This window comes from Pomacea canaliculata, linkage group LG8, assembly GCF_003073045.1.
Source record: "Pomacea canaliculata isolate SZHN2017 linkage group LG8, ASM307304v1, whole genome shotgun sequence".
In the NCBI taxonomy this organism is placed as follows: Eukaryota; Metazoa; Mollusca; class Gastropoda; order Architaenioglossa; family Ampullariidae; genus Pomacea; species Pomacea canaliculata.
In genome coordinates, this window is record NC_037597.1 from 17,329,983 (window position 1) to 17,402,071 (window position 72,089).

The 72,089-nt window shown below is 43.4% G+C and overlaps 2 protein-coding genes across 8 annotated transcripts in view; one reads left to right on the forward strand and one right to left on the reverse strand.

Moving 5' to 3' along the window:
• Positions 1–911: 911 nt before the first annotated feature.
• LOC112570875 lies at positions 912–33,782 on the forward strand. Of its 2 annotated transcripts, none has more exons than XM_025249559.1 (26): positions 912–1,056; positions 5,415–5,646; positions 8,504–8,578; positions 9,478–9,519; positions 10,558–10,609; positions 11,020–11,177; positions 15,218–15,338; positions 15,601–15,702; positions 19,089–19,189; positions 19,535–19,603; positions 19,997–20,063; positions 20,571–20,624; positions 20,925–21,127; positions 21,318–21,380; positions 21,604–21,682; positions 21,986–22,257; positions 24,622–24,678; positions 25,427–25,523; positions 26,005–26,052; positions 27,030–27,204; positions 27,453–27,709; positions 28,131–28,324; positions 28,559–28,654; positions 28,794–29,008; positions 29,593–29,730; positions 29,956–33,782. In XM_025249559.1, the coding sequence occupies exons 2-26, from the start codon at positions 5,434–5,436 to the stop codon at positions 31,241–31,243; spliced, it is 4,236 nt and encodes a 1,411-aa protein (XP_025105344.1). In that variant the 5' UTR covers positions 912–1,056; positions 5,415–5,433; the 3' UTR covers positions 31,244–33,782. The 2 variants fall into 2 exon arrangements, with proteins under 2 accessions (XP_025105344.1, XP_025105342.1); XM_025249557.1 differs by lacking the exon at positions 912–1,056 and having other exon boundaries at positions 4,674–5,646; positions 29,956–31,248; positions 31,289–33,782.
• Positions 33,783–56,910: 23,128 nt separating this feature from the next.
• LOC112569894 (bone morphogenetic protein 2-like) overlaps positions 56,911–72,089 on the reverse strand; it is a 93,040-nt gene continuing 77,861 nt past the window's right edge. For 5 of the 6 annotated variants that reach the window (XM_025247953.1, XM_025247951.1, XM_025247952.1 and 2 more), the window contains 2 exons: positions 70,287–70,649; positions 56,911–62,101 (listed from right to left, as the gene is read on the reverse strand). In XM_025247953.1, the coding sequence (XP_025103738.1) occupies positions 61,221–62,101; positions 70,287–70,649 (1,244 nt within the window). In that variant the 3' untranslated portion in view covers positions 56,911–61,220. Of the gene's footprint in view, positions 62,102–70,286; positions 70,650–71,530; positions 72,026–72,089 lie in introns of those variants that run through there. The other variant, XM_025247950.1, reaches the window with a different exon arrangement.

Sequence of the window (72,089 nt, forward strand, 5' to 3'; positions counted from 1 at the left end):
GTCTGCAAAACGCACATCTTTAAGTATGTCATTAAAATATTATGTCAGGCATGCATAGGAACATAAACAGAAGTGCACAACACATTATATATCTAAGCAAAATGTAATAGTAATAATTAGTTATGTCGGTCTACGAGGAGAACACTAGCGGAAGGGGGAAGAAGTTACTCACAGAGTGCACTCGCCAGGTGAACCACTCACACTGAATGCCTCTGCCACCTTCTGATAACATTTTAGAAAACTTGAAATGAACTGAAGAAGTGGAGCATGTTTATCTTCAACAAGCAGTACAGCATCCAGGAGAGAGGCAGTGCAGCCATTAACATCTCCAGACAGCAACCAGGCAAGATCCGGAAACTTGCAATTTGAGGAACTTGATTATCCGACATTTCAACACCATCACAGTTCTCTTCATCCTCCATAGGAGCGTGTGATGTCACACAAACGAATGAGACAGTGATATCTGACAGACAGTTAAAAACTGGCTTACCGATCTTTGAGAAAACAATTTTTAATTAACAGCTGAGTCTAGTACTCGTTCTATAAAATTTACAGGAGAAATGGAGAAATAGGAACACACTCAATGACTCCTTTCTTTAATACTCGGAGAAACAGGAATTTTTTTTTTCATTTGAATTTTTCGCTTGTGTGCACGATTATTTTACCAAAAAGACAAAAACTTTTGGAAGATTCACTATCTTCTTAAATTATCTATTCTGAAACTTCAAGACCTTGAGTGTTCCATGCCATAATCTCGATTATCTGTTGCCTGCCATTTGCACACTTGAAGAAGCACTTTGGAAGGTAAGCATGACACTGTCGCTTGCTGCCGATGGCAATTTTCTCTTCGTTTTTGACGAATTATATCTTCGCCGGCCTACCCATCAATGAAGTTTTGTCTGTTCCACCAGCTCATTGGCTGGGAGATCATACTTACACGATTTGCCATCCATGACGAGAGTGCCACGAGGAAGACCTGTCTCTCTTGCTGCCAAACTTTGAGTCTTTCGGGAAGGGAATTGATTTCCGGCGGATGTCCGTCACGTGCGGAATACAGTAAACACATCTGTTCTTTACCTTTTAAAGTCTTAAGTTCCGCAGTCATTTCTTCTGTCTTTGAATCTGCTAAAGCACACAATGATAGGGTAGGAGAACCGCCCATGTCACATCCGGTGAACCCGTTCTATCTTGACATCCGAAGTCGGTCCATGTCCTTTGATGACCCGCGAGCTATTGTGAAAAATCAGATTGTTTTTCCAAGTTCTTGAAGTTTGTCTTCAAATGAATTAAGTTTCTTCACCTCGCTGTCTTCTTTCGTTTCATTCTGCATTTTATCCGCACATGCTCTGATAGCTATCTCTGTCTATCCTACTTATATTTAGGTCCATGATCTTGAGAAGTGACACCATCAAGGAAAGGATAAGGAGGCAAACTGCATTAGTAGAAACTTGAGTTTGATGCGATCAGGTTGTTTCTTAGGGGGTCCATTACTAGTTTCAACTTCGCTGCCTTGTGGCAGGAACCCGACAAGACATACTAGTACCACAGCCACTGGTCTACTAACACGTACACCACGGTCACGCATGGATGCTTGCCTAGTTGTTGTGTAAAGAGTGTGACAGTGCAGTGAAATGAGCCACAGGCAGTCCAAAGAAGACATGACATTTTTTAGAATTTGAGCAGACAGGTCTGAAGAGAGGAGGAGAGGTCAGGAAGTGCAGGTGACTGTGGAAGGGGCCCGACCTTGGTCAGTATTTGTTTTTTCTAGTTCGTTTAAACAAATGTCTGGGGAAAGAATACCAAAGCTTTATATGGAGAAATCAAATTTTAAAATTGCAGTATACTATTCCCAGTCCTAATGAAGTATGAGGTGAGGCTGGGGAGTGAGGTGTGATCACTAGTCAGCGCCATCATGTTTGAGTCAAGCTGGAGGCGCTTGGTGTCGGAAGGTCGCTGGACACCGGTTTGCTTGACCCTCTAGAAATGTGTTTGTGTATCAAGGTATGGAGTTAGCTGGGTTTATCTGTCACTAGGAAAAGGATGGTCTGGCATTGACAGTGGAGGGAAATGTATGAGACCAATGTGGGGACAACAGAGAGAGTGGGGTCTCGCCCCTGGGGCTGCATCCTGTAAGCGAGAAGTGTCAGACGTTGGATAATTTTTGGTACTTAACAGGACACAGGGAGACATTTTCTCCTCCTACCTCTCCATCACCAGACATATAACTACACTAGTCTGCACAGAAGCTCCTTATGAACAAAAACATTGTGATACAGTATTAGCACCAGCAACACACTAACATTGCAACCGTCACAAATTATAGGAATTATTACAAGAAATATTTTAAACTGCGGTGGCGCAAACAGCGAGGCTCATAAACTTTTCATGGTGAGTTCAAACATAAGCGCAACATTAAAAACAAATACAGTAGCATGGCTGCAAACTGCACAATCTAAGGGGGTGGGTGAGAGAGAGAGAGTAGATGATGGGAAAAGGAGACATTGAACTGCTAGAGGTATTCAAGAAAGAGGTGGATCTTGAGGTGTGTATCCTGCCCAAAAGTAGCCACAAGACGATGATATAAGGCTATTTTACTAAACAACCTGGTGTACGAGACCCTGCAGGCCATAAAGTTTTCTCATAGAATTTACTCTTTTGATTGGAAAAAGGTCTGATTACCTTCATAGAGAATAAAATATGGCTGACATAGTTTCATTTACTCTCCTGTATTCGTGATTATCAAAGGTCCTGCCTTTGTTCGTTAATGTCTGTTTGCCTGATAGTCTTCCGTCCACGTTCGGTTGGAGCTAGACATTGCCTGTGTCTGACTTAATATAAGGTTTTGATTTAAATTAGGTAGCTACAGACAAGTACACACTTCTCTTATTTATTATAAATTATAATATAAGCAGAGATATAAATATATTTATTTAGTTTTGGTTATTCCAGTTACTTCCTCATTCTTACAATGCCTCTATGACTCATGCGTCATCACAAGCCTTGAGCTCAAATGCGAAAAGAAAAAGCTCGAACAAAAAACAAAACAAAATAAAATAAATAAATAAACAAAGTTAGACTTCGAAGAACCCTACACACGTGCACGTTCCTAACATTTGTTGTGTATATTATGTTACTAAACGAAATATAGATATTACCAGTCTTCGGCTTTTAAGGATATTGCTATGTAGTGAAAAAATAATAAACGATTACAATCAATGATTAATTTATGATCGTACCACTATTGTGAAAACATCGTGAAGTATAGGACAATGTGTGCTTCATTGCTGGTTAATGATTCATTCCCTAATAAAACTTGTTTCTTCTATCACACGATCTCCACACATTTGCAGGAAACCCACGAGCCTACATTTGAAACCAGTCATCTGATAAATCTTTGAATTCTGGGGAGGGAACTCATATTTCGGATACAACTCATATTACATGGTGCTCTTCAAATAATTGCTGGAAAAATGATGGTTTTTAAGGTTTGGGCCTTTACTAAGTAATGAAGAGAGGATAAAAACTGTATGAAGTCAGTATGTTGATGTTAATATCACAAACAACCGAGATCCCAGAAAGCAGGCCAGAAACATGATGTCCAGGTCAGGTGATAAGAGAAAGGAGTGGCGATTTTTTTTAATTCAAAAGACAAGAGTGCATTGGATTTTAGAATGAATGGACGAAAATGCAAACATCAATGATATGATAATATTCTCAGACTTGGTTTGGGAATGTCTGAGATTATTTCAACATCTACATTGGCGATACTTCTCTTCAACCATTGAAGTTCATATTTGTTTGCATGACTAAATTTTTTAATTAAATGCAGAGATAACCAAGCAAGAAAATGCTGATAACACACCTATGTAGTCAGGCCTGTTCTTAGCCCCCGCGGGGCCCGAGGCAAAGGGCATGTTCGGGGCCCTCACGCCACGATCACACGGTTTTAGTTGGGATCTAAAGTCACTTTTTTCCTCAGGGATATCTCGTCTTTTATCATTGACAGCACGCTGCATACACATTACAAGTTCCATGTGCCTAGTTACCATATCAATCAAAAGCGCGGGGCCCCTTGAAGCGCGGGGCCCTAGGCAGATGCCTCGTCCGCCTGCCCCTAAGCACGGCCCTGTATGTAGTGTCTAGTCAGCCAATCAGAAAAAAATATAGTTACGTAAGCAAGTATGTATACACACGAGTAGATATAATATGTTTATACATGTAGAGAAGCGGAGAGATGATCTACCAGGCAAGTGTATGTCTAGCGAGGGTTGGGAAAAAAACTTGAATACTTATGAAGCCAATAACAACAAAACCTGCATTATTTATATACAATTTAGACAACTGTCTGGAATAGAGAAACCACCAAGTCAGACTATGAACAAGTTCTCAAACTATCAGAAGTGTAAAGACTCCATCTTGCTTCAAATCCGGGCCATTAAACAGAATCTGTCATGTTTATCAGCGCCGCCTTTTAACAGAACCTTCATTATCTCAGACAGTGAGTCGCAGAAGACCAGTAATTACATTGAAAAGTTATTGTCTTCCTTTTCTGCTGAAGTCTCATTGAAGATGTCAGTAACATTCGTGCCCCTCATGGCGCTTTTGACAAACCCCGAATCCCATTGTAGAAAAAATCTGACTGTTATCTTTTAACCTGTATTATTGTTGACCTCGTTGCATTCCCTTATCACTCGGCCCTCGATAAGAACTTTGCTACAGAAGGCGGTTTCCAGCAAAAGAAGTGGTTTAGAAGACAGACTGCTGGAGTGTAGTGTTGTCACGAAGATAAACAAACAACGCTCGATGGTCGGAGGCTGCGTTTCCTGAAACTATCAAAACTCCAGACATCTTTTGACCAGGAAGATTTTCGTTTTGAAAACATCGAGAGCTCGGGTGACGTCTGGTGTGAGAACCCGCAAGATGGCGCGTCTTTTGATGTAGCGTTTCCGGTGGTGCTGGTGATCCTCGCGACCCCCAGACGTCTACTTGCACAGACGACTAACTACCTGTGAAGGGGGGGACTAGCGGTTAGCATCGAGGACGTGAAAGGCCAGGTGCGAGGGAGGCGGGGCCGCGCTGGTCTCCTCGCGCTCTCACTCCCACACTCGTGCAGACAGCGTGACGTCACACGAGTGAGAAGTTGGCAGAGACGGTGTCGACCCACGATGATCTGACACGTTGGGGGTCTCTTCTGCTTCAAAGATCGGGTTCCTTCCCTCCGTGGTGCTTTTGAAACCAAGCAGGCTGCTGCTACAGAGACCCAGTGACACTTCTGCTTTGACAGGACACTTGTTTTCATTCATCCATTTGTCGGAGGGATTTGCAGATCTCAAGAAATAAAACTTCAATCAGAATAGTTAAGGGAGGATCGATCTACGAACTAGTGTCTTGCGACTGTTGTTTACTGTTTACAGGTAAGAAAGACGCGTGATTATGGTGCTTCTTAGCACGATTTGTACACAAACAAGTCGGGGGTCGTTGCTGCTGCTGCTGTTGTTGTTGACAACCATTCTCGGTGACATCAGCAATGGTGTGCCGACATCAGCAAACGACGCAGCGCCGGCGCCCGGAACCAATGAAACGTACGAGCAGGAGGCCAGGAACCACATGTGTAACGCTCAGTGCGACGCCTTCTGCTACGAAAACGTGAGTAGCACCTGTGTGTGTAGTCTTGGCTACAGTAGCACCTGTGTGTGTAGTCTTGGCTACAGTAGCACCTGTGTGTGTAGTCTTGGCTACAGTAGCACCTGTGTGTGTAGTCTTGGCTACAGTAGCACCTGTATGTGTAGTCTTGGCTACAGTAGCACCTGTGTGTGTAGTCTTGGCTACAGTAACGTGAGTAGCACCTGTATGAGTAGTCTTGGCTACAGTAACATGAGTAGCACCTGTATGAGTAGTCTTGGCTACAGTAGCACCTGTATGTGTAGTCTTGGCTACAGTAACATGAGTAGCACCTGTATGAGTAGTCTTGGCTACAGTAGCACCTGTATGTGTAGTCTTGGCTACAGTAACATGAGTAGCGCCTGTATGTGTAGTCTTGGCTACCACACTATGAGTAGTGATAATAATACTGTCCATGTGCATGGCGTTTTTTCCAATGATTTACTCAAAGCACCTTACAGAAATGATTTACATATAAACAAACTGAATCACTGACAAATATTTGCATATAACAGACTTTACAACAGACACACCTACTCAGACACAAATACAGACACGTTATCACGCTGATGGTCAGGACAGTGTCATGGTGAAGTCACTGATCTTAAAACACCCGTATGTAGTGACCGTTAGTAACTCCACCTCGTGTTCTTCTCATCGAAGTTGCGTGGTCAGCAAGTGGATCGGACTAAGACAAACATGGCTTCTTGTCTAGTGGCCCCCTTGTCGCTGCCACACGACTTTAGCAATCATTTTTATCCTTTTGAGATTACATTGCGACTCCACCAAAGGACGCACAGCTGTTTTACGTGCACGATGTTGTAGTTTCGTGGGGCAAACTTTGCTGGTAAACTGGACATCCGAGCTCCAGTCCATCTGTGCAACATCACAGTCATACGATCCTTGATGCGACAGCAGTTACGGAAGGCAAGATAAGTGAGGGAGTTTGAATAATTAAATAAAAACAGCCAACAACAACAACAACAACAATAATAAAAATAAAGTATGCTTTATACTGCAGAATCCTGCGACCAGCTGTGCACGCTTAACATTAATTACTAAACACTAAACACCACATTCAATTTGTTTTATTGATGCTGGCCTGGATAACCACGTATACTTGATAGTTTGTCAACTGTTCTCGACAGGATGACAGGGACAACAAAGCAGTTTATGTCTAAACCTTGAGTATCCCTTTAACCATGTAGTTCCGACGAACAACGAACTCCAGTCTTCATTGTGAGAGGTTTATTTAGTGGGTACATTGTTTACATGATGGTATCATCATGTTGTTTACTTTGGTGCCAAGGTAAACAGTGTAGTTGTTGACCAGTCGTTCTAAGCTAAGCTGCCCATGTGGTCGATGACAAACTTTCATCCATCGGAGACGATAAGTCTGTCCCGATACAGTCTTGGAGACGGTCTGATGTCCCTTGTCCCTTCTTTAGTCTCTCATGGTACTCAGACTCGCAGTTGCACCAACCCTAGAGGCATCCTGTCGCCATTTGTGTTTCGCTGAAATCAATGAACTTATTACTATTAGTACCAGACACGGTGATTGCCTTAGAACAGGCGAAGCAAAATGTCAGGGAAATTTTCTCCCGTGGATAGTCCATACTCACGTGACTATCACCTGTATGTATAGTCTCATTGAGACAAATTGAGTAGCCTACAAAAGATGAAACAGTATTTTTAATCAAGTCTAGTATTTTCTTTGAACAAATATGTTTTAATCGGGCGTTGGAATACTGCTCTTGAATTAGAATAGAGAATGTGTTGGGGGAGAGAGCTTGGCAGTCTGGAAGCACAGGAGAACATACGTTGTCCGTACATCTAGGTAGGAGAGATGGAAAGAAGGAGGAGCCGGAGGTTTGGAGCAGGAGTGTCGACAGACAAGAGCTCGACAAAATATAGAGGGGAGGAGCCAGTACAGAGTCCATAATAGTTGAGGACATACAGTCAATTATTGCTTTAATTGATATCCAGTGAAGATACATATATATATATAAAGAGACAAATAAGAGTTGTAAGAGGTTAGACATCAACATCACTAGAAGTAGAGAGAGGAATGAACATCGGGGTCATCAGAGTGTCTCACAAGATCGTCATCTTGATGCGTCTGTCATGACCTGCAAGTGCGACACTGTCACACTGTCATTAAGTGTCACAGCCACATCTGTCAAAGCCTCGATATTAGAGTGTCAGTCATGTTGTCATTATCTGGAAGATTCTCACGTGACCAGCAGTCAAAATGTCATCCATCTCTGGGTCTGTCAGACCACTTTCTTGTAGAAGCCACACTGCCATCGTTCAGAAGTGTTTTCCATGCTGTCATTAACTGAAAGTCAGCCGAGCTCCACGTTTTTAACGGTTATGGCCAATCAGAAAAGAAACAAGTATTTCCGTTTGCCTGATAAACAGACTTCAAGGTTTCCCTTTATCACAAACGAGTTTTGGATTTTTAATTAACACTTTAAGAACAAACTAATTCAATGTCTGTCCGAAACAATATTTCATACCACATTTCATACCCGCAAACTGCACTCAAACAGACGTGGAATTTGACAAACTGTTTATTTTTAATAAACACAACAAAATTTACTGTACAGACACCTTGACTATGCGATATTGTTCTAATTAGAAATTTTATTATTACTGGAATAGAGAGAGAGAACAGTATCACAGTTCAGCGGATACCACAGTTCATTTCAAGTTTTCTGACCTGGTTTTTATTAATTAGTGAACGGAGTTCTTGTTCAAGTTTGCTCCATTTGGACTGTCGTCTGCTTTGAGAGCAAGAGCTGCTCAACTGATTGTTGTTGTTTTGTTTGTATGAGTGCAGAGACAGGAGTGCGGCAAGTACTGTGATTCCACCAGCCGGCAGTGGATCTTTCAGTGCAACGAGACTGATGGGATCGTGAGTACAAACCCTCCATCCATCCATCTATTTATTCGTCTTTGTGTACACATACAAACTATAAACAACCAGTCAGCCGTTTTCATTGTTTTTTTTTTCCAATGTAATCTTTGATTTGTGACCTTGCTATTTGTTAGAAGTTCGGTTTCGATCTTTTGCAACCGTCCAATCTTTTATTCTTCCGCTCTCTACCTCTCTGCGTTTTCGAGAAAATCAATATTGCCAACATTTTTCCAGTTTTCTTCTTTCGAAAATGCCAGTTGAGCATCTTTAAAACGGAAATGAAAGCAATAATACTGTGAACACGTGTCCCTAGCAGGACAGTCCCTGTGAAGCCCTGCAAGGCTGGCTTGTTCACAATACCAGCAAAGACAATTTATTTATTTATATTTCTTCAGAGAAATTTCTTGTTATTTTGATTGAGTTGAACGACCTGGATATAAAGAGCACTCCACACATGCATACACGCACGTGCACAATGAGAGTTTGTTGTCTTTAGTTAATGACTTCCGGGGCGACTTGTCCTGCGCTGGCGTGGGGTGGGCGACCTGTTCTACGCATGCGCAAACACCCGAACTTGGTTGCTAGTTTAACGAGTTTTAAACTCGATCGTTTTGTTTGCTCAGTTACTGCTCAGTAATCATGTCTATCATATATATATATAACCCAACACCAAAACTTGTACCCTTACCCTAACCCTGAACCGAAACCAAATCTTAATCACAACACGCTTAACACATGTATATCAGCATTAAAACAAAAAATAAATAAAATATAAAAGAGTAAAAAATCCTCATAAATAGAAAATAGGTTGTGACTCGATCGTTCTTAAGAATCAGATTGTAGATTTTTCTTATATTTCTTCATCTCTTCATTATTCTTATTTTTTTTCTTTGCAGATGAAATTTGGCTTTCTCACCTTACAACCCCAGTATCGTGTGGTGATTATCATTTAGTTGCACTCATAAGTAAAGATGGTGTATTAATAAACCCGACCAACGACAAAACTCAAGCTTGACGAACAAACAACAAACCGTTTCAAATCAGACGTTAGTCAACGACAACCTCCCCCTCCACGCCTCAGTAGTTGATCACAGTATGGGTGGTCTCAGCTCTTTCCCTTTAAAAACTGTCGACTCTGGAGCCATAGAGAATACAAGTTTAATATATGTTGAAAGCCATGACCATGATGACAAACTGCAGATGTTATCTAAGATGGCGGTTTCAGTTCTTCAATGGTTCAGCAAACAGCAGTCCCTACTACTACTCTCCCCCCATAACTGTTATCAACCCACAGATAGAATTTCCATCTAGTCTAGACCAGACACGAGTGTGGTGTGAAAATCTGTCCTGTGACTCAGTAGCAGGTCGGCAAAACAAATTAGGGTCTGGTGACAGTGAGTGATGGCGGCAGTGGTTGCCGTGTAATGAAGTCTGCAGGACACTACACACGTGCGCTAGACAGTCTGGTCATAGTCATTACAAGTGTGCATCGACACTACCTGCAGGACAGAACAAACATACCTTCACAGCTCACAATCAAAACTACCGACTGTCAGCCTCTTGCAACGACTACACTGTTAACTCATTTCAAATAATGCTCAGAGGGAGTCTGTCACTGTGGTACCTGTCTTGAAGGACCACGAGCACGATTCCCATGGTCGGCTACAAGGACTTGTAGTGGAGTGAAATTTTCTTTTCTAACGATTGGGCAAAGCTTAGTGCCTGACACTATTTCCCAAATATGGGGGGAATTTATCTAGTCCATTATCACACTTTTAATCATCCCAAAGCTTGTGCCAAGCTTATCCGTAAACCAACAATGACAAGAACCACAACGGCTATTATTATGTCTACACCAACACTGACTAGGACTGCTGATGGTGTACCTGTGTTAACTACTTTCTATTACTACTACATCATGTTAAACAAAAAAGAAAAATTATTTTAAAAATTAATCCAAATGATTTAATTTTTAGATATATTCAGACTGTCCTGGTTCCTGCTCGGTCCTGCTGGGCATTGGACCTGGTAGGTATCAGTCTTTACCTGTTGTCTCTCAGATTTTTCTGTACTCTTATTGCCTGTTTCTAGTTCTGCCTGCTTCTTTGACCCTCCTGCTCCGCCCCCAGTGTAAGGCCACTCATTGTCTTAAATATCTTCCATTTCCCTGCGACCATCATGTCAATGTGGCAATGAGAGTAAACGAGTGAGAAAGTGAGAGAAAGAGAACCATTACCCAAGATCGTTTGCTTTAATACACATTGAAAACTGGTTTGGTTTGGCAGCCTCAACATTTTGACATTAATTACAGGTTTGCAAGATTTTAATTAGACAAAATATTTAATTATTTTCTGTTCCTGGTGTTGTACTCTCTCTCTCACACACACACACAGAGTGAGGGCCATGTGCGTGCTGACAGCTGTTTGATGCACGTGCAGGTTACGTGCCGCCAAAGCCGGACCTGGTGCTGCAGAGGAACGTACAGACACGTAGCGTGACGTTGAGCTGGGACACGCCCACCACTGACCACAGCATCATGTACGTGGTGGAGGAGAGCCATCTGTATCAAAACGAGCGACTGACCAACGTCCACTTGGTAAGTCAGACTCTGGTGGCAGGAACGGTACCTCCATGTCACGTGACAGTCCTGTGATGACGTCAGGCTAGGACTACACTGCTCAGGTACACTGGACAGTTCTGTGATGCTGTTAGGACAACTCTAGAGATTATTAAAGAAGTGCAGTTTGAAAGTTCTGTAATGCTGTCGGGTTAGGAAAAGCACTTCTTAACCAGACAAAAGACAAATATGACAAATGTTTGGCCAAGTGTGACCTGGGGCGGTGCTCGGTTCTATTGCGCCAAAGGCGAGAAATTTGTGCTGCGCCCCGCAATTATCACACATTCAACAATTATATTATCTGGTCATAAAACTGAGGTTTAAAATCTTCTTTCCCGAACATCATTTGTCGCTTTAAAATGCAGACCATCTTTTCGATCGGCTCTTCACAGAGTGCTTGCATCCTAAGCAACCGCCTACTTTACCTAATGGTGGATTAGGACCTCGAGTCTTGTTTTAAAAAAAATCGAAATTTGTACTGTATTATATATACTTCGTTCCAAAAAAAAAACCCAAAAACCATGTATCATGAAGACTAAAACTTCCAGAAGAAGTATCTGTATTTATGCGTCATTGTTTTCAGAAATTTTATCTAAGACATTTTTTTTTTACAAGAAGTTCCTTGTTACTCCTGATTTCCAAGATATTTTTCTCTTTTCACACACTTCTTCTAAACACATGGCTAACACTAAGGGAAGGGAAGACCTGGAAAAGTCAAGAGATGAAAACATGTTCCCATCTTTGATGGCACAAATCGTGTTTACGGCAGTGGCTGAAAGCGAGAGAGAGAGAAGGAGAGAGAGATGCAGCTCCCATCTTTGATGGCACAAGCTGTATTTACATCAGTAGCTGAAACTGAGAAAGATTCATTTTCCATCTTTGGTGGTATCATATTAATTTTTTATTGTATTCGTTCAAATAACAATCATGCTCTCTTAATACACCTTATCTCTCAAAATCACTACTTGAGCTATCTACCTGATATATTTCCAGATGGTATTTGACGGGTAGATTAAAAATGAAACGTTTCAATATTAATATTTTAAGAAGGATTTTTTAAATGTTTTGATTGATTGTAGAATCATAGGAATATTTTAAATACAACGCACTGTTGATTGATGTAGGCTGTCTGCATGATTTATGTGTGTATTTTTGGTCGTTGAAAATCAGTTTTGTAATGAGAGACTAGAAGATTTCGAACGAGCCTCAAAGAAGACATTTTTTGACATGGAAAACTCAAAGAATTGTAATAAAATCAGCTGGAAAATTTTGTGAAGCTGTCTGACGACGAAAAGTCGAGCACTAAACAAATTCAAAGAACTGCAAGTCAGAACAACAATTGTTTATATAGTTAACAAGACAGATGTATCAATTCATTTTACCGAACACAGTGAACTCTGACAAAAATTATTTAATAAAGATGCTTTTAGGCTGACCTAGACTTTCCATATTCTGCGCAGTTTTTCCCCCCATTGAGATTATCTCCCATTTCCTTCCTGACACCACAGAAGCCCTCAAGCGATTTTGGAGAGGTCGCGGACCGCCCTGTGATTCTTGAGGAACCATGTTTTTTTCCTCAATATTTTGTTTGTGAACGAGAGCTCAGTTTCATCTACTGATGATGTGCAAACGAAACAATTTGGGAGATGGAGAGCGAAAACTAAAAATAGATACTGAAAACCTTTCATCTTGCAGCAACTACAGTAACTACAGACAGGATGGTCATCATGCCATCAGGACAATCAGTAATCAAGGAAGATGACTGTGGATAACGAACACAAGAGATGTTACACTGACTTTCTCCGATGCCTTTAGCACTCCAAAACTTTTGATCGTTCTTTGCTGTTAAAAAAATGAGTGTTGTTTTTAACTGAAATAAAAACACAATTTTGACAGTGAAGGAAAAAGATATAATTTTCATCCTCAGATGTCAGCTTTCTTAAAAGCTTCTAGTCCTCCGATGATACTCCCCTCACTCACCCTCCCGAAGACCTGTCGTGGAATGGAATGGACGGAGTATTTACAGTCCCGTGAGACTGTGCGGGCTGCACTACTGTTACTGTTACTGTTACTACTCAGTTAATGATGGGAGTGCTCAGTCTACCCAGAATGATCCCATCATGGACGTGTACAGGTGGACTGCTGTCTGTCTGACGAGACCAACGCTTAGCCTCTTGCCAAGTTCTCCGCTGTTAGTCTCGGCGAGCCTGAACAAAGAATGTGACTAAACCGGAAGCTTTGTAGTCTCATGCCTCGTTTTAGCAGCTAACTGAAAAAAATCGTCTACCAGCAGTCCAGTAATGCAAGTTCGTGTTGCCATCTTTCTCTACGAGCATTCGTCACGCCTACTTATCACGAAAAAATAAATAATAAGGGTACGGATGATATGTAATGACAGGGCATAAACATTCTCTTTTCTTTTGTCTACGAGCTCGGTCGTGAGTAAGTTGCTAAAGTTTCTCGAGCTTCTGACCAAACTTGTTGAGGGCGCAGCAGTACGATGATGTCATTGTTGACTTTGTGCGCATGCGTCTGGGATGTGTACAGGCACAACATCTGATGTGACTCGGAGAAGTTATGCTTCTTTTCACGATTAACAGAAAAAAAAGGGATATGCACAAGAACCGGACATTAGAACTAATTATACAGTAAAGGAAAGCTAACAAAAAATCTGCTTAAAATCTTATTTTTGTTAATAGAAAACACAAATCCGACGACAATAAAAAAAATGTCATATCTTAATTAAAAGTGGTTAAATCTTTTTACGAGTTTAAAGCAGAAAGAGTTTTAAAAATTGTAGGAACAGGAACACGCAAGAATTGTGATAGTTCCTCCACAAATTATGACATTCCCCTCCCCACTCAAAAAAAAAAAAAAAAAAAAAAAAAAAAAAAAAAAAAAAAGCACACTGTGGTTCTTGTCCTCCTTGTCCACAGGCAAGGCTGATCCTTGTTGTGCCAATCGTGTTTTTTCAGATTTGCGTCGAAAAAGAAATCGACGTTCAGCCTGTGAGTTTTTCTTAGAAATTTAACTCGAGTAATTTTTAAAAGTGGAAATGAGTAGCCTGCAGGCTTCCAGCACTCGCTCACCTCCAGTGCAATAACCCCGAGTATTTTGCGAAAACGTTTTAAGAATTTGAAGGAATTTCTAAAACATTTCTGTCGGCACTCTTGTGAGCGGGAGGCGAGAACTGCCGGATGTCTGTGTGTCTGATGTCAAGTCTGTATTTTTAGGATGCTTGAGATCGATACACATCCCCACTGAGACCATCTTGGAGACAGCAACGACATGAGAGAGGGAAACATCACCAGCATCGGACTTGCTCAAAATTAAAGACCTCTTCATTTTTATTTTTTATTTTATTTATATTTTTTTTTTGTTCATGCTGCCTCCAATTACCCTGGCAGAATATAAAATAAATTTCAGGGCTACAATGGTCAGCTGATACCAAGATCGAAATATTTTAGTGGATTTATCTTAAAATCGAGATGCATATTCACTGTAGGTGCAAAAACAGAAAGCTTTCCTTATGTTGCCTGCCTAGACTCATTATTTGTGTGAAGAAATATTGCTTGCGGCACATGCATGTCGAAACACCAAAATTGTGTTTGAAACCTCTGAGAGATGAAGGAGGGCTATCCTGTTCTGGGTTTTTGAAGTTAGTACCCAGCTGCTGCCGTTACCTCCCCGTGTTGTCACATGACAGCTTCTAGATGATTCTGTGCAACAAGTCGTTGTCCTCACTCATTGCTTCCTCCATCCTCAGTGATGGAAGAAAGAAAGATGATGAGCAAACAGTCTGCCTGGTTTACGATTTTAAAACTAGCTTTATAATCAAACCGCAATGCCCTGTCATCTTAGTCAATTCTGCACTAGTTGTACAAATAGGAAAAATGTGATAATCCGTTTCTTGAATGAATAGCAACTCCTTAGAGTTGGGAGGCTGTTGCAGGATCGAGGCTGGAAGGTAGTCAGGGTGGACCAGCATTGTGTCCTGATATTTTGTCTTGTGTCTGTAGGTTCTGGGAGACGAGTACACACACAAGGACATCGAGGATGTGTGCATCAAGTTCAGCTATCGGGTGGCAGCCGTGTCCCAGTATGGGTCCCGCTGGTTCAGTAACGACATCTCCACCCCGGGTTAGTCGAGTTCATTCCTGCAGTTGTCACAATGGAGAGGAAGCAAAAAGAAAGATGGTTACCCCGTGTCTCAGTCAATCATTTTCAGTCCAATACCTTTGGTCTGTATGTTTGTAATAAGGTATAAGGGTGTTCACTCTCGTTTGGCGGGTATTTGAAAGGATGGCAGATGGCCGAGATGAGGTACTGTAGAGACAAAGAACACGATCAGGCGGTGACTAATGTGGAGTCAACTGACACGTGACTAACTAACGTGTTTCAGATCTCAACCCTGGAGTTCCAGCCGACTTCCATTCCAGTGAAATTGTCTTCGACCAGGAGTCTCAAGAGTTCCACTACACTCTTCAATGGTCCACACCCAGAGGTGAGACTTGACATTGTGAGGTGACAGTTGGAGGGGAGGGGGAACCATGTCAGAGTGTTTGGTCTTATAAACAAACACACAAACAAGATTCCAACTTGACACCATGACATACAAAGAAGCTTTTCGTGTCTGTCTAAGAGTGAAGTATGCATTGATTATCAAAGATTCTACTCGTAGGTAGAAGATCGCAGACAGTAGATTGTCGAAGATTCTACCGAGCGCTGGTCGAGGGGGGATTGTGGGCTGGGAGCAGCAAATTATTATTTCTTTTCTTAGAACCACACGCATCAATTCAGCAAGAGACAAAAAGGCTGGGGGAGGAAGATACAAGAGATTTTGGAAAGTCTGGAGTGCTGTCTAACGAGATATATGAATTAGCTCATCGCACGCATCTGACACTCGTCTGCCATTCAGTCCCTCGATTAACGATCCACAGCTTCCTGGCCTGCAGGGATCCAGAAAGTGAAGTGAGGTTAATGATGATGGAGAGTCTGTCTGCTCTCTTGTGCGCTTGCATATATGTGTGTATCTGACACAAAAAAGTCTGTGTGTGTGTGAGGGAAGAAAGTGAGACAGAGAAAGCCTATAAGCCAGCAAAACCTCGGAGTGAAGTCCAAGTGGCTTGGAAGGTGTTTCACGAGGACAGCGCTTGTCACACCCACACTCGGGGCTGCCGAGGCAGACGACTTCTCCTGACCCCTTGTCATTGTAGAATAAATTATTTTCCTAGTACAATAATCTGTTTACAAGTGGATTGTCAACATCTACATTTCATTCAGTAACGTAACATAGACTGTAAGCATTTGAACAAGTGCATCAGTATCTACATCAATAGTCGAACATGTTTACATGTGAGTGGTTAGTAAATCAAACTCGTAGCACGCGCTCTAGATAAAAATCCCCAGAGTCAGGAATGTTACATCAACCTCTCGTTAAAAGAAAAGAAAAAGAAGAGAGAAAAAAATCCACTGACCAAGGCCGGGCCCCCTTTACCAGACACCAGACCCCCCTGTGCCCTCCCTCTCGTTAGGCCTACGCACACTTGAACTCCAGGAGAAGAATATACCAGAAAACAGGATGTCAACACTAAAAAAAAAAACCACAAAGAAACTTCTGGTGTATAAAACTCATAAATATATTTAAAGGATTACGAAAGACTAGAGAGAGTACTTCGTATGTATGTGTAAAAGCAATAAATATATATTTACGGGATAAAAAAAAATGTAGACTGAACTAAATATGTTCAACGAAGTCAATTTGCCAACACTTATTTTCTTTGTTCTTCTGCAACGGATTTTGAAGGATAATTCTTGCTGCAGTTTGTCACGAGAAAAACATTGAGAGGTGAATCCTTTTAGACAAGTTAATGGTGTATTCGTCTTTGTCTACCTGGGTTTTCTTCTCACCTTTATTCTGCGATAGACAATAAATATCGCTGTGACAGTGGGAAATGAAGTAAGCAGGCATCTACCGTCTTTAGCAACATACTTTTTGTATCAATGCTTTCAATACTTTCATCTATAAAATACAGTAAAACATTTGTCGTAGACAAAATAATCATATTTCAAGTATCTACCTCACAAGTTTAGTTTGCTTGGTGACTGTTGCCCACAGACCAGAAGTTGATATTCAGTCTCAGATACTATTTCTATCGACAACCGTCTTTAAGAATCCTGTATCCTGTATCAAGCTGTATGTTTTATGAATATTGTAAGTGCTTACAAAGGACAGTGTGATGAGATATGCGATATTTCAACTGCTTCAAGCTTTAACTCATGAAATCATTTTACTTTAGAGCAACAGCTCGCCAAACATTTCTCAGCAAATAAAGATGGCTTTGCAGACCACTTCCAACCAGTTTCAAAGAAGTAATGTAAACAACAATGTAAAACTTTTACTAAGAACTCTCTACAAAAAGAGTAAAACTTGAGCACAGAGCTGCTGACACCGTGTGTGATATTTCAAGCTTCCATCCACAGTATTTTCTACTTACTCCAGCGCGTTCTACCGTAAACAACATTTAGTGTTAAAGAACATTAGTCGGGTTCAAAGACAGACGGGTACAGCCAGTAAACCTTACCTATCACCAAACAAGTAGTGACATAAAAATCCTACCCTTAGCTTACATAAGCATGTTTTTATTTTGTAGTTGTGTGTACAGAAACTGCTTCCTGTTCGAGAGGCACATTTAGGTCCACCCAATATTTTGCGGTTATTTTCTTGGTGCTTGGATTATTATGATTTAAAAAATATTTTAGTAATTTCTAAAAAAAAAACTCGCAAGCGTTTGATCTCGGAAACAGACTTCCGGAGATTGGTTTTCACTTTGACCAGAGTTTGTTTTGAATATGTCTCGGAGACAGGTTCTTTGAAGTAGGATGTCAAAGACTTCACCGGAAGTAGCTTTATGAATGTTGCAGCTGCGAGGGTCGTTCAAAAAGTCTTGAGCCTCACCCAGAAAAAGACCTTAGCTGAACATTGTTGTTACTGTTCTCTACGCCGTCTTATAAAACTAGAAAAACTAATACACATTTGTTTTAATTTGTGTGCGGGTGAGGCCTATACAAATGTGAAGGATAGTGCGACAAATATATAAATATATAACAATATATAAATGAAACCTGGGTTCATCATTTCGAACAGGAATCAAAGACTCAAAGCAAAGCATAGTGGCTTTCCACCCCTGAAGAAATTCAAGCAGGTAGTCGGTTGGCAAGGTGATTGATTTAGGAGATTCTGTAGGCGTGATCATGATGCGCTGTATAGAACTGCAAAAGGGAAAAACTATTAATGTAATGACAGTGATGTAATATCAGAATTAAAACAACTAAAGGAAGCAGTCAAGTTGAAACGCAGAAGGAAGCAGAGGCCAGATGTGGCTTTGAATTGCGACCCCATCCTCCAGTACTCACTAGACTTAGCTCCATCTGACTTTTACCTGTTTCCTAAACTCAAATCCCACCCACCTACGTGGTCACCATTTTGGAAACAATGATGAGCTCACATGTGCTGTGGAGGAGTTGTTGGAGGACCAGGGCGCCACCTTCTTTCTTGATGGGATTGCAATGCTTGAGCATCGTTGGTCCAAGTTCATTGATGTCAAGGGGGACTACATTACAGACAACTGTCTTGTGTCTGCAACTCATTTCTGGGTGAGGCTTAGAACTTTTTGAACGACCTTAGTAACCTTTGATCTTTTGGGCTAACATGGTCAACTGCTATGACGTCACGTCCTCGAGAGTACGGTCGTTGAAAAGCGATCCATATCGTATGTCTGTATGTTTCTTTCTTCTTCTGGATGACGATGATGATGGACGATGGATGATTGATTATGGATTGATGATTGATGACGATGATGATCCTTGACCATTTTTGTCTGAGGACAGGTTGGTGGACCACAGACGTGGGGATGTACCGCAGTGACTTCGACATTTCGTGCCCAGGCTCGCTGGAGCCGGTGTATGTCTACCCTGAAAAGGCCGATCGCGTGAGTCACACGGTCCCCCACACTCCCCACTCACATCCTTTCACTCAAACTCAGCCAGCAGCTGCTGTAACAGTAACCCACAGCTGCTGCTTTATATCAGACATTTTTCAAACATAGGATATCAAAACATCCGGTAAAATACGAGAAAAAGACGAACAAGGCTCACGTGTTTATAACACTGGGAGTTGTTTCTGTTGTTAGTCTACATCTATAAATCTCAGTAACTCTGCACATTGATAATAATACTCTAAGAGTTTTGTTCAGATAACAGTTCATCATAGGCAATGCTCAACGGTAAAAATGCTTAGAAGTAAAGAACAAATAACATTTTTTCCCAAATGTCAGGTGGGGGACACCTACACTATGAAAATCCGGGTGGCAGATAATGGCGCCGGCTGTAAGATTTCGCATAAGGTAGGTGACCCTGTCCTGGGTGTACTTATAGCTGCCACAGACGAGAGATAAGAGTAAACTCAGTCTAAGTTCTCGATTTAAACAAAAATTCAAGCGGTGACTGATACCAGACAGCTTGGTATTCGGAATGATTGAAAGTTTAAGGGACATTAAAGTCCAGCTTGCTCATGATAGTTTTCTTTGACCTGAGGTCACGTTAAGACAAAACACTCAACAGAAAATTCTAGCTGTTGATACATTTTTTGAGTTGGAGAGGTGGTTTTCTCTTCCTGTCGTTTGTTATCTCTGATGATCAGAACATAAATCACTGACAGTCTTACGGACAAACTGGTCTCATGTTGGTAGCCAGTAGAGACATGACTGAACTCTGTGATCTCATTTTATTGACCCCAGGTCAGCGCCACCTCCAGGTGCCGAGAAGACCTGACGAGTTTCTGGGAGTATGTCAATGTGGATCTGAGTGAGTACTGAGCTGTCACCCACATGTGAACACGCCACTCATGTTCACACACGTGACACGTGACTTGTGCTAATGGTCCATGTGGGGTACGGGTACTCAATTAAAGTTTGTTACAGGATAACCAACCTATTGATACAAAAAAAAAAAAAAAACTTCTCTGACTTCACAACAACGAACCACTAGATTAAAACTATGAAAATAAATACAAGAAATAAAAGAAAAAGATAAACTAATCTTGAAACAAATATTTCTTCTTCCAGATGTGTGAATGTGTGCGATGGCGTTACTTGTTTTTGTTAGTTTCTTAAATTTCGTAAACAAAGAAACGAAAGGTGGAATCCGTTTGAAATAATTCGTGTCTTATGCATGAGATCATGTGGGACCATTAATGACAATATTTACTCAGCCAGTAATATAATCATGGTAGCAATAACGAATGCAGTGATAAGTCCAGATATCCAGTGTCATATTCTGGTGGAATAATCGTGATTTTTAAATTCCTTTCAGCTTGTGAAAAGATTAAAAATATTTACACCGGAAGCTACTGCGCCCCACCACCGTGTGAGTATGTCTGTTTGACAGCCATGTCAGTCACGTGACCAGTCTGTGCTTCTCCCTGTACTTGTCCTCTTATCTCTTCTCTTTTCTGTCTTTTTATGATTTTTAGTTGTGCCTGTCTTCTGTCTACCTGTCTGTCGTACCCTCGCAAAGTATCTTTTGCCAATCGTCTGTGAGAAGCAGCAGAGGGGACGGACATAAGGTTGAACAGTAAACACAAGTATTAACACAGACTGCAGCGCCCCCTAGTTGCTGGCATGCGGCACACGTGACCTGTAGTCGTGCTCCATGTCTCACGTGCAGTCAACCCGCCGGGCAACATCCGCAAGGTGCAGGTGCACGTGGTGCCCAGCGTGTACGGCCCTCAGACACACGTCAGCTGGGACCCGCCCACTGACCTGGGGTCAGCAGGTGTCGTGGGCAGCTACGTCGTCTTCTACGGTCTGCTGGACAGCAACCTGATAGGATTTGTTCCAGACACCTACCATAACACCACTGTACCCGGGGTAAGCTGAAGCTTAGTTTACTAGAGCGCATTCTATTTATAAAGGGGGATCAGGTCACCGGAAATGGAAAATAATTACAACCGATGAGCGCTTTTTTTAAAAATAAAGAATGTTTACAAACCCACTACACAGAAATGAACAATCATCAGGTGAAGCGTGTTCTGTCACGTGGTTTTTGTCTGTTTTGCAGAATGTACACCACTCTGTAGTCCCTGCACACACCTACGGCCCAGGAAAGAATTTTGGTGTGATGGTAGGTGTGATGACGTGTTCTTGTTGAATTCACAGTTTGTGAAAACGCTAAAGGCTATCAATAAAACAGCAAAGATAAACAACAAAGCAAATCTACATTATACTTTTATATTTGTGCTCTCCTTCTCGCTACGAATATTGCTGTAAACAATGTCACCTGATAACTACGATTCCAAGTATTTAATTTAATTTGTTTGATTGTCGTGAATATAACTGTGTGACAGGTAATGGCAGCTGCACCTGGCCAACACATCGAGGCCCCCATCGGCATCGTTTTCCCAGTCGAGGTTCCAGATTTTGGTGGTAAGTTGTATTATCTTCCATGTAAATGATCCTAGGTTTTCTGGTTTCTTGACTACCATTCTGATTCTTTAGTCCGGGTATGCATGCCGAAACTGCAAACCCATCGCCTACTTCCTTTATTGGTGAAGTTATGATCATCATCGGACTCCGATAGTCGAACAATTATTTAGTATGGGTAGCCTCTGAAAATTCACGGGGTGAAATAGGTAATGAAGATATGGAGGGTATGCTTCTTGACTAGGTATCTATGTTGTATCGGTGCATTGTGTTTGATGTTGCCGGACAATGTGTGACTGTCGCCAGAGATCCTGTCACCAGAGGACGAGGTAGCCGTGGTCTCCATCCCCGGCAGCCGCTCAGTTCGAGTGTACTGGGAGCCACCCGACCCCAGAGAGCAGCCAGACGTGCAGCGGGTCGCTCTTCAGTGGGGGAGGCTGAAGAATCAGGACCTGCCTGTCTTCAACGACGACCTCCACAATGATACCGGCGAGGTCAGCCAGCAGCAGACACAACCGCTGTATCAGAGTTTGAACGACACGGACTTAGATGTTGAAAACGCAACTATAGTGGAAAAGGTACCTACCTCTGCCAGCGCCTTGTTAAGCCCCTAAACTCTCACTTTTGTAAACCTGCTTCCTTGAATGTCATTGGCCCTCTGGGTCTGCTTCTGTCCCCTGTCATGTGCATTCCGCTTCCGGTCCTGATGAAGAGTATTGGGAGTTCCAGCTGGCTTCACCAGTATCTCGATGAAGTGCGAAACGGTTGTAATAACCCTAAACAGAATCCAAGAAGTCTGTTCATTGCGAGCTGTGTAGACTTCATAAAACAGGGAATTCCTGTTTACAATCTAACACATAGTCTTGCCTTTATTATCTAAATATAAAAACATAGCAGAGGTCTTCAGAACAACGGTTGATGACGTTGCTGAGACTTGTTCTGTTCCAGGGAAGACAAGCACCATCAGTCTACTGACCTCCCGACTTTGCGTGTGTCACTGCATGACTTCCTGCCAGTTATCCCCCTTAGGGAAAGTAGTCAGAGGCCATATTGAGAAATTACTGAAATCAAAACCATTCCCCTGCAGATGGTACCACGGTGCCGCAGCGGTCACCATTGCACGAGCCATTTCACCGCCACTGCATCCGCAGCCACCAGCAAATCGAGATCCTTTGCCATCAACCTCCCGAATAAAACATCGTTGTTTTCCAAATTAGAAAGTTCTGGTCTTTTTTGTAATATGGAGGGAGCTACAATCCGTTCTGTAGATATCGAGACATCCTGGCGAGGCACATGTCTGTGGAGGACATGCAGTGACACACGGAAACGTATATTAAAATCAACAGAACGCCATTGCTTGATTTTGATATGGCTTTCTTGTGTTACTGCCTGTGGTCCCTGCTTCCGGTGTTTAGATCGCATGCGCAAATGACCGTAGGACTGATGGTATGATGACCGTAGGACTGACGGTAGACACAGAGCGGGGCTTCACTCAGACTCGCATCACCCGAATATCATGGTCTTGGTAAGAGTTCTGCAGGAAGGAAAGTGTTCTAGAAAGGTCGACCAAAGAGCCGATTTATTTCTGTTCACACTAGTGTACATGGACATGCTAAGTTCATTCATGGACATGTTAGCCTTATTGTTCTCACCTCTTACTGTGAGTATCCTCCTTTGTAGGCTCGTAGTCTGACAATGTCCAAGTGCCGTTAATTCTGGGAAATATTGAGTCGCTGAGTATAACCTGCCGAGCTTAAAAGAAAGTATTTTTCATCTTGTAGACCTGCAAGCGTGTCTTTACGTGAGAATAAGGGAAGGAGTGCGAGCGAAACACCGGAAGTACATTGATGTGAAGCCTTAGAGCCAGGAGCGTGTCGTGTGCAAAACTCCATTAAAAACAGGCTTGAGCAGGAGGACAAACGCAAGTGCACACACACACACATATACGCATATAAACACACACAAAAGCACACAAAAGCACAAACACACACACAAACATAAGCACACACACAGTCATGCATGCAGGTGGCCAAACACATTCTCAGACTCACAGTACAAAAAAATGCAGCACACAAAAGTAATAATGTTATAGATACACACATTCCATGACTTTTTTTTTTCTTTTCTTTAGTTTCTTCTTTCTTTCTTTCTTTCTTTCTTTCTTTCTTTCTTTCTTTCTTTCTTTCTTTCTTTCTTTCTTTCTTTCTTTCTTTCTTTCTTTCTTTCTTTCTTTCTTTCTTTCTTTCTTCGTTCGTTCGATCGTTCTTTCTTTCTTAATCACTATGTTTAGAAGGGACGCTCATTAGTTTTAAAAAAGTGAATCCCTTGTCGTTCGTACATAAATAATTCCAGAGAGGATTATTTTTCTTTTGTGGCCGCAAGAGATGCGGTGTGCTGATACAGTGAGCGAGGAATGGGCCTCCGTCTACAGGAACTAGAATATTTTATTTAAAATAATAAAAAATAAAATAAAGGAATTTTAAAGAATACTTTTTACAGACATTGAATAAGGCCCATAAATGCAGACATACAGAGACAATGGACAAATATTTTTAGAGTCTCCCGACTTTACGTCTTACTGAAAACAAAAAGTATTTTATTTACCTCTGTAAAGAAATGCCGCCACACCTGTAAACAACAGACTTATTCATTGTGACATGGCAGCTGCTTCTGTTCTCGTGTGACAGCTGGGTTTTGTTGACGATATTTACAGCTGGTGTTTCCAAATGCAAATGGAAACTTAGAAAAAATAACCTAAAAGAGTCGTTTTCCTAATTCATGCATATTTACAGGTCAACAAATAGTAAATGTCAGCAAATTAATGTAAATAAAACGACAATGAAAGACAACACCACAACACCCAGCACACGGACATGAAGGGAACTAACTAGAATGTTCCGAATCCCTAACACCTTTGTTCATCTCTATCTGTCCATTTTCAGAACTCCACCTTCTACGACATCACGGACATACAGAGCTCGGGGCTCTATGGAGTGAAGGTGAGTGGTCAGCTTTTTATAAACTTCTTGTGGGAACATAAATTGCACTTGTTCAGGCAAGAAAGATGTGCTTGAAATGAGAGGCCAAGACATTTATTGATTTCCTCCTCCTCCTCCTCCTCCTCCTCCTCCTCCTCCACACACCACCACCACCACCACCACCACCACCACCACCAGCAACCGCTGCCCCCACTCTCCCCAAAAAGATCACAAGAAAACTCAGATATCTACATAGGCAAACAGGAGAAAAATATGAGTGTACATTTAGAAAATTTTTAATTTTTATGAACTTTGTCTTTTCTTTGACAGGACATTGCAGCGAAAATAATTTCTCTCGTTCTTTTCTGCCTTCCCCTCTAGCTGTTATTTCTATCTCCCTCTTTCTCTTCCCTCGGTTTCCTCACTCTCTCCTAATTGTCCTTTCTTGTCTCTGGCTCTGTATGTTCTCTCTCAGACCCTGCACACTTGCTCATCCTGCCATACACTATGTAGTGCATGATGTTTGGTCATGTGTTAGTTTGCTTTATATAGTTTTAGTCTTTATCTAAAGCAGCTTCAGCTTGACTTTGACATTTCCTCTGACTTACTACAACAACAACTACTACTAAACGAACGAACGAACAAACAAACAAACAAAGGTGAGGACCATGCTGCTAATACCAGTCAGCTTCTGTATGACTATGGCTGACAAGATGCGGGTTCAAGGTGCTGATGACATTCATTGGAACATGTTTTTCCCTCTGAGCAGATTATGATGCTGTCTGCCGACTGGGAGGATCCTTCCTTGATTGCCCCCGACGACTGGAAAGCTACACGAACGCATTTCTTCAAGATGCCTGAAGCAGGTGTGGATGCTGGTAGACCTTGTTTTTTGGGTTTTTTTTGTTTTGTTTTTCCACAAGTATCTACGGGTTGTTTCCACAAGACTTTTTATCACTTTTTGTATTGCTCCTTCTGTTGTGTCTGCCTATAGGCACAATACAAACATCATAGCAATTAGACATATAATGGTTGTCTAACTAGAGCGATTCTTCTTGCTCCTTCATATCTCTGTACCAGTAGTTTGTAAAACTAGAAGGCCAAAGAAAGGAAAAAAACCAACCAAACAAACAAAAAAAGAAACAAAAACAAAAAAAAACAAAAGCAAAAAAAAAAAGCAGACGAGATATACACAGAGCACGAGCAGGTTAGTAGACAGACAGGAAGACTGGGTAACGAAAATAACAGTTTTTGAGTCTACCCCTGCGACATCTTAAAAATTACGTGAAATTACCGTTGTGGAAATTTTGTGGAGTTGTTTTCCTGAAAGATGACATCTGTCAGCAGGTACGCAGCAAATGGCCACAGAAACAACCTCCTCAACTACTGTGTCAGGTGAGATGAAACTTTGATGTCCACAACAGACTAACCAAGATTGTAGAATAATTGCACCACACTAAAGGACAATATTGGTGGTGGCATGGCGGTGAGGGCGGTATTAGCAGCACGCCACCACAAAAAAGGGCTTGTAGTCCCAGACCCTGTCTGGTCTTCATGTAACAGCAACAACAGCGAAGTGTCATAATAATAATAGTAAGAAGACCTACCACCACCACCCCCAAAACCCCAAATACTGCTGCTTCTACAACAAACGGTTGAGCAGTGCTCATGTCTCCTGGTTGATGGAAGCCCTCACAGTTTCACAAGAACAGTTTTCAGTCCACCTGAGAGGAGGGCAACAAAGATCAGGTAACTCGTCGAGGCACAAAGTCTTTGTTCAGCACGGAAAACACTGGTAAATGCACAAAAACTGTATTTAAGCTCTCCTAAATGCCGCTAAAAGCCTGTCGTCTGCAGACATCAGATGAGACTTTTAACGATGTACATCAGTCTGGTGTTACAATGTCAACAAGAAAAAGTCGAGCGCTTGTTTATTAGTTGATGTCTGGTAAGACAAGTCAAGAAGTCCATGTACTCTGAGAAAGTTTGAACAGTTGCAATAATAAAAAAAAAAACACCGACCTAATTTCTCATTTAGGGTTGATCCGTGGTCAAAGTCGCTGTGGAAGATCTTTGACAAACAACTGCAAAATACTGTCAATAGTCGTCTGCTTTTTGGGATAAAGTAAGAGTAAGAAAAAAGTTCTGTTTCAAAAATCCCTTAAATGTTTCATGCATGTTCACTTGGTGGTGGTGGTTGTTGTTGTTGTTGTTGTTGTTGTTGTTGTTGTTGTTGTTGTTGTTGATGAGTTTCATACAACTCGCCTCCTATAAGAATTATTTGTGCGCACATATGTTGTGTCTGCTGATGTGTTTGCGTCTGCCTGCGTGTCCGTGTATATCTTGTATGTGTGTGTGTTTTTTTAACCTAGCCCACTCGCAAACTCCAGTGCTGGCTGCAGCGATCACCGTCCCGTTGGTGGCGACGGGAGTGGCCATGGTGATCATGACTTGGTTCCGGTGGTGGCGACGGGAGAAGCTGGTCCACCTGCTGAAGGTGGAGCGGCCCGAGTCACGTGTCTACACTTACTTCTTACCGCGCGACAGGTAAGCTCACAGGTCTTATAGAAACACGTGACAGGTAGGCTGCCCACATAACTACAGAAAAACGACTGTGACACCCAGTGACCCCGACATCCCTGTGATAACCAGCCTGACACTATATAATAAATATATAAAGCTAGAAGAAGCTATATATATATAGATCAGGTTGGTAATGATAGTCTTGACTTCTCAGTGTAGCACCTGAGTGACGTAGTGAAGTTACCTGTGTATGTGTATCGGCTTTTGTCTAGAGAGGAGACTGGTGATGACGATGTGAACGTGGTGGCGGACGAGTGGGAGTTGCCTCACAGCTGTCTGCAGGTCGGCCGTGAGCTGGGTTCGGGCGCCTTCGGCCAGGTTTTGATTGGTCGGGTGTCACGTGCCATGCTGCGTCACCGCGGCCTTCCGCAGGACTACTTTTCCACATGCCAGCTGGAATATGGACGAGGAAGTCCGTACAGTGGAGACGAAAATGAGTTCGTGCGAGTGGCTATAAAAATGCTGAAAGGTTGGATGTCAGATAATCTGTTATCTTCCAAAATCTTTTGAAAGCTGCTCTCCGGCCTTCTGCTATTTCCTTGTTGGGTGTCTGTGGGTGAACATCTGTCAGATTCGCTCCTCAACTGCCGTACACATCCGCACTCTGTAGGCAAAATACTGAACACCCACGAACTTCTATTTTTAATATAGGTGGTTTAATTAAAATAAAAATGATACAGTCCAAGTGTGGACACAGTTCTGTGGTAAAAAGAGGGAAAAAAGCCTAATAAGTAAGGAGGAGGAGCAGGAGGAAGAGGATCATGATCTGTATTATCTATTTACTTTCTACTATTTATTATTTTTTATTCATATTTTAGACTATCACTATCGTGCGAAGGTCAGTTGAAAATAATAACACCACAAAAGCTCAATACAATCATTTCTTGCAGACGACTGCGATGAGAAGAACAAGACCGAGTTTCTGCGCGAGATCCGCCTGATGAAGGAGCTGGGCCACCATCCTCACGTGGTCAGCATGCTGGGCTGCTGCACGCTGCGGGAACCCTACTGTCTGCTGGTGGAGCACATCAGTAGTGGCGATCTGCTCAAGTACCTCAAGTCCGTCAGACACAGCCTGACCTCGGTCAGTCCACTCACCTCCACATACGTGAAAATAATTTCTATACATTGCTATTCATGACAGTGTCTGTATATTTTAGCTATTGATAGCTAAAGTCCATAGAAATCATTGCTAGTAATACTACTGCATATTACTGTCATCAATCCTTCAAAACAATCTGGCAAATACTTTGCAACAAACTCTTTTAGAGGATCGAATGTTCGATGACGCTAGCTATTGTTTTTCTTCTGACTGAAGACCGTTGCCAGAGGCCGGAGCTACGAAAACATGGATGTACGGAGCCTGACCTCACAAGACATTCTTTCTTTTGCACGACAGATCGCACTCGGCATGGTCAGTCCCTTATTTTTACCTTTTGCTGTTTTTACGTTTCTTTATTTATGCCTTCTTCCGTCTTTACATTTCTTTAACAAAAACATATCCATCTAAAGCTATAGCCACCAGGTTACCGCCTAGTGTGTTCTACTCACAGGAGTTCCTGTCCGGCAAGGGCTACGTACACCGCGATCTGGCCGCCAGGAACATCCTGGTGGGCGACGACAACCACGTCAAGATCGGCGACTTCGGCCTGGCACGTTACGTGTACACAGACAAGGTCTACGTCTGCAGGCGGGGGGGCAAGCTGCCCCTTAAATGGATGGCAGTAGAGTCCATCTTCGACTTGACCTTCTCGACTTACAGTGACGTGTACATAAGCATTAAATTTCTATACACAAAGAGAGAATAGAAATATTCTTGTCGATGTTTATTACAAACAACAGTCAGGCTGTAGACTTTCGCGACATCCCTGATATCTGACTGGAGGGGGAGACATCTGATGGTTATAGTTGTCCCATCGTTAACAGAAGTGGTATTTTGGTTTTAGAGAAATGTTAACAAAGTGCTTTTTAAAAAAAGAAAATACAGAAGAAAAGCTTAGTGCTGGTCATCTCCATTTCATTCATAAGCACAGTGAAGACAGAAACCCCGAGGATGCGTAGCCATATATTTTCACGTTTGCAATGGTCCAATGACAATACCTCGGACAAAGGTGTATTCCTCAGGCATAAGAACTTATTCGGAAAGGTGGAAAATTGTCTCGCGAAGAAAAGAACGGGAATGACCGAAAAGCCAGAGACAGGGTGAGGCCAGTTTGGGTTTGGAATGCACGATGACTAAGACAAGCTGACAAACGAAGACAGTCTGTTACACGAACAAACCCAACGACCGGACGGGTACCGTTAGAAGAATCTAGCACTTGGGTTATGATAATCTTTTCTATTCGCCTGTAGGTGGTCGTTCGGAGTGGTATTGTTCGAAATCGTGACCCTGGGAGGAACCCCGTACCCAGCCATCTCTGTTCGTGATCTCCTACATGCTCTGAAGAATGGCTACCGCATGGAGCGTCCTGACAATTGTTCCTCAGAGATGTAAGTTGTGTCGAGACAGACAACTACCTGTTGCCCTGTATTTTCAAAAGTAAAAGTATTCTGTGTATTTTATGATACACGTGCGATTCTTTGGGTCTGAGTGTGTCTTTTGAAGGGTCTGGGTGTATAAATTTCCCTTCTAATTCTATTCAAACTTTCAATGTATACCAGTGATAGAGTTTAATGTACAACAACCTGAAATCTGCGTGCGTGCGTTTACGACAGATACGAGATCATGCGAGCGTGCTGGCGAGAAGTCCCGAGCGAGCGGCCCACCTTCTCCAAGCTTCGCCAATTGATACAAGAACTACTGGTCGACTCGTCCGGGGCGCAGTATCTGGACATGACCGTGGACACGAACAAAGACTATTACAATTGTCCCTCAGACGAGTCGGACCTCACACCGGATCTGGAGTCGTTTGACTTCCCTCTGGAAGACGATGACAGCAGGTTGCACAGAATTGCCCTTCCCCTCAGAACAGCTCTGGCCTCGCAGGACAGTTGTCGTCTGGAACAAGATGTAACGGACTGTAGAGCGTCTTTTGGGAGTGAATATTCATGCCTTGAAGGAAACATTTCCGGAAAGCTAAGAGACTCGTCAGGTGCTGTGACAAAATCCGTCAGTGAGTCTGAAAATGAGGAGCTTGACCAGGACGCTCTTCCTGGACGAACATCTGACAACGACAAAAAAGCGGCAGTAAAGATTGGACTTGATCATTTTAGCGACTTGGAGGAGAAAGTAGTTCATCATTCCGACAGTGTTACAATACACCAGTCTGACAATATTACAAAGAAAAGAGTTCGCCATTCTGACATCATCATAGAAAAGGAAATTCTGCAGCCAGAAGAAGACCAGGATTTAAGTGAGAAAATGGAGGATGAAGGAGATCAGGAGGAGGATTGTGAAGACGATAATGAGTACGAGGAAGACGGTGGTGTTAACGGCCAGGTGTGGAGGATTCCACGAAGCGTCACCGGGCCAGACGCCCTGTGGGATGATGTCTTTGAGGAGGAGGAAAGCGACTGGGAGGCCCCACCACCCCCGCGACAAAAACGGTGTCTGACCAACTCCTTACGGGGGGATTGCCATCCGCGGAAACTGTTGGCCGTGCCCTGCCTCTTCCCAGAGTCGGCCGCCATCAGCCAGCTTCAGACGTTGACCTGCGGGTCAAGGCTACTGCGACTGGGCAGCTGTGGTGAGTCCATCTCTACATCTTCGTCCAGCGGGGAATCTATCGCCCCTTACCTTCCTCTCGGTGGCCAGGTGTCTACTGGTGATAGCTTCATGTCAGCAGCTTCTCTCCACGCCTCGCTGAGTTCGCATCGTCTGGACCAGCAGCAACCGACAAAGCATCGACATCAGCAGACACCACAGCTGCAGGCCACCCGTCAATGGCAAAACAGTGAGGAGACGGCGAGGATGGGCTGTGCTAGACAACAAGCAGCGGGACCTCGGAGGACAAAAGTTTATTCCAGATCGGGAGGCGAGGCTAGAGACGAAATGCTTTCTTAGCTTCAAGCTTAGGGCTGAATATTCTCCCGAGGTGCCATCATTCACAGTTGTTGAAGACACATATATCGGTGTAGGTGGTGCTCGGTGACGAGTTTTATTGCTCTGCTTGTTACAAACTCTGCAAGAACAGTCTGACCGCAGTTAAGATTTGCAAATGCACATGCTTCAACCCATTTTTTTTTTTTTTTTTTTTTTTTGGAAATGTTTAGACCGCATCTCATGATTATTTTTATTGTATCCTAAACCAAGATTGACGACGAGACAGATATGACTGAATGTAGCAGCCACTTGTAGTTCGATGTCTACCACTGCAGGGCTCTGCTGTACTGACATTGACATTCTTTACTCTTTTATCTATTGTGCTATCGTAATTACATTCATTTGTTAAACGTTGTTTCAATACTGCTAACTGTACCGGTGAATATTGTACATGAACCATGTGATGCTTTTCGGTGTTACCTCAAATTTCCGCGTACTTTGCCTTAGTCTACTTAAATGGTCTGTAAGGGACAACACAATTGAAAAAAAAAACCCCAACTTTTTAATTCTTTTGGATGTTCATTGCGTCTTGCGATTTTAAGACTTGCATTTTTATTCGGATTTAGCGCCTGAAACAACACTTTTTTTTCACAGAATTAGCTATAAGAAACGACTGTCTGATCACTTGAATACGGACTTTGTAATTACCCGTTACTCTTTTATTCATATTTTGGTTGTTTTAAAGATATTTATAGGCTCTATTTTATATAAAATTTAAAATAACTTTTCTTGATTGATATTTCTAAGAAGTTTTTCGAGCGTTGTATTAATCAATTTACATAAAATTGCCAGTAAATTAATAAAATGGACAGAGGTTCAAATTTGTGTTCGTGTCAGCAGAGAAGGGGAATTGGGTGTGTGGGAGGTGTAGGGGACACAAGCCAGATTTCTTTATTCCTAATCGCTCTTGCTATGGTTGTCTCCCTTGGACTATGATCAAGACGCGTTGTTGTCGCCATGAGAAACGTTATTGTGTTTTTACAACCTTTTGAGTAAAGAGTGCATTTATCCAGGTAAGCCTGTCAACCATTTCTTTTCCAAAAGGTAAGCGTATTAACCATCAAGCTACTGAGTAGTGATATTACAGAGACAGCGAGAGAGAGTTAAAAGTAAGGATATGACAGAGACTTTAAAGTTATGACATTACAGTGTGTGTGTGTTAAAAGCTGTGATATTACAGAGAGACTGTTCATAAACATATACAGAATGACTGTTGAAAGTGGTGGCTTTTTGTTGGTTTGGAAGAAGGCAAGGATATTTTTATTCATTTTTGCTTGTTGCTCCTCAGTCCCAGAGTGGAAGCGAATGAGTCTGGAACAGGTGAGGCACTGGAATTTTTACAATAATGATATTACAATAAACGCAGACTAGTCTAGAAGGGAAATTGCTAGTGTCCATAACTAACACCTACTAGGCGGAAACAAGAGATAGGTCAACTGCTTTAATAATGCTCTATCATCTCGCTTGCATGGACTAGTGCTGTGTCCTCCAGATCTTTCTCTTCCTTGTCTCTGCCTCACTCCTCGTCCCACCCCTAATCATCATCTTTTCAACTCTTCTCTAACCTTAATGCCCATATTCTCCGATCTTTTCCCATTTTGTGAGCATTTATTGAAAACAAGTTCATATCAGCAGACAGACAACTAAGATGCAGTTATACTGTTTTAGAACCATTTTGTTCGACCAAGGCTGCTTAGATTAAATAGCTAGCAAGGTTGTAAACAATAAGTAAACAGATCGAACAGGGTGAGTCGTCTCTTCCTTTATGCCAGTGTTTGTTTCAGCTGTTTAGTCGTGTAGACGTCTGCTTTGCTGTCATTGTTGATGTTCACTCGTGTCTTTGCTGGTATCCTTCCCATGTGCTCATGTCTGAGTGTGTGATAAACCAAGAAAAGGCAAATTAGTGGAAGGTCAAGGACTCGGAAGGAGACTGTAGGCCCCCCCCTACCACGTGCCGTACACTGGGTGTAAGCCTACCAACCCACCCCTTCACACACACATAACCACCACCACCACTTCTCAACCACTTGGCCATAGCATATTTGCAACTTTTAAAAAACTTTTTAAATCTTAACTTGTAAATGTAAGACTGTCGTATTCTTTTACTACTTAAAAAAAATTGCTATGTTTGCTATTGCAACAAATATACATTGACACCCAGCCTTTCTTTGCGGAGCCAGTACAGATTTTATCTCCTTATGGAGTCTTTTGACTATTGACTTGTTCCTTCTCGTTCAATGTTGCTAGGATACGACACTGCCTTGGTAGAAACGGACCAAACGTGTAATCCCTAGTTTTATTTATTTTATTTAATTATTTAGTTATTTTGCTCTTACTTAACCTGATTGTGACCGAGTCCGCTGATCGAATTTCGAAAGAAAAAAACTTGCCTTAACTGTCATGAGAAGAAGACATGTATCGGTGCTTATAACTTAAACATCTTGTTAAACATTGCTGGAATGGACGTTGGTGAATTGTGTAAATAAATTGTATAAATACACTGTGTGACATTTTTCAGCTTTTCATGTTTTTTTATCTTGATCTGTTGAAATGTTCTGTGGATTTACTGAGACAACACATCTGCAAAGACTTCCTAGGTTTCCTGGGTGTTCACTCCAATCCCATGATTTTCTGGCTTTTTTGTCTGTGTTAATCATAAACGATCAGTGCAGAAATAAAAAGGAGACAAAGATTTATGCTGGTGTGACAATCGTGAATCGGACGATTAAGGGGGCGCAAGTAAGGTGATTTCATTCCTGATCGCTTATATCAAGGTTGCTTCCCTTGTACCTTTCTCGGCGCTCGCTTTACAGTGGGGGAAAACTCGTGTTTACTTTTTTGGTGGTAACAGGCTTGCTAAATTACTTATAGGAACACTCATAAAACGCTTATGTGTTGTCTATTCACTGTAGCAAAATGGTTTTCAACACATGCTCACAAGGTGAGAAGAAAATTCATGGTTGGGTGGTATAAGGAGTAAAGAGTACATGTATTAATTGAGAAAAAAATTGACGAAACTGTGTATTTGTGTTTGTTACTATAGGAAGAAGGAATTGGAGTCGCAAAGAAAACAAAAGATGAACTCAAACCGTCGGATGGAACTGTTGTTGGATTATGCATCTTGCTTTTGAAATCACACGGTTAGGTATTGGCCGTTAATAGGGGAGACTGTCACTAACAGTTGTCTTTGAAAACTGTCTGGTTGCCTGTTATCAGATGCCCCCTATGTTTTGTTTGCTCTCCATTTCCTTCTGTCTTGAATGGATATGATTGTTCTTTCAATAAAGCATATTATCGTGTCATTAGAAGAATATAACATGCAGAAATAGAATACACTCAGCATAGCGAAGGAGGAAACCAATCGATGATGATGATGATGTGCAAGGATTGATGATCCAGGATAGGACTATTTAAAAAAAAATTATATGAGTTGTTGTTCAGGGAGGTCGAGATGACAGTGAACTTAATCACGTGTCAATTCTATGAGATGGGTCTCGACTGTCAGCTTGACTTCTTTCTCCCTGACTGAAGTTTAAAGCTACAGTCGCAGACACTACACAATTAAAAATGCGTTGTCTATCTGAGAATACTGCACCATTTTTTAAAATTCAAAACTACAAGCAGGTAAGGGCAGAAGACAGCGACCTTAACTGCAAACCAAAGTATTCGTCAGGCTTTGAAAAAGATAATAAACACAAAACCCCAACAATTCATTGATCTAAACGGACAAAGAAACAAAGATGCTTAGAGGTTCAGTGGCGATGTCTACTGTTCGTTTTAGGTTCAGGAGGCAGGAAAGAGCGCCAGGTGAGTATCCGAGGCTCGTCACCAAGTTGGAAGGGGAAGCTACTCAAGCAATGCGGCGGAAAGCATTTGCAAATGTCAGTGGCGACAAACAGACAGCGTACACACGCAGTGCTGGCGTTTACCCCTTGTGTTGATTCGCAAACATCGCAACTTGTCCTCCTTTGCACAGCCACTGAGGCGCATGCGTAAAGTCGCCCCCGTCCTTCTGCCCGACTGGCTGTCGAGTGATCAGGCGGCGCTGATGGTGGTGGCTGTGTGGACTTGCTGAGGATTGGTGGAGAGCTGAGAGCTGAGAATGAAATCTCTCTCCCACACACAGAATGTATGTGGTGGATGCGTGTGCCCAAGTGGTTCCTCAGGTCATCTGTTATTTCTTACCGAGTCACCTGCAATCAGAATGCCTCTTTCAGCAGTCTCGACTTATTCATCTCTCTAAGACCAGCACCTATTCCTGTCACCATTTTGACTGCCACAGACAGTCAAGGATAAAAGATTTCCAAACAGCCTACGGATCTGTCTTTCTTAATAAGTGCTTTAAAAAGAAAACGAAGCAATGGTGCCACAAAGTGGGACAATCCTCCACACACACACAGTTGTAAGTGCGAAATACTTGTCAGCAGCTGAACCAACGCCTGGTCGGATTCCTTTGCGTGTTTAACCCTTTTTCATTCAACATAATTATTTTTATGGCGGTCAAGGACATCGACCTCCTTGTAGTTCTCATCAGTTTTATTCATCTGTCATCTGTTGCTGTCTTCATTAAGATGAGTCATTCTGCGTGGCCTCAGCTCCCCTTCCTAAGCTGATTGCAAGACACATGAGAGGCAATGGCCGCCAACATCTTCACGATCCTGTTAGTTTGAGCTTCACTACTTAACAGCAGAATGACAATAGCCTTTACTGTCACACGTAACATTCAACAGAATGGGGGAACGTGAGGGTGGGGGGCTCTTTTTTGTGGGGGTAGGGGAGAGTGGCAAACGAACGAATCTTCGCGCACATCTGCTCTGTCCCCCCGGCCGATGCTTTGCTTCCTTCCCATGATTCACTGGCTTGGCGTGAGGTCGGCAAACGACAGCAGTCGGTTCGTGTTTTAACACAAGAGATTAGCGAGACCCTGCGAGATTTTCGTCACCTGCCCTGGAGGGGGACCCCTGGCTCCCTAAAACAGCAACACACGACCCGTGTCTATACATCTTTGGCCTGCAGCAGAAAAGATATGAGGCCTCAGTGCCACCCTCACCCTACAGCTGATCCCAACTGCACTTCGTTTTCGTTTCTCGTTTGGTCACGTGTGCACTTCCGCGGGGTCGGGATGTTCTCGTTCTGCCTCGCGCCCTCTCGTGTCTTCTCGTCTTTTGTTGCGGCGACTTGTTCGTGTCGCTGTCAGCTCCTTTCAGCAAGCGGGCTGTAGTGTGGGCAGCGCTGCCCAGCCCGGCTGCTAAAAGGAACTGACAGCCCATGTTTGCTGACTATGCGCGTACATACTAAACAGCCACCCGATACCGCTCACTCTCGCCGCTAAACACCCACCTAAACGCTGGCGGCTAACGAACCTACAGGCAAACACACTCCTTTGATAATGTGCATCAACAGTCTGAAAAGCGATCTGCACCGAGCGCAGAGCAAAGCCTTCCTTTTGCCTTTCGCTGATTAGGCTAGTTCAGGCTGTTGTACACGCTGGAGGTGACTGCTGCATTTTGCCGCAGCGGCATTTAAATGTTAATAAAAAAGATGTTTGAAGAATTGTCATACACACATACACACACACTGAGCACGAGCTATGTCAAGGGCGAGGGTGCCAATACTGAAGACTCCCCAGGCCGCACCGTTACACAAAGCAGAGATGTAGTCCCTCAGGTTCCCAACCTCTGGCTAAACTCTTTCCTCCAACGGCAAAGTGCATGGATCAGTCGTAAAGTCTAGCAAATGAGGTGCATGGCCTGCACGTGTTTTCAGTAGTGTGTATTCTCTTTGCACCATTATGGACCCGCCACTCAGCACATCCTCTCCAGCAGGTGGTGTGTGACTGGGTCCTGTCCATCTCCATGGGACGGTCCTAAGGCGACATGGGGCGTGTGTCTCTTCTCCTGTCCACATCATCTTGCTTCCGTTTCAGGTTGTTCTGTTGCTGATGTTGTCCTTGCCTCGTGGCTACCCTTTCCCAAAGAATTTGCGGATGGCATCACATCCTTAAAAGCCGCAATTCTGCCTTCATCCACGTTCTTCCCAGCAGAGAAGCAGGAAGTAGTGTGTGGGCAACGATCCATGGCGCAGGGACGTGGCAGTTGCTGATCCTGTGACGGTTACATGCCAATGTGTGTGTGGTTGTGTGTGTGTCCAATCACATACTGCCATTCCATCACTGCAGTTCCCTGTGCAGCATCTGTTTTGAAATCTGCTATATTTCTCCGGCTTCACCCACGTGCGTGTATCCCATTCGCAGAAGGGGTACAGCGGGTTCATTCATCTGTCAGCCTCCACTTTCATTATTATCGGAGTAGGCCGAAAGTACTTGATCTTGTTATGGTGTAAACGTGCCAGATTCCAAATCAGAGTTAAGCTTCTTGTTTAAGCAATGCAGAAAGCAGAGTGATGCGAATGGCAGGCAGGCAAAACACACATCATAAGGACTGAAGACAAGTCCTGCTCTTCTGACTTGCACCTCCACCTCTTCTCTCATTATCAATAGCGTTCAAACAGAGAATACAGTTTTACTAAACACTTCACTAAAGTAAAATGCCGGCGTTTCGGAGAAACCAAATTGGCACTACTAGCATAGCAACATGTCCATGGCACACAACAGCAGTCCACCCCGTCTTCTCCGCATGAGAAAACTGATCTGATAACAGTCAAATGCAATTATTTACTCGGAAATGGGTGGTTTTCACGTGACGTCATCAGTTTTTGCGAGCTGCTTCAGCGGCCATTTTTCTTACCCTACTAAAGCAGTGGTTACGGAAGCTTGCTGGCAACTGATCGGCTATCATGGTCGTCTGCGGTATAAAAGGATGCGGAAACAAGCCCTGCAGTAAACGAAATGTTCCTCTAGATGTATCTTTTCATAAGATACCCAAAATTATTTTGAATCAAGGCGACGAAACAAGAAAACTTACAGAAGAACGATGTCGTCTGCTTTACCGAGAGGATATTACAACAGAAGAGAAGTGGAACAAAATAGTTATCTGTTCGAAACACTTTGTTGGCGGTAAGAAACCAGACGCTTTCCAAATTGCTAAAGTATTTAACGTTGTTCTGCATGTTGTACACATTGTGATAAATATTTTCTTCATTGTAGGTTGGTGACAGTTCACGTGATTTGAGTGAACATCAAAACAAGACTTTCATTATGCATGACCACGACTAATAAACTATAGCTATAGAGAGAGAGGATAAAAAGTGTTATATCTACTTCATTATTTTTCTTTTTAGACGTGTATTTGGTTTATTTTGTTTCAGTGCTGATTATTATTATTTTTTTGTAGTTAATATCACAAAGATGTAATTCATGGGTTGTTTTATTCTTGTGTCTAGGAAAGCCAGCATATGTGAATTTCCGGAACAGCCCTTCGTGGCTTCCCACTCTACACTTGGGACATGAGCGATCAAGTACTTGCTCAGAAGCTGAGACTTCGAAAAACAGGTATTCGAGGCTTGTGTCTCGCAAAAGAAGTAATGCATCTGTCCCTACTCTACATACTGCAAGCAGGAAGCGAAAATCAATCAGCAGTGAGACAAGCCAGGAAGAAAAATTATGTGAAAGTGATTTTAGTTGCTCAAGTGCTTTCGAAGAAAGTTTACATGGTGACATAGAAGATTCATGTTCAAATGATCAGAACACTCAAACAGATTTGACTGGACTAAATATAGATGCAATCATGCAGGACTCTGAGACCAGACTTCTTGATTCAGTTAAAAACAGACAACATTGTTCTATTTATGAAAGACAGTTGTATGTTGAAGATGAAGCTAAAGTTCCATTCTACACGGGACTTCCTTCATTGGCAGTAATGGACCTTATTTTCAGAACGGTAGAGCCATACATGTCTAATCAAACACAGTCACTGTCCAAAGAGCAAGAGTTTTTGCTGTGTTTAATTAAGATCAGACTGAACTACCAATTCCAGGATATAGGGTATCAGCTGAAAGTATCCGTGTCAACTGTGCAAAGGAGTTTTCATAGAACTCTTGATGTACTTGTAGCACGGTTGTCTTTTTTGTTGCACTGGCCTTCAAGAGAAGCTCTGAAACTGTCTATGCCTATGCGCTTTAGAGAAAACTTTAAAGATAAAGTTGCTGTTATTGTTGACTGTTTTGAACTTGAAGCACAGAAACCCTCGGGCCAAACCAATCAGATCCAAGTTTATTCCAACTATAAAAAATATCATTCTGCCAAATATCTGATTGGGATCACACCACAAGGTTCAATCAGCTACATTTCAGATGCATTTGGTGGCAGGGCTTCAGACAAACACATCATTGAAAATACTTCTTTGTTGTCCAACTTGTTACAAGGTGATGTAATTATGGCCGACAAAGGTTTCAACATTGAAGATGAAGTTCTTTTTTTATCAAGCTAAATTAATAATTCCAGATTTTACCCATGGGAAAAAGCAACTTCACCCACTACAAGTTGAAAATTTCGAGAAAAATAGCCTCTGTACGAATTCATGTTGAGAGAGTTATAGGCTTTGTTCGCAGAAAGTTTGGAATTTTGCAGTCTAAAGTGCCTATTGACCTGATGGCAACAAAGCCTGGTGATGATAATCCAGTCATAGACAAAATAGTTCGGCTTTGTTGCTGCATTGTAAATTTACATAAATCCATAGTGCCTATTGAGTAGCTATAGTGCAATTTTTAAGTTTGAAATCAGCATTTATTTTCAGAATGCATGCTTGCAATCTGTATATGTTTACATTACCATAGAAGTTATTCTCAGATATAAAATGCACAATTACCTTACTGTAGTTCCTTTTCTTTCGCACTCTATTTATAATAGCATGACGATATCCAACTGATCAGATAAAGTTACTTGGTAAATTGACGTGAAACTGTGAACAATATAGAATTTGTTCTTTGCTGGAGATGTCATGCTTTGTATGATGTTGATCAAAATATTTGCTGTTGACAGAATATTGTTAATATTTTTTGCTTATTAACAGGCTACTCAAACATGTATAATTGAATCAAATGTTATTGTCATTTGAATGCAAATGCCGTTTGCTTCCTCAGAAGCTAATTCAGAGCAATATTGATGCCAGAGCTTCTTTGTGGATTTTAGATTACCTAACCAATAGTTCTTCTTAGTAATCCATATCAGTGATGTTATTTAGATTGGGATTTTGATATGTTCTTTCTTACCCTGTAATGATTTTTTTATGTTATGTTCTGTCAGCAGACACAAAAATTTTCTGAAAAGAATTAATAAATATGCATTTGAATGTGCAAAAGTTCTTGTTTGATGTTAAAGAAGAAAGAAAGAAAAAGTGTGACTGGAGATTGGGGTAGCAAGCAATGAGTGAGAGGAGGTGAAACTGGACACTTAATGAAGGGGAGGAGGATTGTGTTTCTTATTGAAGGGAGAAGCCACTGCCAGGACAGTGTGTTTTAATAGGGAGAAGAGAAAAGGATTCGGAGAGAGGTGGACGCTTGTTTAAGAGTAGAGAGCCATTTGCTAGACAGTGTGTCTCACTAGTGTGTAAGAGATCGAGTACATTTTAGTTTGGAGGTTGTGTTAGTCGAGGTGTTATTGCCAAGACAGTGAGTTTTAATAGTAGATTCCGTGGATTTTTGTGATTGTGTTAGAAGAACCATTGCCAAGACAGTGAGTTTTAATAGTGTGCAAGGAGTTCGGTGGACTTGGTAAATGTGTTTGACGAAAGGAAGAGCCATTGTTATAGTGACTGTGTTTTCATAGGGTTTTTCTATTTTTATTTGCTTTTGTTTTTTTTAATCAATAAACATAGGCAGACTCGTATAGGCAAAATCGTTTTGTTTATTTGAGTGAAAGAGCACCCAATTGTCCGACTCCGCTGGTGTGCTCGAGAGACGCTAGCGGTGTCGTGACACAAGCCGATATAGAGCCGCTGAAGAAACGCGAAGCGTTAGGGAAGGAAGATGGCGGACAGCGCCTCGTTGCTAACATGTGTATCACGTGAGTGAAAACGACCCATTGTTTGTTGGAGATAATTATTGTTGTTAGAGCTGCTGCGTTGCCATGGTTTCTTATTAAGATATTTTGAGGTGTGCATGTGGTGCTGGTGTGACTGTTACAATGTGTTATTGTGCTGATTGTTTTCTCGACATGACGAGTGTTGGCACCATGTTAGCCCGGCATCGGGAATCCTAATTTTTACTCGATGCAACACATTAAGTAATGTGTATATGTGATGTGCAATGTCTACGACATCCTTTGATCATTCTAATAAAATGGATACAGCATAGAGCAATCGAATTTCTAAGCATAACTTTTTTTATAATCTTCACTGAAGCTGCGAATAACTGAGGTACGAATCACTTGGGGTTTTTTTTTCTCTCTCTCTCTCCCTCGCCCCACCCCCCTCCGCACACCTACACTTTACCTGCCGACATCCGCGCTCTGTAGACAGATCTTAGGGCTATGAACTGAGGGTTTAAAAAATGTTAAATGTTAGCTGTCATTAAGTCAGCTTGCATGCACGAAGTTATGGTACATAATGATAGGGGCGTGTTCAGACGTTTTTACACTCTTGCTTGTCATGCAAATCGAGAAAGTGCAGGGTTATCTTTCTCGCAGATGTAGTGGCGTGAGTCTTTGCACAGGTGTATTAGCCCTCGCCTCTCCCTGTCTTCACAAATGACCCCATCCGGTAAAAAGTTGTTTTCATAAAGAGCGCTTGTAGTGGTGCGGAGCGCACAGACTGAAGGTAGATGAAATATCGTTGCTGGATCCACATTCATCTTCCCTTTTGACTAGGATCACATAAAAGGCTGACACCTGATCGTGTAGAATGCAACAGCCCGAATGACTGATTAGACCATGTTCCCACCTGCAATGACGCTGGGGGAGTGGAGAATGCAGTGGCCTGCGCGGGACAACCATCCTCCGGGTCCCTTGCCTGATGGCACAGCCTCCCCCTCATCACACTCTCCCCCATCACTTATAGCGCCATTGTTTTAAGGACAAAAAAAAATAATTTCTCTAAAAAAAATTCGCCCAAAGGCCATCGCCGATCTCAGGTAGTTTCTGGGTGAGCCCTGGCTGACCAAACGATCGTTGAATGAGATACTCATACAGAAAGGTTGTAAAATGTGCTTTTGGTTCAGGACCGGCCAATGAAATCTGGTGTTCATCGTTCGAGATGGGAGTAAACAAAAAACAGACCTGTCGACGCTTACGGAAAAGAAAGAAAAATAATGTTGCTCAATACAACCGTTGAAATTTTTCTCGTGTATATCATTTACAAGATAAAGATTACAACATGTACAAAGTCTTATATTCGGCCGAACGGAAGTAGTCTATCTTCCATGAAGACACTCGTCCAAACATTTTACCTTTGAGACCAAAGTGTTTGTCCGGACACCGAACAGTCACGCAAGCTACATTGATCTGCACCTTGAAAGGCGCACGGACCAAGTGTTTATCTTTGTGTGTGTGTGGCAGGGTAGCAGAGGGGGGTGAGAATAAAGAGTTTTATTTGTAAACTGAAATGTGATCTTAAGCCCGACATTCCTCTAGGGTGCCCCGCCTGCTAAACTCCCCCCACCTGTATCGCCATCCTTGGTTTTGTCCAGGTGGGCTCATTAAAGGCGATCTACGTCGCCCACCCTAAGCTCGGGTGAGCAGATATCCACTGAGCCCCGCGCCTGTCAGCTTGTAATGTTATTAGTGTGATAAGGCGGCTCGGGTTCAGGTGAATGATGTCGTGCTCAAAAACACACACAGGACAAGAGGGGCCAGCGCAGGTATGGTTTTCACCTGCTCGGGAGGGAAGTGTTCGGCGTTAGCCAGCAGACTAGATGTTATCGCAGACTTCATTAATGTTTCTAGACACCCTGAGAGGGCCTTGTGGTGAGTTCTGCACCACACACAATATGGCTGACATGGAGGGCGAGGGTGGGGGGATCCGTTCTGTGAAAGTATTCGTGAAGGACTTCCAAACACCAAAGACATTTCATTGTCGTAGATGACATACACCTCTAAGGGGGAATAAATGACATTTCTAACGTCTGGTGACAAAGCGCAGATGTTATTCCATCAGAGTCCTCCATCAAAGCAAAGCTGTCATTATTATGTTGTGTGTCAGTCATTATTATGTTGTGCTTGTAATTATTATTATGTTGTGCGTGTCATAGTCAGTATCATGTCGTGCAAAGCTGTCATTATTGGGCTGTGCGTGTGATAAAGTCAATAAACTAAGAAACCAACATTAGCAGAAACGATAAAGTTACTGACTATGTGTTTGCTAGTGTGATTACTATAACCGAACACTCCTGCTTCTATTGTATTGTTGTTCCATTATTATGTTGTCGTGCGCTGTGGGGCTTAAATATTTATGTTAGACAGTTAGAGGGATTTGACATATCGCCGCGCTGGTTCCGGTTCTAAACTGAATCCGCTTTAACTCAATGACAAAGCTCATCTTACCGGCATTTTCACAACAAATTGTGGCTGTCACACAGGTTGAAGGTTGATATCAAGACTTGATTTTGAAAGTCTATTTTCCTTAAAGATAAACATCCACTTTGTAAATCTCATGAAAGAAAATGGGGGGAGGGGTAAAAAACTGTAAAGAGCTACACCGTCTTTACATCCTGGAAATCAGTTTATCACTGTGTACATGTCATGTGTCGCCACGGTTAGTTTCTGTTTGTGTGTGTGTGTGTGCGCGCGCGTGCGTGCGCACTTATTTTAGTTTATTGACCCTTTCTCCAGAAATGTATAAGTAACAGAAAGATCGGAAAATAACTCACAGATTTTCTTCGACCATAGTCTAACCATTAATTTTCTCCCCCATAAGATACATAAACACATCCCTCGACTATACGGATACAGCGAGAATCACTGGATGGACTCGATGAACTGTTTTTTTTATCTGCCATGGCGGTTAGTCAGCCTTTCTTTGTGAGGAGGTGAAGGTGGTCCTGACCCGAGTTACATCAGCGCCCATACCTCCCTCCCATCCATAAAAGTGTCAGTAACTTTGAGAGGGCGAACGGTTTACAAAACCTTCGTCGGACAACGTGACCCGGACACTCATAGAACATGGTGCTGGTGATCACGAGCGAGCAGGTGAGCCAAGACAGGCTGGAATCAAACATGCATAAACCTTGAAAGGTTAAAAAACTCGAAAATACTTTTGTCTATTGACATGGTGGTTCGAGTCGTATGACAAGCACCTGAGGAAGATCGCCAAACAGGAGGATAGACTCGTGGAGGGAGAAGCCGCTACCTGAACGTAACGCCTGTCGTGACTAACGACTCCCGGGGTGACACCCGTTAGTGGAGGACTACCTGGGCTCCCTGTGGAGGTTACCTCACACTGCCTGTGGCGAGATAGTCGGGAGGCACCACCGAATTCCGATCACAAGGTGAGGGACAGTTTGTGGCCCGGGGGGGTGAAGACAATCACGTGAAGTACATCAACGTTCTTGAGACAGTTCAGTTCACTCACGGCCCGGAAACAACTCAGACAAGTCTCTTGATTACCTGTTCAGTTTTCTTTTCTTGTGGGTGGACTGAGAGTCTGGTACAGTCTGGTCTGCACCTGATGACCTCAAGCTGTTGGTCTGCGTACGTCCGTGGAGGGTCTCTCTCTCTCTTGTTATCGCTGAACTGATCTCACGAGGAGTCATCTGTCACCTACCGTCTGGCCATTCCTAGCATTCCTCGCCTCCTCTCTCCCCCTTCACCTGATCCTCCTGTTTGAGCACTTGATTGTTGACACGCATGTTCCCTGAAGGTACATGACCAATGAAAAGGTTGCGTAATTAACTCCCTCTACCCCCACACAGTGTGAAATCGCCGCAAGGTGGAAGCACTTCATACTAAATAAACCAAACCAAGGAATTGAAAATTACTTACTCCATGAAGATACCGCACTATTTTTAGCTGAAGGTATGAAAATCCCAACAACTGGGAATGTAAAAATCCTCTTGCATTCCATGGATCGGAACCATTCAGCGACTCTGGCAGTAAGCACGAGTTAGTAATCTACTCTAATATCACACCTGCACATGAAAACAGAAAGCAGCAAAGCATTCCACTTCGAAATAAATGCAAAAATAAATTGAGTGAGTTCCAGTTTACAGATATACTCAGATAACAGACCAGGCGCACCTGCAGACTGCAGCCCTGGTTATTTCCCTGCAAATTAAATTTTCTGTTTTTGGAAGCAAATGTGCATGTGGTGTTGTGAGCTTTGAACAAGCAGACCAGACGAGAAATTCAAATGCTGAAACTGACAGGGGAAGATAACTGTTCACATTTCGCTGCCAGGGGGAATTTCTCAGCTTTTGTTCCTTGGTGTGTTCCCTAAATGCATGCAAATTATTTAACCGTTTGAAGTGTGCATGTGTATTCTGAAGCCAAAAGTGAGCACAGTGTTTGTAAACAGAATGTTGACATTTTGCTTAGTTATTTTATTTGTTCTTAGATGGACTAGAAGTGAAGCTGCACATAGTAGTTTAGACATTTCATGGACTGGATTTGTCCCCCACTTGTTTCCAGTAACCCCTCTCATTAGATTTATTCCTCTTTTGGAAGATTTAGTTACCTATGGGGTCTAGTTTGTTCTTTCTGAGACAATTACTCCTAAAATTGTGTTTGTGAGTTGTAGTTTAGTATTAAATTAGGATATTATGTTTTCTTATTTGGTTTCAGCTTTCAAGACGTAGGGCAGGCAGTTTAAATGGGACATACTGGTAAGAGTTGACATGCTCTCAAAGGTCATTATTGTGCGCCATTGTCGAGAGCTGTCAGTCTCGATGAGATCAGTGTTCGGTGCCTGCGGCTGTCATTGTCTCCACCAGGCTACCGGTCTGCCTCCCTCTGATAAACCTGTTGGCCTCTTACCCTCCAACTAGGAGTCGGTGTTTCTGGCAAGGGGAGCCATTCGTCTCGTCCAGGCCGTTATGTAGTCGTTGGCTTTCGACGCTACTGCCATTGATGGTGACGAAACTGTAGTTGTGAGCCCTCGACAGGTCCTGCGCAGTGCAACCCCAGGACCTCAACTTATTTAACAGACTCCCTGATGAACTTGTTGTAAGACAGGAGTCGTGTACGATCGTGAAGGCGTGGAACACCTGCAGCAGAAGCCAGTCATCAGTGCCAGGGCTGTGTCGTGCACCAAATCCCCCATCTCCGTATCTGCCAGTCTGTCCGGCCTCCACACAGCCACAGCTTTGTCACGTGCTTTCTCGTGCTAAGCTGCCTGTCACTTCTCAACACCGCACTAACATCCTCCACACCTTGCACTTTGTCACAACAGTTCTGCTCTCCCCCGTCTCTCTCTCTCTCCTTCTCGGCATGTCTCTCTCTTTCTCTCTCTCACACACACACCCACACGCTCGCCTTTTTCTCTCTCTCTCTTCCTTCCTTTCCATCTGATTCCCAGGCTGGTAAAGAAAACTAAAGTATGGCAAAAGAAAACAAAATCCCAATCCGTGTGCAAATATCAGTGTACAGAGTTTACTTTTTGTGTTGTTGCCGCTAAAGATGGGGTGTAATATTGCAGCTGGCAAAGGATGTGCGTGTCCTACACAAGAATTATGAAACACCTCTTTTGTAACGGTAATGTGTGACCAGGTGGCAAACAAGAAAGAGCCTTTGAAAGCAAGAAAGCATCTGATTTCCTAAAACATACAGCAAAGCTGTAGTGGTTACAACACTCGCTTGTCACCACTGCATGGAGAGGCCCTGGGTTCAGATCTCGTCTCGGGGCTACTCTTTGTATGTGACACCTGTTCACGGGGCTAGCTAAATCATTTGATCTTTGACCTTTGCAGGACAAGTGCGAATATCCTGGGGCACGATGGCCAGCGGTTTCCCACGCGTGATGTCACTCGTCCAGGTGACCCAGCGGTCTGATTGCGTCACGCTACGGCCAGGTGACACCCGGCGGTCTGGTGGCGGTGAGACAACTCGTAGGACTGCTCCGGGACCTCATAAATTGCCAGCATTTTACTCTCCCTCTGCTGGCGAAAAGGCTTTACGGGAGGGCTTGGGCAGCCAGTGTACGACGCCAATTTCTGCTGATAACATCGGCAGCCTCGTTAATAGCGGGGGATCAACGGTGTAGGCGGAGTGAATTATGTCCCCTGCCCGTCACATCTGATCTACCCGCAAGCACAGGTGTGCGTCTGCTGTTGCAGACCCCTCTCTCTCCTTCCCCTCTCCCCCCACACACCTCCACCCTTTTCCTCCTCAGCGCAGGTGTGCGTTTGTTGTCGTAACCCCTTCCCCTCCAACCCATTCCCGAACCCGAAGCTCTCACACTGTCTTCTTCTTCTTTCTCTCTCTCTCCGCTCATCCCAGTCTTTGTATTCACGAGCAGAACAGCATTCAGACACGATTTACAAGATACTTAAAACCAATAAGAATTGCATTCAGAATCGCATATCACGATAATGTCGCTTCACAACAAAAATGATCTTGAAACCACGTGTTCCTTCTTTTTTCTTTTTTTCTTTCCCCACCGACAAGATAAAGTAACCGAGGACAAGAAAACATGGTGCGCTCTTCAACTCCGGATGATTAATAGTCTCGAGACCACATGACACGCTCTCCTGTGAAACTGGAGACGCAGCGCACGTTGATCGCACTGAATGGGCGACAACTTCGGGCCCCCTCGGCCGCCCAAGCCGTCAGAAAGCGGTTGGGACGTAGATGGAGGTCTCTGGTGGCGCTGGGCGACATGCACGTGACCGAACTCTGGTGGACGAGAGCGCTGCTAAGGGAGATAATCTCGTTGGAAGGAAATCAAGCAAGACCACGGCGCCCCTCAGTTCGGTTCCGTTCGTCAAACATCAAGTCGAACCTGCATCCTTTAGCCCGTGTTTCTCTCTGTCAATATTTCTTTCTGTGATTCTGTTGTCTATTTTTATCTGTTGTTTTATTTGAGCTTAACTCAGTCATGCGTGGTGTCAGTGTTGCGAAACAGGGAAATACTTATATTCTTGATGGTCGTCCTCTAACATAGCATGTAATGTTCGACAAGAGTTGGACGATGTTTTGGAGCGAAGCTCACTCGTTCACTTCCCGCTCCTTCAATCTCTCTCTCTCTTTCTCTCTTTTAATTTAAGCCAAAAGACCGATTATCTAGAAAAATTGTGTGAGGGAAAAAGCAAACAGAGATTTGGACAATTTGTACTTATTGAAAATATTGAAAATACATACTAAAATACCAATGGATGGAAGGAACAAAGATATGACTGAACTAACGAAGAAAACATGATTATCGGAGCAACGAGACATGTAGAGGACATCATGTATCCGAAGTCGTTGGTTAATTAACCTCGCTGAGCAGCGCCATGACAGCTGTGTCCGCACGCACGGGAGCCGCGACTTTTTGTTGAAACACTCCACCTCACCCCACCCCAACCCCACCCCTGACCCCCATCGCTCCTTCTGATTGAGGGATGCTAAAATTAGCCTTCAGGTATCGATTTGTGACAAGGTCCTCTTCTTACCTGGCTCCTCACTGTGCTTCAAGCGCCGCTGAAGGATAGCTGATGGGAGGAAAGGTGGAGGCCACTCACCTGTCGCTAAGCCACGTCCAGCTAACTGCAGGAGTTCAGAGCCGCTTTACCTTCTTGCAGTTTATAATCACGTCAGCTTGGATTAAGAACTGTTCGTCACTGTTAGTACAAGATGGTTTTTTTTTTAATGTGAAAGATGCGGGTTTGTTTGTTTGGTTCTTTTTGTATAAATATAATGACCGGAAAACAATTCTCCTTTTGTCTCGTTCTTCTATTCTTCCCTGTTTGCTCCTGCTACTCTCTTCTATCCACCCACCACCCCACACCCCCGCTCTCTCTCTCTCTCAGGTGATCATGGTGTAGCACCATCTGTATCCGAACAGCGAGGGCCGGCGACCAATGTCAAGAGGACATTAAAACTGAAGAAGTCGTGTAAAGGTTAAGCCCGGCAATCACACTGACACTCGTCCAGCTCCATCATCATAACTGCAGGCTTCTTTAAACACATACTGGCCCAAACTGCCCGCAAAACAACAGCTTGGGGTTCGACCAGCCTACCTCATGACCACTTCCCACACAACAGCTTGAAGTTCGTCTCTGGACAACATCCCAAACGAAGGCAACATTATTCCCTCTCCTTGTAAAGGAGTCAACATGTCAGTATGGCTTATACACAGCAAGGAGATGCCTAAAGCAGCTGCAGTTACTCAGAAAGATTTATTCAGATAAATGACACACCATTTGCAAGTGCCCTGCGCTATATTTAATTGGCTGACATAAAGAAAGCCAGACTGCTACCTGGCATTTGTCAAAGGTCCAGGAAAATAACTGCTATCGGAAGAAATGTCGGAAGAACAGGTTTTGGAAATTTCATGTTACGGGCGGTTAAGTTTAAGTCGGTGTGCAAACATGTGTATGTGTGTGTGTACGTGAGTCTGTGCAGCTTGAATAAGTATATGTATGCATGTATGTACGCGAGTGCATGTTTATGTCCGTGTGTGTGTGTGTGTGATACACGCGTATGTGAGCTTATGTCTACATGCTTGATTGAGCTTGAATGTGTTTGCGTGTGGAATATAAAAAATATTTGTGAGCGTGTAGTGACTTGACACGTAGATATAACAATTTTTTTCTATAGCAAGTAAAACTCGTGGTCTCCAAAACCCTTGGCCAACCTCAGCAAGCTTACAAAGTCGTTTGTTTACAAAAACCAAATAAGGCATCAAGTGAGCTTCCTTCCAAAATTGTTAAAAATATGGAAATGCTACGTGACAACCTTCTTGTTGGGTAACAAAAAGTGTTCTGCCATTATTTATTGTATTCGTAGGACGATTCCCTGCGATTTGAAAATTTGGACAAGTTTTGGCCACCAAACACAAACTGTTTGCTGTGCGCGTGCGAGGGTCACACAGTCTATTAATTGTGTGTATACTGTCCTTGTCCTCCCCCTCGTGTCCTCGTGACTTGTCATGTGTGTGAAATCGATTCCCGGTGAATACGACTCTGTATTTTCAGTTACTGTGAATACTCCTACTTCCATATCTGATCTCATGCCGCTGGCCGCCAGCGTTTTGTTGCCGATGGGCCAAATGAGAACTCACACGAAGTTGAGACACTTGGAGCGAGCAAAACGAATAATGGCTTCAGTTTGTCGACCGATGTTTGTCGGAAGAGATAACATCTCAGTCTGCGTGCGAACTTCAATACCCGCTGCGTCCTCTCTGGGTGCGAGGACAACTCGTTGAGCTTCGGGCTGCGAGTCGTTGTTGCGCTCGACACGGTCACAACTTGTGTTTTCCCATCTCCTGTTCTGCGTCAGCCACGAGCCCACGAGCATGATGTATGATGACTGTCTGTGTGGCCATGTTATCGTGTCTACACAACCTTTGTCAACTGTTGCACAAATAGAACTTAATATAAAAAGAGTTTAAGTGCGAGTTCTGTAGCATTTTGTTGGGCCACCCACATCAGACCCGAGGCACGAACAGCTTTGTGACTGACCGCTGGGTTCTCAAAATGAACCCTGGAAAATAATTTTTCTCATGATGGGTTAAAAGGTATTTATTTATAAAAGAAGTGTAGCTACCTTCTTGGGGCACAGTTTTAACTAATTTTCAAGCTAAAAGAGCAAACACATTCGGTCCTCAAGTACTGAGCTTTTAAGGCGCTGTTTACCGTTGTTGTCTTTCTCAGTTCAACATGTCGGTTTTTCAAGTGGTGGTCAAGTGGTATAAAGTCTCTAACACGCAGCTATAAATAATATGCCATTACAATGGAACAAAGCGTTAGACTAGACAAAGGAGATAACCGTTACACTAGACCGCCATTGTACTAGACAGACCACCATAAATGACACCATTACATCGGGGTGGCATCATACTAGCAACAAGGCGCCATGACACTGGCATACCATAGACACAATTACACCCACACGCATTCGGAACATCGTAAAGCAGATAAACATTAGAGGAAAACACCAACAAACTACATAATTCAACAAGTTCGACAAGCCACCATAACGGGTATCCATCACTAACACCAGCAGATCGAAGAACCCACAACATGTTTCACCACCTATGTAGTTCATAATCCTGTAAAACTCCACACCTAGTCTCACAATATTTTACAAACATGAATGTTATTGACCTACCGACCGACGGACATACTGAATGATAGATAAACAGACATGCCTACATACAGACAAACGTACAACGCCATGGCGCGTGCTAACGCGCGTGCGTCACCGATGCGACAACGCGAGCTGTTCATACAAGCGTGTGAGCGCACACAAGCACACGCGCACCCAACTAGGAGTACTGTGAGGAGCACAGCTTCCCCAAGAGAGAAAGAAAAAAAAAACCCACCCTTTATGTCAGATAAGGGTGGTGCTATGGATCCGTGCGTGATTTTCAGCCATTTGGATGCGTCGTGCAATCTCACTCTTTGTGTCAGGTCGCGACCTCCATTGTGGAGGGCTAAGTCCCGGAGCTTGGTGTTACTGGAGAAAAGGAAAGGCGAGCAAAGGCTGCAGGGGGAGGGCTGTCTTGAAGGGAGGAGCACGGGCGAGCAGGCTTGCACTGATCGTGTCTCCACTTAAGTGCCGTCACATGATTATATTCCTTTTGGCTCGCTCATGCGACACTCGCCTTCCTCACCTCGTATTGTTTGCCCGCCGAAGCCTCTCTCTCTCTTTTCCTCTCCACTCACCCCACCCCCACCCCTCCGAATGGAGGGAACCAGCCACGATTGAGTAGGGCCGGTGGGAAAATGTGATTTGATAGCTGGACGGGCACAAAAACACAGGAAGCTGGACTTTTTTTTTTTCAAAGGTTCTTGTGAACGCCTGCTCAGTTGCATCGTTTGTTACCTGTTTAGCATTTGACACTTTTTATTTCTTCGCTTTATTGCCGCCATTGTTCCGTTTCGGTTGAAAGTGTTTTTGTTAACATTTTTAATGAGCCACAAACCACCAAGCGAAGGCTTTTAAAATTTCAGGCCTTCTTAATCCACCGGCTTATTTCGCAGTTACCTTAGCCGTCCTCTCAGGGCCGCTCCCCCACCCGGTTTTTAATGGTTTGTCTCAGCGCCCGAGTCTTCTGCTGGGCTGTCTCTAACACCTCCCAGTCCTACCTGTGTGGCATTTGCAAATTACCTGCACGACGCACAGGTACGCGCTCGGGTTTGAACCGCAGAATAATTGCTTCTCCCTCCCCCACCCCAAACTTTTTTTCCCTCCCTGCCAGATAATTTTTCGCTTGCCTACACCTCCACGGCAAATGCGCACAGACTGACTACTGTGCTAAACGCTTCCGGGGCACAGAGGTGACGGCTTGAAATGGCCCAAAAGGACCTTGTCCCCCTTACCTCTATCTTCCACCCACTCACTATCTTTCTCGGTCTTGCTCGCTTGCCACCCGAGGTTCGCGATACGCCGACGACCACCCTGGTAATAACACCTTTGTGTCTTGGTTTTCACTTCTCTCAACTTCACTCCACTCCATGTGAGAGACACAACCTGCCCAGCGCCTCAGACCAAGGTCTCTCATTTGCATTAACGTTCCGACGCCTGCCTGCCTCAGACCCAGTCTTCACACTCTGGCCGGTAGCACCTGCAGAATCAGACAGCTCTCTTTATCTCTGGTGTATTTAATTATCTTCTCTTAGTTTAGTGCATGGGAGTTCATATCATTTCCAATTCACAAACTACAATACCTTTGATTAATATTTTAAGTTTCAATTTTCTTTTTTTTTTTTAAAGTTTTAAATTTCACTAATAATTTTAAAACTATAAAAATTCAAACTCAGAATACTCATGTATGCACACTCCTCATAAAGGAGCTTACTTTTATTTAATGGATGAAAGATATTTCAGTACTGCAGTCCCACGTACCTAACCTTACGGTGTACTCGATGAACGTCGGGTATGTAGTCCTAGTTCAGAGGAATTTAAAATGAAAAAAAAAAAACACAGTTTAAAAAAAATTACCCTCGTTCACCTTTCGATACTCTGCAGCTTCAGCCCCTGTTTGCTCGTCTCCAGAAAAAAAGAGCAGCATGCCTGTCAGTAGCCAGGTGGGTGGCTGGAAAGGAACAATTTCTCTCACTCTCTCTCCCTTCTGGTCTTTCGATTTCGCCCTGACACGAAGAGCACGCAGGAAAAAAAAAGGCAAGAGTATAGCTCCCTTGCCGGGTGTGCTGAAATATTTTTTCTCCTCTTATACTCCTTTCAGGGTGTCCATCTGACACTTTGGTAAGCACGGCGAGGGAGCTTCTGTCATGTAACTATCTCCGCGATATGCTGTCATGGAGAGCGCCTGTAGCACCCCCTGGGGAGGTCATTGTGACTGTCAAAACGGTGACTGTAAAGCCGATAATCTGCCACAGAGGGTGTGGAGGATGCAAGCATTGTGGCCTTCTTCGTTCTGGGGCCTTATTAGCGCCACTTGGGCACACAAGGCGATGGGGGTTGACAAGAAAAGACGAATGATAGAGAGCAGGGGACATGTGAATAAGAAAACATTAAGCAAACAATTTTGAGATCCCGCGATAACATCAGGAGCTTGGCTGCTCGAGTGATCGGCCCTGTTTACCTGACGGATCTTCTCTGTCGTGACGTTACCAGCCCCCGAGTTCCTCCGCTCTCCGCTGCGGGCTGCGCCGAGATGTTATCTTAATTAATGATCCCGACTTACTTCATTCACCAGTCTGGTTTCTAGCAAAGAGCCCGGTGGCACAGACCCGCGTGTTGTCCTCCACGCTTGGCTGCATGCGGACAAAGGGGACGCAGCATGGGGGCCTCCATAGCGCCGTGGATTAGCCAGGCCCGCCACCTACCTGTCTACCTGCAGTCATCGTTCTTGACTGTCACCGGCTTCTTCGCCTGCCGTCACCGCCGGGCTCGTCCTTCCAGTCGCCGACGACGCTTGCATAAAGGGATTCACGGGAAGACCGTTCGGTTCGATTCTGGTTTGCGTCACCATCTTTCTGTCGAGAAAATCTCAGATTCTCGAGATTCTCACAGCAAAAGAAAAGAAAAAAAGAAAAAAAAGGAGATATCTTAAAATTCCGGCTCGTAGCTGTGCCCATGCATGTGGGGAAGTTGTTCTTCGTAGGTTGAAGCCTTCGCAATCCTCAGGTTCAAACACGTAAGGTTTGATACCTTCGTGGCTAGAAGATCGCGGTTCACCATCATCTTCGCCATTAAACCACGATAAATAAAGATAGTCTGATGAACCCTATGTATTGCTCCACCTTCTGACCATTATATGTTCCCCTTCTGACCATTATATGTGTACCGACACACAGGGTGGACGCCACCGGTTGTTATTCGCGCAGGGATCGAGCTTTCGCAGGACCTACTGGCTGTAGGTCAAATCGCCAAGTCTGAAAATAAACTGATGTATTTTAGGGGCTGACATTTGTAGAATATGTTTATCAACCTATCAGAATCTGTTTATAACTCAGAACAATCGAGTTATTTCCCGTCCGTCAGATTTTTCCGTCTTCTCGAAGGCGTTCTGGCCTGGAACTCTAAAGGTCAGGATAGCATATACTGAGACAACAGCCTTTTACTGTGAAACAAACATTACACACTCTACAGATTTGTCCATTTGGATATGTGAGACCTTGTCTACACTCTATAGACTTGTCACTTGGGTATATGACTAATGTGGAACCTTGTCTACCAGACTCTTCGACAAAGTCTGTCTAAAGGTTCGTCTTAACAGAAAGTATTTGAACGACCGTTGCCCAGTGTTCACCTGACCATCCCACAAACGCTCTACCAAAAGTAGCTTAACGTTCTTGGCCCTCAGAAGGACCGAATGCCAAGGGTTGGACTCTCAATCTTGAAAGGACCTCCCATCAAGACCACATTTTCGTCTCCCTACCCCTTTTCCCAACCTCTAGGTTGGTGTCCATAGAATGGCTAGGTGGACGCACTCTATTTTTGGTCAGGAAAAACCTTTGTACCTAACGGCTCGGCTTTAGAGTCAGATAACTGTTTGCACTCACGGGTTACGGGGACACGTGTGGGGTTGTTGACGACCTATGGGGTCTCCGTTGCACCTGGCAGTAGCGTGGCTGGGGCGCTGATGGTGGAGTTAAGGTCCAAAGGCAACGTGGGGGACATAGTGCCAGTGCAGTTTAAAGTCTGTAATCACGGCCCGGCGAGAGAAGGCACTTCAGACTTCTCTGTTATGTAACGAACGACAGGTGATAAAAGACACCTGCTAACGTTTAGAGAAGACCTTTCGAAAATGGTGTTGAAACCGGTATGTCACATGTCATTGCCTCCTACACTCTAAGTGCACTTCGAGGTCAAAAGGTCAGTCCCATACTTTCTGCCATTTGCGTTACTACTAAGTTACGCCGTACAGCAAACAGACGTTGCACAAACTGGGTTCAACGAGGTGTTATTTTATGTAAGCCCTCGGTAGATTGTCGTTAGTATAATGAAAGAATACCTTAATCAAATAAAAACATTTGATGCAATAAAAACATCGCACAAAACGATTTTTGATTGTTGTATTTAAAAAATAATTTACCACCAAACCTTAGACATCGCTGTCGCCTAGAGAACGAGGGACTGTGGAAGATAACATCGATCAGCCAAGTCTGCCCTCAATAAAATTATTCTCAAACAAAATTGTATAATTAAGTTTGATCCATACAGTTATCGTAAATAAGAAAGAAATGGTTACTTCATGGAAGAGAATGTGGTTGTACGCTTATGACAGGGAAAGATAATAGTCTGGTGACGAAAAGGGAGATAACACCGTGTCTGAAAGAGCACTGACTCCAAGGGTGGGGGAGTCTGCGAGTGAGCTCTGTGCCATGTTCCCCTCTTGGGTTGGAATACCACTCAGTGGAAAGCTAACGGGCAAACCTTGCATCAGCAGGGAACTCTTTGTGAATAAAATCAAGTAAAGTCTTGTTTGTTCTCTACTGGGAAAGCAGCAGATCTACTCAAACAATGAGTTTTGTTTGTACTTTTAATTATTTCACATATTTGTGCAACAAATAAACATTCACACTTTCCTTTTGTGCAGTTTTCTATGAACTGGAAAAATGTGAGGCTTCCTTTCTAAATGAACTTCTACACGCAGACTTCTCTCAACCTCTTCTCTCTGTGTGTGGATGCTAACTGTACTTATGTGTGTGTGCGTGTGTGTGTGTGTTTGCGAATGCTAAAAGCTTCGTGTACTTGAAAACACACACACGTACAGTTAGCATTCGCACATCAGCTCATTACAAACCACGAACATCAACACAACAAGAGGGCGACAAGTGACAAACATTGTGCACTTGACACGTCACCATATAGTCACGTGACCAACCCATGCACGCTGCTCACGATATCATTGCCTTGCCTTTCCTCGCGGTGGTGTTTGTGTAAGCTCATTATGGAAGACGTTAAATTTCAAAAATTTCGAAATGATAAAAACAATGGCTTTTAGTTTGAACACATAAGCACACAAGGTTAGAAAACAGTTTTCACGGTGAAGATTCCTCGTTCAGCAGAAAAGAAACGGAAAAAGTTGAAGAGGAAAAGCAGGTTATGAAACAGTACTACACAATGAGCAAGTGACACACATTCTACAACAATGATAAAGGCGACAACGACGATGAAAAAAAAAAGAAAGTCACTTTTTTGTATTCATTTCTTTCATTAATAATAGAACATAGAAAAAATTACATCATATTCAACGATTCATTACACTGCGGTTCGCATCTCATCGTAGCCATTACAAAAACGACGAGGTGGGATGTCATCATACATACATAGCGACCCCTGACCAGCTAGGTCTACATAAACAAAGAACAGATGGGAAATCATCATACATACATGTCTATCCCTGACAGGTCTAGTTAACCAGAGCAGATGGGATATCATACATCCACAGCATCCCCGACCATATCTACTTGAACCAAGACAGACGAAGAAACGAGAATGCACCCAATTTCAAAATAATTATACTTTATAAATATATGTACAGATTCACAACTCTTTTGTCATCTTAAATAAGTCTTAGGATAACACACAAACCGAAGGGACTTGACGGGCAAGGCCAAGCAGTGGCTGCAGACGCCAGGATTGGCGATCGCAGTTCTTAACTAAAAGATAAAAAAAAAACAAACAAACAACGAACTTGTGTCACAGCTCGCTTAAACAATGTTCGAACCTGACTACGGGACCCACGCACAGCTGTGGCTGAAGACAGCACCCAACAAAGAAATGCCCACGTACAGTTTGGTCCAGAACTTCGCAGTCAGCTTTGTCTCTATCCTTCCCAGACATCAAGATATGTGTTTCATTCTCTAACCCTGTCAGCAACCGATAAAAAAGCATTATCAGCCAAAGAAAAAAACTGTAATGGTAGCCGTGAGTTGTCCTGTCGCCGGTCGTGGACGTCAGTCCGTCAGTTCTAGGCGTGCTTCAAGGACAGTTTGTTGTAACAAACTTAGAATCGAACAGTCTCCACTACAATGTTCATACATGTTACACACTGATTTTAGACCGCGTGTTTCACTTGTCTTTATAGTTATTTTGAAAACGGACATTCCCTGAAATAAAGAGATGCACAAAAAACGGTCAACAATATGTAATGGTCATTTTGTCCTCTGATGTCACCTTTAAAGCAATAATAGGCCACCTTTCCTCACACTTGATATTTTTGTAAAAAAGAAATTCTTTGCGATCAGTTTTAAGTTTCTTCTGCCAGGAAAATGTTAAACTTCTGGGCTTGATGTTGGCATTCACTTCTGTTAACTGTTGTTTCTCGGGATTTCCGTGTAAGGAGAAATTCAATGTGTTTCCATGACTTATATTCGCTTTAATTAGAGGCTTCTGCTGTCCGCTGTTTCCATTTGTCAAACCATGGTCAAGCGGAGAACCCTGCAGTTGGACAGGCCAATCGAAATCTATTTCTCTTGTAACGACAAGCCCGTCACCACCCAGCTTTACATCGTGCTGAGCAGACGGCCAAAGGGGCCACTGGCCTGTTGGTCCGATCGACAACGCCCACATGTACAGCGTCTAGATGCCAGCCCAGCTCCCCACCCCCAACCCCCCAACGACCTGTCCAACGCTAAAACAACACACGCCACCGTGGTATCCCACACACTCATGAATGTGACCAGAAGCATCTGTTTTGAGGTATTTGATAACAAACACAGCTGAGTCCACATGGGGGATGGGGAACACACTATGTACACTTAGGACACATGAAATGCAACAATCTGGTTTTTTTTCCTCCCTCCTACTGTCAGTTCGCATCTTGCGTTTAGGTCAGCGTTTCTCAGTTTCCCGGCAAACGGATATAGAAGAACATCACGAAAGGGATGAAGAAGGGACGCTGGCTTAAACAGAAGGGAAACAATTGATGGAAGGGAGGGAAGGGTAACAGAAGGAGCAAAAGGCGGATGATTCCGGCAGGAGAAGGGCGAGTGGACAGGAGACGTCATTGGCTCATTTGATACACTGTCACAGCCCACATTAACTGAACACTGAAAATAATGTGTTTGATCCCTACACTTCTCTATGCTTCAATGAACTGATCGGCTATAATACAATTTGCCTTCCTTTGTTTTAGTGTCTAAGTGTAACAATCTTTGTACAAGTAGCACCTGTTATGCATTCCGCTACACGTTGGAAACGCCAATCTTGCACCCGCTGAACGGCAGCCTGAGACACTTTGACCCCTAACATAAAAGACGGAAAATACATCGATTTCTGTTTTCTTTTAAAAGAAGGGTAGACTCCAAACATTATTTTGTACAGTGTCACTGGCTAACGTTTATTTTCACAAATATTTTTTCTTTCTTGGCAATGTTAGTGAGTGACATGAGCAGTTCCGGCGGTATCAAGGAACGCTGCCTTTGGTCAGCCGTGAAGCGCTCTCAGCTGTTGTGTCACGTGACAGGGGAGAAAGCAGACGCCTTCGGCGTGGGTGTAGCGGTCAAGTGGTTCCATGGTTTATTGTACGTAAGCCATTCTTGTCCAGGACCTGTACAAGTGTTTGCTTGAACCTCGCATGTCCTCTATCTTCTGCACTCTTTATCTTGCTGTTTGCTTCTTATACCCCGAGTGTCTAATCGTCACTCGCTACTCTGGGGTCCTGTCCAGATGTTTGACCACTCTGTATCACCGGAAACTCTAGCCTTGTCCACTAGTGTTTGGATCAACAACATGCAAGAGCTAGTTACACTCTTTAAAAACATCTTCCTCTTTGTCGACCATCTTCGTGTATTAACGTTCCTTATGGTTCAGATATTCAGATATCAGTCATGCTTCCGCTTCCACCAGAATGTGGCGTGACGTCACCGACAGTACAAGATGAGGGCGATAACTGTTGCAGAGATAGCAGACGAGCAGACGGAGGTATGTCGTTGAGCTGGAGATGTCTCATGCGACATTCCTGTGTGAGAAGTTTCAGGTGAGTGAGAGAAGAGGCACATCCTAGCCATGGACAAGCTCGACGTGCAGAACGTAGATCCGTGTGAGCGCGTGCTTACATGATATATCTGTGTGCGCGCGCGCCAACAAATTTCAGTATATATCCAGCTTTGCAAGGACTTTCGTGCTGTAAGGCTACTGCTATGTACTGTAGTACAGTCGTACCTGACCTGAGAACAAGGATTTTGATTTTGCGGCCATTGCGGATGGCAGGCATGTCCGCGATAGTAATAACAAGCCTTTGTGGAAAGAGCCCTCAAAACGGAAGGAATTTATTGCTTTTTTGTGTTAGTCGGACCTCTTTCTAAGCTCTTTTGTATAAGCTTGCTAAGCGCCGTTTCATTTTAAAATTTATTTCCCATCCAAGGGGTTCTAATTCACTGAACTGTCCTAAAGAACTAAGAAACACTCTCCAGCATCGAGAAGCCATCATCACCTGCAGCATTGTTATTAGAAAGTCCACTCAGGCAGCAGGACACAGCTGAACGAATTGGGGGGGGGGGAGAAGAGTGAAGGCATGGATCACTCGTGTCGAATGCTGCAACAGACCAGGTGATTTCCTTTGTTTTCACCCAATTTGAAGCAGGCGGATTTTTACAACTCTTTCGTACGTCAGGTCCCTCTCCCCCCTAAAAAAAGACAACAAAAAATAACTAATCTTAGCACAAGTTACTTTCCAGAACCTATTTTTTCTAGAAGTTTCTGTGAATATTGTTCGAACTGTCCGTAGAAAGCGATCAAGCGCCTCCATAGTGTCAGGGACATCCATCAAGAGAACATCTGAGAGACGAAGTTATATCGGCTTTACAGCCGACCTCACACCCGGTTTCGAGGTTTTCCCACGAACACAGGTTCCACAAAAGGTCTGTCTCGGTGGCGACCTTTTTCTTCTTCAAGTAGTGGGCAGTGCGACAATGAGTACCTTCTGTCCGAGTCTGTGTCCTGCACTTCTGTCTCAGAGTGGGACAGTGACGTCAGCTGACCTGTAAACGCTCCTGACCGGCTGCGTCAAGGCAGTGGTCGTGTCGAAAGACTTGCACTTGAAATGCCACATGAAAACAAAGCTGGTTGGGCAGCAACCTCCTGTTAGCTGTCCCCAGGGGGAAAAAATGGCTGCTTGCTGGGACCAGTTCTACCCGGATCTGGCACCACTCTGCTCACCTCTTCTGTCCATCTGTGAAACGCCTTCTTCCTCCGGATCCTTCCTCCCATCTATCTTCCCCTCCCCCCTCTACTGGTTGCTGGTATTATTACATCTTTCCCTTCTTCAACAGCTACTGCTTGAAGCATTCTTCATCTCCCCTTCCAGCTGACGGCGCTGGTATGAGAGTGTCCTGCCGAGCGTTGTCCGTGTGAGGTGTCATCCTTTCTGGGAAGAGACGTGTTATGGGTAATACCGTTTATCTTGTGCCAGGCAGCGTGCCACGGACGGCCTCTCTGGCGGATCACGTTGACCATGCTTACTGATCACCACCGACATCTTCCCATGGTCCACCACTACCGGCACCCGCAGGCTTCCACCACCATATCCTGGTAGTTTTTGAGGACTACCTTGTCCCACTCGTCCAGGTATAACATAGAGATGGAGGACAGCTCGGTCGGGACGCAACAGGCTTTGGGCACCGCGCGCGGGTTGACGGAGTTCACCAATGTCTGCACGATGGCGTGGTTGGTAGAGTTCTGGTGATTGGCCAGAGGGAAGTTGCACTCTCCATCACAGTAGTATGCATTGTATCCCTCCGGCGCGACAATCCAGTCGTTCCAACCCACATCACGGAAATCGACGTACAGTCGATGGCGGCGACACTGATTGCGGTCTCCTTTTCGTTTGCTCTTTCGCTGCTTTTTTTTCCTGTTGCGGCGATCCCGACGGGCTTTGGTATCCCTGGCAGTCTTTTTGCTGGTGCCGGTGCTGCGCTTCGTGCGAGACACCGGTTGGCCCCGCCCGTCATCGGTGTAGGTGATCAGCAGGGGGCGCTCCATCAACCACTGTTTTTCGGTCTGGTCGGCCGCTCTCCTCAAGCGCACGTGCTCGGTAGATGACACGTTGGGGCTCGAGGAGACGAGACGAATCTCTAGGCCGTGGTTGAAGCGAGCTCCCCGCTTCCATTTCACCACCGCCGGCTGCACATCAAACGACAGCCACGACTCCTCAACGTCTGTTGTAGCTGAGTCTACAAGTCGAGATATCACTCCGTCATTGTAGGACATTATTTCGTGAATCTCAACTCTCTGCGGGACACGTGGTGCAGCACGACGGTTGACAAGGATTCGCAGCTTGGCATCAGCGACGACATCGGTCTCGGGGATGTTTGTGATATTGAATGACATCCTGATGCAAGTTTTCGGATCACAATCGTTGCTGACAGCATGATGATCTGCACACATATTTCAGTAAAATTAAACCTATAATTAGTGGCGTAGAGTGAAACACAAACTCACATCAACTCATAACTCTTTGGCCATTGAATATAATTTTTCTCGGTGCATTCTGTCATTCTACCATCTACTTGTTTACTGTGTATTTTCCTGGATACCAAGAACAGACTACGGTCTATTAGTGCCGTATCCCATTAGAAATTTGTTCACCGACAGCAGATCTTTGTTCACGCTTCACTGTAAATCTGATCACTTTGTAAACACGAGATTTTTAATAATAATAATAATAATAATAATAATAATAATAATAATAATAATAATAATAATAATAATAATAAAATGTAAAATTTGACACACTGCTAGGGAGCAAGCTCTTAGCGCTTAAGAACAAGAACGAAACATGGACAACATACGAGGGACAGGAAACAAACAAATAACACATAAACTAGGAAAGAATAAACAACAGTTCCAATGATGGTTAAAAACAAGTGCAGAAAACGCAAAGAGGGACAAAATAACAAGAAGCGATAGTATCATGATATGGGTGTGAGAAAGGACTAATATGGTTGTTGTTAATTGTTGTTAGGAGTAATGTTTACGGAAGAAGTGTGTTTTCAGTACACGTTTAAAGGATTCAATAGTGGGTATCTGGCGGATATGAAAAGGAGGAGAGTTCCATTGTTTCGCTGTACAATGACTAAAAATCTTGTGGCCATCTGTTGTTGTTGATCTTAAATATTGATGCATAGTGCCCATTGTCACATGGAGATTAGTAATTAAGTGAGATAAGATAAACAGTCACGCAGACGGTTAAAGCCAGGTGTCACAGGGTCCTCGTGACATGCAATATATGATTTTTCTTTTCACGCAAAGACACGGTATTTTAAAAGAAAGTCGTTTGACTGCACAAGACTTTTGTTATTGGCTGATCCCAAGAGTCATTGGAATTTCCCTCCATTTTTCTCGGCAAACCAGCAACAGAGAAAGCCCCAACCCTTCCTTTTTCCCGTCCCGACACAAGAGCACGACAGCGGCCGGAGCAGCTTCTATCTATTCACACCGTTTAATGACTGAGCACGGAATTAAACCATACTATAACCGTGACACCTGACGCAAACGAAACCAATTAAGTTCAAACTGCTGACATTTCAAAATCTGTTCTCTTCCAACTCCCGACAGTAATCACCTTTTCATTCAGACTTCGGCTTTTTCTTCTTGACACTTGAGGCTTCTAACGAACTTGTCCGGTAACGAAACACCTTCGTCTTGCATCCGTAACAATTTCTGCGATAAATTAGGCGGCCATGTCGGCACTGACAGCCAGTGTCTCTCCTCTGACCCGCACTGGTGCTGGGTGTTCACGAAGTAAGGCCCACCACATATCGCACCGTGCCCGTAACCCCGCCTTCCGGACCTGACGGAAAGTACACTTACCCTTCGCATTATTGTCATTCAAGCTGGTCTCATGAATGGCGAAACGGAGTACGAGAGCTTTAAATCGGCTCCAAAACGAGAACGCCACTGCAAAATTAATGGAAGGAACAGGCCAAAGGTGAATATAAATAAGAAGAGGCCAAAATGGTGACTTCTTATGGCCAGTAGAAGCTTGTGTCAGCCATTGGATACAGAGGGAACTGCAATGAGACTCTCTACCTCCACTCTTTCGCTGTCTCCCATCCCTCCCTCTGCTTCTCATGGGCGGGCCAGCAGTAAAACGACCGTGTCACTGGAATAGTAAGGATCGGAGATCATGGGTTCACATCTTGTCTAGGGGCTCACATATTTCTGTGACGATGATGATAAAGGCTGACCGAAAAGGTTCTTTCTGGAGACTCCACCTGCTTTCATTCCTTCACCTCTACCCTTGTGGGCCAGATAGTGAGGGGAAAGAACTGTCAACAACAAATCAAACTCTTAGAGAAAGCCGACTTTATCCGACTATTAATTGTTGACAAGATTTGTAGTTGGCAGATTTAATCACGTTTTCATTTATTAGTGAAATGCTGCATTAGTTTTTTTTCAGGAGTATTTAAAAAGAAACAGGAAACTAATAAAAGTTTCCACAAGATGTAAAACGTCTGCAGTCGTGTACTCGATTTTTTAAGCTTCTTTTATTGTTCTGATTTTTCTGTCTGTATGTAAAAGTAGATGTGTGTGTAGTAGAGAGAGAACACAGAGATGTAATGTGCTAAAGTGTTGAAAATGACATCGTGCGACCTACCTTCTGCTTAGTACTACTTCATGCATTTTCTGTAGCTGACACACACATACACTCTTTTTTCATTATCATCCCACATAATTTTGAAAAAAGCAGGCAGCCGAAACACTGAACCACACCAAATCTTTTACCGAGCTTACAAGTTACATCAACATTTTCTGTGCTGTGATAACCACTGTACATTATACACTAGATTTACGGACAACTATTTATCGCAAACAAGAACGTGTAGTTAACTGAAAAATATCGTCTTAACCTGAAACAGTCTTCGTGAAAACATCTTATTAACCTGAAACAATTTGAGTTACAATGTTGTATTAACCTGAAACAGTCTACATCATCACATTCCATTATACTGAAACAGTTCAGTCAACGCTGACCTCAGAAGTTGCTGGGTTGTTTATTTGTTTATTGGTGTGGTTTTTTTTTTTTGTTGTTGTTGTTTTTTTTGCCGGTTATTAAAAAATTATATAAATTATTTCTATATATGATAAAATCACAATTTTCGTCCTGGCTAATATGGCGACTAATCACGATTCCCTTAAGTTCAAATTAATCACTGCAGCTTGTGAACTCTCTATGAACGTCCATGCGACTATGTTTTTAGCAAGCCTGGGGTCAGTCTGAGGCAAACGGTCGTCTACGCTCTCTGCCTAATGTCAGTGTCCGATGTTGGTGTTGTACTATCCTCGGTCAGAGTTCAGAGCTCAGAATCGGTAGGACGAAGAGAAGCTGCTGGACTTACCAGGATCTCTACCGGGGGCCTGGCCCATCCTCCATTCAAGCTCACAGCACAATGAAATCCCATAAAGTTACTTGGAATGAGCAACAAAACCGTTTGCCGATTACTCGAGAGGAAAAACTCATCACAGCTGCCTAGCCTATTAAGCCAAGGTAGGACGTGTGCCATTGGTGCTCGCAAGCAGACAAATAAAAAACAGCAAAAAAAAACAGAGATAGAGAAAAAAGAATCAGGCACAGACAGGAAGGAGCCAAGGGGCGATTACCGAAATCCCAGCAATCAGGCCCGCATACTGCTTACGTTTTTCAACTAGTAATCATAGCCTCGCATTGCATCTTGGTCTTGACACAAGCCACCAACGGCTCAAAGCCTGCTCTTGCGTGCACAACACAAGCACCACAAGCGGACAAGAATCATTTCTGAACTAAACCTCAGATTACTGACAAGGCAAGCGAGCGAGAGAGAAAGAGAGAGAGCAGGGAGGTCTGCCATAGGTGATCTATCGCCGAGTCAATGTTGCTGGAAGCGAAAGCATGCAGTAAAGATACAGAGGATTCAGCATGGCTGATAGAGCCCCACATAGCCACCACCACCACCCCTACTTTCCCTCGTCTAGTGAGGCGGCATGCATGCTGCAGCTAAGTCACTGTGCAGACAAGGTGCAAAAACTGCTTCCCCCTCCCCTTCTATCCCTTTGTTTGACACCTGACACTGCAATCTTCATTGCCTACGTGTTATGAGCGATGCTGAAGCCCGAGAAAGGTTCGGACAAGTCGCACGCGCGATTCCATCCTTTAAACTTATCTCGGTATCTTCGTGCTCACCGCCTGTTTCTCTCTTCTTTGATAGGTGGTATAGAAGAGGGCTTCTCTTCTCTCCACAAAGCCATTCACTTTCACTAGATTTGCTCGCCGCCACTGTCTGTGCTGCAGATATGCGTTCCATCCACATTAAAAGCAGGCGTATGCGGTGCCATTATATCCAGAGAATGTAATGGCTTTGTGATTCATAAAATGTTGCTAAAATTGATTTTGACTTTTTCATTATTTCTTCTAACAACTGATAACGCATTGCATGTCGCCCTCAAACAGAAGACATTATAACACAATAGTAGCAACCAAGTATAATATATATATAATATGTAGTTTGTTGGCGTTCAAAGTTCAAACAAAATTTCCTTCACACCCAGTCCTGATACACACAACCCCCGGTGAAGTAAATGACACAACAATGATGGAGAGCAGGAAGTCCGGACTATAGCGCGCTACCACAGTGGATGCAGGGCGAATCCCCTACACTTCATCACTGGGCATTGCAGACAATGATTGATCTCATCACGGTAATGTGATAGTTGGTGTAAGGCTGCAAACAGAATCACAGAGCAATTTGTTTGTCTTAAAAATGCATTAAGCCTTTCATTCATTTATGTGTTCCAATTTTCTTTAAGGTCCGAGGAAAGCTCGTGCGGATTAACCTCAATGCTAACGTCCTGACGTCATCAAGGCTGCAGCTAACGTGAAAGCTTCGAGCTCATTCCAACATCTCATTCCAACATATTATTTTAACATCTCATTGTAACATTGCTGTGATGTCTACCTGTGTGACATCGTAGGAAATGAGATTTTGTTTCCTTTCCAAACCGCAGGTTAAGTGTGGAATGTTCAGAAGTTGGTATCTCGTCTAAAGGACCATATAGTTTGACTATAGTACACTGAACTATCTAGTCAGTTAAAAGCCTGGTTAGCCTTTAATGCCACCCTGACATTTGGTGCTGTGCATGACGTCACTGGCAAGGAATGGGTCTCCACTTCTCTGTTTTAAGAAAAGATAGCAGACCGCGTTGTCTCGCACAGCTTCAGAAAGTGATTCCAGAGGGTGGGGGAGGAAGAAAGAAAGCTATGGACAATGGTAGCGACATTTGTCTGATGACTTACCGCCACAACAGACTGCAAGACAGCCGGTTAGGTATGTCGCGGAATCTTACTGTGTAAGCCAATTAAAAAATAAAAAAAAAGAGACGGTTCAAAACCTTTGCCTTCTACAGAAGGATCTCTAAGAAAGAGTACCGCTAAAGGTAGGCTGTAAGGGGTATAGATCTTCATACACTAAAAAAGTTCCCATGGCTAATGGACTTTGGTTTCGTGCGCATAACGGCGATACAGTTAAACTTTGTTTTACGCGATCACCTATCTTCCAAACATTTAAAAACAAATAAGCAACACACTCTGACAACGACAACCGCTTTAAACGAAAGGACTGCGACAAAAACTGAAAAAAACGATAGAAACTTGAGGACACACTGTCCAAAAATTATTATACATAAACATATATATGTAATATATATATATATATATAAACATATATATGTAAAATATATATATAAACATATACATAAACATATGTATATAATTATATATCTAAACATACACATAAACATATATATGCATATGAGGAAACAAACCTGGATTGCTCAGAAATGCAAAGAGTGTAATATTAATAAACCAACAAGTAAACTGTAAAATTTACAAGCTGCATGCAAAAGAATCAGTATCAAATAATTTTTTTCGCATCCAGAAGCATTATCTGAAAGAGTAAAAGCGTGTAAGTCACATATTGCAAAATATATATCAGAAAAATAGTCTGGGACATTCACGCAATCGGAAGGGTATGCCTGTAACTAGTCGTGTAAACACAGAGGTGATCAGCGATGAATAACAGAGAGACAAAGAAGGAAAAAGAAACCCTCCATGCCGCTCACAGGAACATACAGGTGGGAGGTGACGACCACATTAGACATGGGCATTTAACGGGCAGGGCACCGGCCGCGACCCAGCATCAAAAGGCATGGAAAAAATTACCTCCCCTACCACGACAAGGAGCGAAGACGAGGGAGAAGATACAGACAGGGAGGGAGGTAGCACAGTGTGGGGTCAGCTCCTGCAAAGCGCCAGCAGGCCCCCCACCCACTCACTCATATGGCCGCCGCTAGTCATCGGGGGCAGCGCAGCTGGCTAAATAGGTCTTGGCCGTAAAACTGATACTTGGCCCACAGTAAAAATAACACTAAATCATGGCTGAAGACCCAGACATCAAAAGGAAGCTAGGCTTTTCAGACTATCCCTAGCCATGATATAAAATTGAAGATATAAAATTATTCACGACCTGCTGCTGATCTCCCCGCTATTGCACGCCACCCAGCCATTCGCCCTGTATACTCCCCTTGATGGAAGATTTTCTGCTCGACAAATTAAGGGCGTTTTGTCTGCTTTCTGTCTGTTTCCTCTTACGGACGGACCGAAGAGCTAAGAGAAGGGAAAAAATTTAGATGGCGGGGCTTGGGGGAGTGGAACAACCCTATGCCTGTTGCCACGTGCTGCTGCAATGTGTGTTTAGTTGTCATCTGCTCCGCCAGAGGAAAAAAGTTGACAGAGAGAACGGCTGACTGCTTTTAGACTGTCGGTTAGAAATCATTTTACCTTCTTATTGTATGATGCTGGGTAAAGAAGGCTTCATAAGGGTGCTGATGTAATATCTCACACAGTGCAGCAGACGGCTGTGTGACGATGTTCTCGTGTTTGTCACACACTATGCAGCAGACGGCTGTGTGATGATGTTCTCGTGTTTGTCACACACTATGCAGCAGACGGCTGTGTGATGATGTTCTCGTGTTTGTCACACACTATGCAGCAGACGGCTGTGTGACGATGTTCTCGTGTTTGTCACACACTATGCAGCAGACGGCTGTGTGATGATGTTCTCGTGTTTGTCACACACTATGCAGCAGACGGCTGTGTGTGATGGTGTGACGCAGCATCTTGACGCGTGTGATGTGGATGCTTGTGGTTGTCTTTGCTGTCACATGGGGTCTCATTAGTGAATGCAAATCGGACCTTCAGACCTGAATAATAAAATCACCATCTGGGTGACCGCTGGTGATATTGATGTTGTTGTCGTAGATTGAGATTTTACTGTCATATGACTCGGATGCAGTTGATGCTGAGAACTGCTGCTGGAAATGAGTGGACGAAAGAAAAAACGAAAGACTGGTAAAGACAGAAAAATGATGAGAGAGGGAGACTTAAATTTTTGTGATAGATGATTTAAATATGAAGATAACATATAAAGGCGGAGGGAAATATGCGGAACGAGGTTGAGGAGGGAAGAGTTATAAGGATAATGCAAGTGATTGAAGCAGGATTGTTCTTTTCATGGGATTTTTAAAATATATATAGTCAATTCTTTACACGAAAAAATATATTTGTAAACTTTCAAATTACTGTTACTGTTGCCCTATTTCTGCTGCCTTATGCAAAACTTGTCCTGGCTGAATAACACTATAAGGAAAGAAGCATTTATATTGCAACGACAAATAAACTTGCTGTGGAAAAAAACAAATATTAATAAAATCGATTTAATGATACTTTGCAGATTTACTATCACTCGCAGCTAGTTAAATTTGGATAAACAACAATAATGGTCTTATTTTTAACACTGAAGCCAAAGTCAGAGGAGAAGAAGAGAGAAAACGCAGTCATCTACAGAAACATCACTGACCGCCCTCATTCCCACAAACTGTGATTCGTACATTCGCCAACAAACGTCTATGAGCTGATTGATAGAAGTCGGGTACGGAATCGGTTCCACGAAACACGCAGTCGCTGGTAGGTACATAGGATTACACAAGTCACCAAAATAAAATACAGTGGCACTCGGGAAATCTGCATAGTACCTCGAGAAAGCCCACACCTAAAGAACATTAATTTTCGTGTCACAGGTATTACCTAAATAAAATAGTAGCATGAACTATATTGGAATTGCTGTTTACGTTTTTGTTATGTGATTCATTTTATGTTATTATATTACTGTATATAATGTTGTTAATGATTTTTTGTTATATGATTGTATGATTATATGGTTTTTGTTGTATGATTAATTCAACTGTATTCCACTGAACTGTGTCTTGCCGTCTTCCACTGTTGCTTGCTGCCCCCTCACTTCACCGTGCTAGGCCAACTGCCTCATTCAGCACTTTGATCAAAAACAAAAGAAACGGAGACCAGTTAATGATAACTATTTGCAAAAACTTGAGAAATGAAAGGGCCATGGGATGGGAGACTGCTGCAGCATAAAGTGAGAAGCGAAGTGTTTCCTGGAAAATTCCATTACATCGGAGCACTGAAACGACGATGAAAGGTGAGACTCAAAAGATGAGGGATGAACTCACCGTAATGATGAAAACTCCTGACGGTGTTGGCCGGCAAGCTCGACTGTCCCGACGAGTGCCCTTGGTACAACTCCAGCATGTAGGGAGGAATGTCGCCTCTTCCCACAGGTCGAGGGCGAGATTTCAAGCCCAGGATACGGAGAAGGTTGGCCTCCACCGCCCGGATTGTACTCGCATCTCTGGAGTTGTACGACCTGGCGCTCGATGCTGTGGGCTGCGGCCTTGTGTCGGATCGACGACCGGACGACGAGGCGGGTGATGAGGTGGACGACGCTGAGGATGTTGATGGAACACTAAATAACTGAATGCTCAGCAGCAGAACCAGCAGCTTCAGCCAGCTTACAATCATACTGGACTGGGCGCCTGCAAAACAGTAACAGATTATTATTGTTGTTGCTGCTGTTATTGTTGACACAGAATAAGACAAAGACAGAAAAAATTAGACAGGCTTGCATCAAAATCTAACAATGTCTAACTAAGCCAGTGTCTTGAGCTGGTTGGAAACTGAAGTTCAGTCTCAGGATGACAGAGTGCACAAAGTACACAGTTTTCTGTTTTCATTACTTTCTGCTCTCCCGCTTGCTCGCTGATTGGAGCTGTGGGTTTTAAGTCTCGTGCAAGGAACTGACAATAACATCCCATCAACACATTGGCGGTGTCTTGCTGGCAACAGTCTTTGTCACACTTCACAGCGTATCAGCAAAATGTGAAAGTCATGGATCTTAAGTTCTTTCCTGCAAGCGTAAAGTTCCTTTCGGGGTCCTTTCAAAATACTGAGCTGCTTGAAGTTTGAAGAGAACGAAGGCCTCGCAACTGACAGCATACTTCGTTGCTTGTCGACAGTTCGGCCAATGTTTGCTAACACAACTGATATTTTTAATGCATTACATTAATTAATCCTATGTCATGCTAGCACCCAATTCTGCCTATTCTCATTATCACTTCTTAAATTAATTAAATGTCATCGATACCTAGACCTGAATTACACTTTAAAAAAAAAAAAGACTGGTGACCAAACAGCAGAATCAGATCAGTTTTGAACTACGAGTTCAAGGTGCTATATGATAACACGTTGACACTATGTTCTACGACCAGCCCAACAGGTCGACTCTAGATGCTGTACAAAGTATGGATAAAATAACCACGGAATACACTAGCCTAAGTATCTGACACTTGAATATATATCGTGAAAAATAGCCGTTCAGTTCGTCAGTTCTGGAATTGGACACATTAAACCGACTTACGTGGAAATAAAAGCATTATCGCTCCTGAACTGCCCATCACATGACAGCCACATTCCTTGTCTTAGAAAGCACTCCATTCGTCCTTGGCATGGTCCAAGAGCTCCAACAGAGGGTCAAAAGCATCCCCCTGATCGCTATCTGCGACAATCTGCTGGACAAAACTCCGTCCACTGGCCTCAGAGTCTTGCCGCCGAGAGAAAACTTGTGTTGGCCTGCCTGAGAGAGGGCGCCAGTAGTCAACGAGATGATGGCAGCCTGTCCACCTTCCCGCGCATCCTGCCCTCCCTCCGGGAGGTAACTCCGACGTCGGTGTGTGTTCCATGCAGCGGCGATTCCCTAATCAGCCGCCCACTCGCTCCGCCCACCCAGGCCGATATGCCCTGTTAACGTATCATCACCCGCTGGCACTTAACTACCCCAATCAATCGAGCAGACATCGGCAGCATCGTTGCCCTCTTTCCGCGTGCCTTTGAGAATACCGCGTGGCTTGGCAGACTTGGGACCTACCTTGTGCGTTCTGCGCGGACCTACCCTCGCAAAAGTCGGACCTCCCCGCCCT

What these genes read in the sequence shown, in the direction of transcription:
- LOC112570875 (XM_025249559.1), top strand. Translation starts at nt 5,434, where the DNA reads ATGGTGCTTCTTAGCACGATTTGTACACAAACAAGTCGGGGGTCGTTG. An exon ending in CCTGCTGGGCATTGGACCTG is followed by an intron (nt 10,610 to 11,019) that starts GTAGGTATCAGT and finishes ATGCACGTGCAG; the next exon opens with GTTACGTGCCGCCAAAGCCG. An exon ending in TCAATGGTCCACACCCAGAG is followed by an intron (nt 15,703 to 19,088) that starts GTGAGACTTGAC and finishes GTCTGAGGACAG; the next exon opens with GTTGGTGGACCACAGACGTG.